Consider the following 62,337-nt stretch of genomic DNA (forward strand, 5'->3'; position numbering starts at 1 on the left):
TAATTGTGATTAAGGGTCTTTCATATAGGAATAGGGTTTAGTGGCCCTTGGTTGCTCCACGAGAAATTGGGATGATTCTTCCAACCCGGATTGTAGTTGTTGCTATATGGATTCCCTTGTTTCCTCATTACATTACCCACAAAATCGACTTTCTCCACTGAAGATGCATCACGAATAGAGATCGGGCAATCGGAAGGAGAATGTCCTCCACCACACCCGGAGCAAGTAGTCATGGTCGACACTCTATTAGAAGTTAGAAGGTCTAACTTCGTACTCAACGATTCCACTAATAACTATTCCTGGCCATGTCTTCTACTAACTGTTGGGCTTCTTCTGGGGTTTTACTCCCCATTGTACCTCTTGCGGCGGCATCTAGCAATTGCCTTGTGCTCGGATTCAACACATTATAGAAAGTCTGAATAATCATCTATTTGGGAAATCCGTGCTGTGGGCACCTCTGCAAAAGATCCTAGAAGCGCTCCCATGTTCAAACAATGACTCTAGCTCCATTTTAGCAAACGACGATATCTCATTGCGAAGCTTGGCTGACTTCCCAAGAGGAAAGTATTTAGCAAGAAAAGCTTCGACCATCTCGTTCCAAGTCGTGATGGAGGCCTTGGGCAAAGAATGTAGCCAATGCTAGGCTCTTCCCTTGAGAAAGAATGGGAAAGCCCTCAATCTAATAGCATCATCCAATCCGCCGTTAATCTTCAGCATATCACAAACTTTGAAAAAGTTCACTATATGGTCGTTTGGATCCTCATCGGCCAAACCATTAAACTGCGCTGATTGTTGAATCATTTGGACGAATGCTAGCTTCAGCACGAAGTTCAGGGCTATAATCGGGGGTCGTGCAATACTCGATTATGTGCACAATCCTCTATTGCTCATTCTATTCATCAATATTATCTGACCCTTCAACTTCTATTTCAGCTTGATTAGACGGTTATTATACAGGTTCTTTTCCCCTACTTCTGAGTGTACGTTCAAGTTCAGGATTTCCTTCAATCAATATCCAAGGGTTCCCTCGGGTCATAACCTGGAGCTGCACCCAAAGAAAGAAAACAAATCAGAGTGATGATAGAAAAAGAATATGTGAAACATAATGAATGAATGATTGAATGATTGATTGAATGAATAGCAAAGAAAACAAAGTGCAAAGTATCTCTAAACGCCTACTCCCTGGCAACTGTGGCAAAAACTTGACAACGCTTCTTGTGTCCCGCAAGTGCACAGGTTTGTCGAAGTAATAAATACCAGATGAGTGGGTATCATATCCACAGGGAGTAGGGATTCAAAATACTTGAATTGTTTCTTAACTAAGCGAAAAGTGAAAAATAGTTGTGTAACAAGATGTAATGTAAACAGAAGTGAAAGAGATAAGAGAGAAGGCACAAGTAAAGGGGAGGTAAGGCAATCAATATAAATGGGGTACCCGGATATTGCTATGCCTAGGAAAATCGTTTCAAGTGCAAAAAACCTCTAATAAGCTTTCTAATTAATGCATTAATGAGTCGTGGAGATCCTTCAATACATGATCCTAAATCTAAGGTCAACCATGCCTAACTCTATACATGTCCCGGAGGAGAAATTGATCAATCTCTCAACCTCGCACTCGTATAGAGTTACAATGAGTTCTATTGATTCCAAATGATAAGTCCTCTTCCTAGATGTAGACCTAACCCGTTGGTCCAAGTGAAAGGTCCTTAGTCACAATTAAGCCGTAGCTGCTAAAATTACTTCAACATTTCACTCCGTTGCCTCTGCAACTAAGCCCTAGTTGAAGGTCATCCCTTAGCCCATTCACTCTACTATGACTTCAAAGAACTCGAGGAAATGGAGGTTGGATGAATCATACCAGAGGGGAAAGGAGACGCTCCACTACCTCTCGACTCACCCTCTTAACCCTCTCCAATCTAGCTTTGTCTAACTCTCGTGGTGTGTGACTCACTCACAAGGGTTACCAAGGTGAACTCTCAACCCTAGTGTCACTCTAAGGGAGCATTCAATCAATCAAGAATTCAAGATTGGAACTCAAATAAAACATCAATTAATGAAAGTATAATAACAAGGTTTAATAAAAGAAATACATCCTAGGGTTCACAAATTCAAGTACCCACTAGAGGGTTTAGCTCTAAATGGAGTTAGTTACAATCAATGAAATCGAATGTAAAAACAAGTAATCTACAGTAAACCCCCTCGGTAATCATGACGATGGTCTTGTGGAGAAGCCTCTACTCGTCCAAAGGTCCCTTTGTCCGGCCTAGGATACACCTCGCCTTATCGGTGGCGACGAAAGCTCTCCCACTAACCTTCTTCCAAACGGAGCACGATGTCGGAGCCATAGAACCTCTCCCAATCCCTAGATTATTCCCATTCAAACCGTAGCCTTTGCCCTCTCTCAAGTTGGGGAAAAGATGGAGAAAAGAATGTTGAAATCGGGGCTGAAATCGGCCTTAAATAGGGCTGGAATCGGTCATGCACAGACCCCTGTGAATTCACCACACTGCCCATGGAATTTCCACACGGGGGTGGATAATTTTCACACGCTCATGTGAATTCTCTGGAATTCACTTTTCTCAGCCCGCTGTGAACAATACCTGCTACAATGAATTGCTAAAGTATTTGCTACAGTGCCCTGCTACAATACCGGCCCGAAACACTCCCGAATCCATGTTTTAATCGAGGTAATGTAAACGGGCACACATTTACGTCGTAGGTCGCTTTGGTTCTTCAACAACGGCTTAATCGGTGAAGATCTTGTTATTAATGCACAAGCCGGGATACTCGAATGTGACTGCCTTTGTGCCCTCCAAATAATTGTGCTAACTGGAATACACGGAGGTTGGCACACATTCTCGGATCTTGAGCCCGACTTATATCTTCGCATTTGATCCTTCTCAAGATTTTCTTGAAATGGTGCATTCACGATCTACATTGGCTTCTTTCTCAAACATTCGGCTTCACAACCCTATATGTATGAAAGTAACATAAATGCGCACATATTAGCGCTAAAACCTGATAAAAGTAATGCTCATCATAAGGAAAGAACACTTCGGATTTCTATCACACATCACTTATCACAAACCCGTGCACTTCGGGTCATACGCAAGAGGCATTGTTAGGTGTGTCAACGTTTTTAGCGCCGTTACCGGGGAATAGGCATTTTGGAAACATTTTGCACTTTGCTATTTGAGCTATTCATCACTTGTTCTATTTCACACTTTTTTATTCTTCCATCATTCTGATTTGTTTTTCTTTCTTTGGGTACAACTCCAGGTTATATAACCTGAGGAAACCCTTCGACATTGGTTGAAGATGATCCGGATATTGGAAGGAGAATTCATAGATGGGGAAAGAAACCTATACAAGAACAGTCAAATGAAGCTGAGATAGAAGGTGAAGGGTCTGATAATATGGCAGAACAGCATGAGTAGCAGAGGACACTCTCAGATTATGGCAAACCCGCAGTTCTTGGCACGCAATCTAGTATTGTGGGACTACCAATCATAGCTCAAAGTTTTAAGCTCAAGCCAGGCATCATGCAGATGTTACAGAAACCGGCATAGTTTAATGGTTTGGCCAATGAGGATCCAAACAATTACATTGAGAACTTCTTGGAAGTGTGCGATATGCTCAAGATTAATGGTGTCACTGATTATGCTATCAAGTTGAGGAAATTCCCATTTTCCTTGAAAGGGAGAGCAAAGCAATGGCTACATTCATTACATATAGCATCAATCACTACTTGGGAGGAGATGGTAGAAGCTTTTCTTGCATGATATTACCCTCCCGGAAAATCTGCAAACTTAGGAATGAAATATCCTTTTTTGTACAAATGGAATTGGAGTCTCTTTTCGAGACATGGGATAGGTTCAAGGATCTTCTACAGAAATGTCCTCAGTGTGGGTTCCCAAAGTGGATGATCATCCAAACCTTCTACAATAGTTTGAACCCAAGCACAAAGCAATTACTTAATGCTGCAGCAGGAGATACCTTAGGAAGTAAGACCGTTGAAAAAGGCCGACATCTTATTGAAGAAATGGTTATGAATAGTTATCAGTGGAAAACACGAGACAAAAAAGAAGGTAGCCGGACTTCATGAGATTGATGCAGTCACATCATTAGCTGCCCAAGTTGAATCATTAAGCAAGAAGTTAGACACTCTAACTTCTCCTAGAGGGGTGCGCAGTGATGAGTTGCACTGGGTGTGGGAGAGGACATGCTCCATCTGATTGTCTAATTTCTATTGGTAGTACCACTTCCGTGGAACAGGTTGAGTTTGTAGGAAATGCAATTAGCGGTTAAGGAAATCTGAAGGAACAATATGCGAGTACCCCACTTTTATCGATTGCCTTTCCTCTCATTTTATTGTACCTCTCTTTCTCATTTTCTTTAGTTTATTTGCATCGATCTTTATCCACACCATCATTGTTTCATTTCCACTTAGTTAAGTAGCAATCTTGGTGTTTCTATTCCTTATTCTGTGTGAATACGATACCCCACTCACCTGGGATTTATTACTTCGACAAACTGACAATGCCCCTTGTATTTGTCCCGCAAGTGCATGGGTTTGTCAAAGTAATAAATATCAGATGAGTGTGTATCGTATCCACAGGGAGTAGGGAATCAAAAATACTTGAATTGTTTCTTAACTAAACGAAAAGTGAATAATAGTTGTGTAACAAGATGTAATGTAAGTAAAAGAGATAAGAGAGAAGGCACAAGTAAAGCGGAGGTAAGGCAATCGATATAAATGGGGTACCCGGATATTGCTCCACTTAGGAAAATTGTTTCAAGTGCAAAAACCCTCTAATATCCTTTCTAATTAATGCATTAATGAGTCGTGGAGATCCTTCAATACATGATCCCAAATCTAAGATCAACCATGCCTAACTCTATACATGTCCTGGAGGAGAAATTGAACAATCTCTCAACCTCGCACTCGTATAGAATTGCAATGAGTTCTATTGATTCCAAGTGATAAATCCTCTTCCTAGATGTAGACCTAACCTTTTGGTCCAGGTGAAAGGTCCCTAGTTACAATTAAGCCCTAGGTGCTAAAATCACTTCAACACTTCACTCCGTTGCCTCTGCAACTAGGCCCCAGTGGAAGGTCATCCCTTAGCCCATTCACTCTACTATAACTTCAAAGAACTCGAGGAAATGGACGTAGGATGAATCACCAGAGGGGAAAGGGGATGCTCGGCTACCTCTCGACTCACCCTCTCAACCCTCTCCAATCTAGCTTTGTCTAACTCTCGTGGTATGTGACTCACTCACAAGGGTTACCAAGGCGAACTCTCAACCCTAGTGTCACTCTAAGGGAGCATTCAATCAATCAAGCATTCAAGATTGAAACTCAAATAAAACATCAATTAATGAAAGCATAATAATAAGGTTTAATAAAACAAATACATCCTAGGGTTTACAAATCCAAGTACCCACTAAGGGGTTTAGCTCTCCATGGAGCTAGTTACAATAAATGAAATTGAATGTAAAAACAAGTAATCCATAGAAAACCCCCTCGGTAGTCATGACGATGGTCTTGTGGAAGCCTCTACTCGTCCAAAGGTCCTTTTATCCGGCCTAGGATACACCTCGCCGGATCGGTGTCGACGAAAACTTTCCCACAAACCTTCTTCCAAACGGAGCACGATGTCAGAGCCATAGAACCTCTCCCAATCCCTAGATTATTCCCATTCAATCCCTAGCCTTTGCCCCCTCTCAAGTTTGGGAAAAGATGGAGAAAAGAATGTTGAAATCGGGGCTGAAATCGGCCTTAAATAGGGCTGGAATCGGTCATCCACACGCCCCTGTGGATTCACTATAAGGCCCGTGGAATTTTCACACGGACGTGGATAATTTCCACATGCCCGTGTGGATTCTCTAGAATTCACTTTTCTTGGCCGGCTGTGAATAGTACCTACTACAATGAATTGCTACCATGCCCTGCTATAATACCTGCCCGAAACACTCCCGAATTCATATTTTCATCGGGGTAACGTAAACGGGCACACATTTACTTCGTAGGTCGCTTTGTTTCTTCAACAACGGCTTCATCTGTGAAGATCTATTAATGCACAAGCCGGGATACTCCAATGGGACTGGCTTTGTGCCTCTCCAAATCATTGTGCTAACTTGAATACACGGAAGTTGGCATACATTCTCACATTTTGAGCCCGACTTATGTCTTCGCGTTTGATCCTTCTCAAGATTTCCTCCAAATGATGCATTCACGATCTACATTGGCTTCTTTCTCTAACATTCGGCTTCAAAGCCCTATATGCATAAAAGTAACATAAATGCACTAATATTAGCGCTAAAACCTGATAAAATTAATGCTCATCATAAGGAAAGGACATTTCGAATTCCTATCACACTAGCACTTATCAAACTCTTCTACACTTAAGCTTTTGCTTGTCCTCAAGCAAAAATTAAAACATTAAGGCATAGATGAAGGAAATATTGGAAATGCTTGGCCTTAGGTTCACCAAAGCATATAAAGATAGTATTCTGCAAATAAGAGAAGTTTCAACATTAAATACGAAAAATCAATGCACTAGCTAAAAACTTAAATCAAAAAGGATACAAACCCGAAATTGTGTAAGTATGTGTAAACTCGCTCAAGTCAACCCTAGGTATACTCCTCAAAGTTCTAAGTAAAAGGGACTTATTTATCTACAAAATGTAATAAAAATTTGAAAATCTGATAGTAGCTTCACACATCCTCTAAGGTAGCCCTTTCCAAAGTGGCCGCTAAGGTGGCTTTCCTACATTTGATTTGGTAGCTCTTTCTACCGGGGTGATAGCTTTCACTCATCCCATGAGATAGCTTTTTCTCTCATTAGGGCATAACTAGTATCCGACTTGGGAGAGTAGCTTCGTACTTCATAGGTGGTAGCTCTTTCCACCCAACAACCACAACTAAACAATGAAACTATTTTTTTATTTTTTTGTTTTGGAAATTATCAAAAGAAACAACTATAACTAGTCCCTTTAATATCAAACTTGAGTTTCGAAAAGAGTTTAAAGAGTGAGTAGCACAACAAGTGTGAATCGGGCAAAACTTCCTTGAAATTCAAGTAAAAACTAGAGCATGAGAACATCCAATGTTAAAAACTCTCCTAACTGCAAGAATACAATCCTTGCAACTAAGGTGAACCGCCATTGGGCATATATAATAATCAAACTAATATAAAAGATATGTACCCACACTTAAGTTGAACATTGTCCCCAATGTACCATGCAAGCACAATAGAAAATAAATCAATCAAGTATAGATGTGAGAGCGGCAATTGAAACAATACTCCCCTGACTCCAAGTGTTGCGTTTGATGGAGATAAATCCTTGATGGTAAAGTTCCAACGGGTTGTGAAGCACACACGACCCAAATTGGCCGTGTCCATGACTGGTTCTCAATTACCATAGTGACAAGACCATCTACACATATACACGAGGGGGTTCAGTAAAGCTCAATAAAACTAAAACAACTCAAGTATATATAGAAGATAAAGCAATGAATACAACTCGAGATAACAAAATAAACTCATAAGGAAAGTCCTTTTTGAGTATACAAGTCCTAAATAAAACCAGAATTAAAGAAAATGAAAAGCGGAGTCAAGTGTCGGTGTCGTCTGGTCTCTCCTCTGCTGCTGATGCTGGTGCTAGATTAACTGGTGCAGGTGGATCAGGAAATGCTGGAGTAGGTGATGGGGGCTGTCGGAGATACCGGGGGTCCGCTAATCAGTAGCTGCTGTTACACGTCGAAATGGGCTACCATCTCGGTATATTACACTGACTGTATCGCCCGAATCTCGATGATCTCAGACCACAGTACACTCACAGTGCTCTCGAGTCTCTCAATACGATCATAGGCTCCTAAAAGGGTAATCGCACCCCCTGAGGTCTCGGTCGCTGTCGGTGCGGAATCCCCCGTTGCATCCCCTCCGCCCTCGGTGCTCTCAGTGGTGGATGTAACCAAAATGTGAACTTCAAGACCATATATGCGCACTACTCCCATCATCTTGAGAGTATCGAGTCCAAGCGGAGAAGGAATAACTGTCTTTTTAGTATCCCGAAGAGCATCCACGAGGCCCATCCCAAGAATAAGTTTAGTGATGTAAGGACTAGCAAATAATACTCCCACTCTCCCATTCTGGCCCTGGTATCGCAGATAGTTGACCACAACGTGCCCCAAGTAAATCGGCATAGTCCGGACCATGGAATACAAATAAAGTAACCCTTGCCGGCTCAAAACACCCGTGTTGTCGCCTTGGCTATCCACAGATCTGCTAAAGACGGCGAATAAATACCTGTAGCTCAGCCGGGACAAACATGTAGCCTTGGACACTCTCGATTCATACTGCCCTTGTCCGCACAAGGCTTGGTAAGCGTGCCTTGGAGTCAAGGTGCAAGGGTAATCTATCGGCAAATGTCCATACTCCTCACTATCAATATATGTCTCCTTATACAAGCCCATACTTATCGAAAACTCGGTGACACTCATAGTAAAATGACGTCCAAATAGTCTGAACTGTATGACATCTGTAATGTCAAATCTCCCATATGGCTGCTTGAACTCAAAAGATGCCAATACTTAAAGTGTCAGCGGCGGATAACTGTCTCTCGTATCTACAATAATCTCCTTCAGCTTCCGACGGCCATCAGCATGTCAATCTCACTAGCCAACTCATCACCTCACTGGACCTCACTCAGCACACTCAGGTCCACGAATCGGGATTGTCCGAACCTAAGTCCCGATAGAAGCTCGAATCGAGCTTGATGCTCAGGGTTCGAGAATTCAATATGGGCCAACTCAAGTGAAGTCTCTCTAGGACGCTTACCCCCTTGCTTCTTCGAGCGCGGTGACATACCTGTGATGAATGATGATGAAAACGATCAAAAAAGCTTAGAAATCCATACTGTAGAATTCCACACGGGTATGTGGAAATTACCCATGCCTGTGTGGATCTGCGGGGTGTGAAATATGCACAGTTGCATGTTAATGCTCCAAAATTACAACTTAAAACCACGGTAAACCGCTTCCTAAACATGTATAAACTATTATAAAGTGAAAATTGCATGCAACTCAAGACTTTCGATCTATTAAAAATAAAAATTGGCGATGAAGAAAGGGTAAAAGGATGTACTGATATGTATGAAAACTTCAGATTCGGCGTAGAAATTGATTGGACATGTATACATATTCAAATCCTACCCTATTATTCAAAATACACCAGCGAAAAACATGAGAAACTAGCTCGAATGACCAAATCTTCGCCAAATCCACATGAAAACACACGATGACATTAAGAGTCCACAATAAAATCACAGCAAAAGCAACTAAAAATCAAGACACCAACACTCAACACCTTATTTATGCAAAACACTAAGCTAACAACTAAGAAAACAGTAAGTAAACACTTGGGTTGCCTCCCAAGAAGCGCTTGTTTAGCGTCACTAACCTTGACGTACCTTATCTTACCTCACAGGGGGGGGTTCATAAATGAAGGTTGCCCTGTTACCCATAGCTTGAAAGCATGAGTCCGCCAATGCCATTTCTTCAGCCAAATTGCAAATGTTGCATAGAAGGAAGAAGCTTCCTGGGTCTTTCTTCTTGTTCGGCATATTCTTTTGCAAGACCGCCGAGCAAGAAGCATCTAGAATTACAGAGGCACTCTCCTCCAATTTCCTTTTGTTGGTCAACAAGTCTTTCAAGAACTTTGCAAGCATTTGGGACAATGCCTCAACAAAGGGAATGTTGATGTGGAGTTTCTTGAACAAACTCAGGAAGTTCTTGTACTGTTCATCCCCTTGGTCATTCTTCAATCTAGAGGGATAAGAGATTCTTGGCTTGAAAGGTGGGGGTGCCACCTCCTTCTCTTTGCTTGCTCCCTTCTCAACCTCTATGACCTCGGCTGCGTCCACATTGGGCTAATTGTGTATTATTTGCTTCGTAGGGCATGAAACTGCCATGGAAGACACTGAGATACGATTTTGGCACTAGGAAAATTTTTGAGCCAAGAATTGATTCAAGGCATAGTGCCTCATCAATGAGGAGCTCATTGACCCCGGGATGAACACTGTAGATAGAGAAGAGAAGTATTTATTTGACGGCATACTGCCTCAATGAGGAGCTCATTGACCCAGTATGGACACTGTTATAAGAGAAAAATGGGTATTTCCTTGATTCATACTGCCTCAATGACCCTCTCATTGACCCAATATGGAATTGGTATGGAAGGCTTTTGGGGGAGTTTTTGAGCCTCATTTTATGCCTCATACGGCCTCCATTGGGGGAGTATGCTTGGGGGATATAAGAGACGATTTGGAGGATTTCTTGGGGACTTTTGGCAGCCAACACTTGGGAGGAAGAAGGAGGAGAACGAAGACATTTTTAGAGATTTTGGCTTGAGGCTTGGAGGTGATCAAGAGCTTGAACTTCAAGTGGAGAGCTTCATCATCAAGGGAGGAGGAGCATTCGGCATTCATTGGGCTAGAGGAAGTGTCATTCGGCCGCCATTGTTCTTCTTCATCATCATTCGGACTAGGGAGTTCCTCTTATGCACTTTTTTTGTGTTTTTCTTGAGTTTGTTATGTTTGTTTGTATGATGGCACACTAGACCCCCAAGGCCACCGTATGTAGGTGAACCTTGGGGGGTTCATCATGTATTTTGGATGCTAAACTTTTATTTGAAATACATTTGGGTTGATTAATATCTTAGCTCATTGTTCTTCATGTCTAGAACTATAAAATGGAGAGATCCTTAGTTCTTTGTTGAGTTGTACGTGTAGATGTGACCTACTCACATGTACTAGATCATTAATGAGCTAGAAGGGGTATTCTTGGATCGACATGCCAAGAAATTGGATGTCGGTAGCCCCTCCAAATCTTAAGGATAGACTTAGGGTAAGTGTGTCCTTATTGCAGGATTTCCCTACACTTAATGCGATCATAGGAATGTGATTAGGGAGAGATCTTTATTGATATTCTTATGGGATTAGGGTTCAATCACCGAGAAATTGGGATTGGACTAGTCTTGAGATCCTTCGGTATAAATCACCTTTGCTTTTCTATTAGTGTACATCCGTATATTATGCTGACCCCTCAAGTGGATCCTCATCCCTAGGCATCTCTGTATTTCATTGTTGTTCTTGTGATCTCCTGTGCTGCTTATAGTTTTTATTCTTGCAAGTTGTTTATATTATTGCACTTGTTAGAATAGTAAATCATGCTTAAGTTGTAAGGTTAGATAATAGGTAATGGAGGAGTAATAGGAGCTCCTTAGCCCCGTGGAATACGACCCTTGTGTAACTCACAGGGTATTACTTGCCCTGCATGTACACTTGCGGGTGAGCATCAATCAAAACTCCCTAGTGAGACGAAAAAATATTGAGTCACCCGAGGTCGTGAAGGTTGTGGAAAGAGACAAAGAGAAGGAGATGGGACCCCCACCTTAAAAGCCAAGAATCCCTTATCCTTTGAGATTGAAGAACGACCAAAATGATGAGTAATACAAGAAGTTCTTGGGTCTATTCAAGCAGTTGCATATTAATGTCCCGTTTGTGGAGGCTTTGTCTCAAATGCCTCATTATGCAAAGTTTCTTAAAGAACTTTTGACCCACAAGACAAAGTTGGAGTAGAGTGCATCTGTGATATTAGACACTTCATACTCGGCGGTGTTACTAAAGAATATGCCGAACATGAAGAAAGACCCTGGAAGCTTCATCATCCCATGTAACATTGACAATTTGGATGAAGAGAAGGCATTGGCGGATTCAGGGTCTAGTGACAACACCCCTTGCGTGTGACCCGCAAGTGCATGGGTTTGTCGAGTAATAAATCGTAGGTGAGTGGGGTATCATATCCACAAGGAGTAGGAAGTAAAAATGCTTGAATTGCTACTTAACCACGTGAAAGTGAACAATGATAGTATTGATAAAATGTAATGAAAACAAAGATAAAAAGAAACAAGAATGAGAGGCAAAAGTAAGTGAGAGGTAAGGCAATCGATAAAAGTGGGGCTCGGGCAATGATCCCCCTAGGATTAATGTTTCAAGTGCAAGACAAACTATTATACTTTCTATTTCTAATCAATGCTCAATGAGTCATGGAAATCACACGGTTCCAAATCTAAGGTCAACCGTGACTAACTCTACACTATGTCCCGGTGGAGAAATCGCTCAGTCTCAACACCTCACACTGTGTAAAGTTGCATGGAGTTCTATTGAATCCAAGTGATAAACACTCTTCCTATGTATAGACCTAACCCTTTGGTTTAGGCGAAAGGCCTCTAGTCACATCTAAACCACAGACACTAGAGTCACTACAATGCTTCACTCTGTTGCTCGTGCAACAAAGCCCCAGCGGAGTTTATCCTCTAGAACTTCACTCTATTGTAACCACAAAGAACTCAAGGAAATGGAGGTAGGATAAATTACATTGGAGGGTAAAAGGGATGCTCAGCTACATCTCGACTCACCATCTCAACTCTTTCCAATCAAGTAATGTCTAACCCTCGTAGAGTGTCACTTATCTACAATGGTTACCAAGATGGACTCTCAACCCTAGTGTCACTCTAGGGGAGAAATCATTTCACAAGCACTCAATATTGGAACTCAATTGAAACATCAATTAAGAAAAGCATAATAAAATATCAATGAAACAATAGCATCCTAGGGTTTACAAAATCAAAGTACCCACTAGGGGGTTTCGCTCTCCTTGGAGCACAATACAATCAACAATGAAATCGAAAGTAAAAAAAAGTGTTCCACAAGAAAAACCCCCTCAGTAGTCGTGTCGATGGTCTTGTGGAGTAGCCAAGTCTTCTCAAAGGGTCCCCTTGTCCGGCCTAAGGCACACCTCACAGGATCTATGCTGAAGAAAACTCCCCCAATAACCTTCTTCCAAGTGAATCGCGGTTTCGGATCCTTCAAACCACTCCAAAGACTTGCCAAAAGCTTCTCCAAACCGCAGTCGACAGCCTCCCAAATGATGGAGAAAAGTGGAAGAGAAGAGGGGAAAAAGATTCCCAAAATCGGGCTAAATCGCGGCTTAATTAGGGCCTGGATCGGCCATCACACGCCCTTGTGAATCTTCCACACGAGCCTGTGAAAATTCCACACGAGCGTGGGGAATTTCCACACGCCCGTGTGGATTCTCTGGAAATCCTATTTTTCGGGCGGCTGTGAACAGTAACGGATACAATACTTGCTGCAGTGTTTCGCTACACTAACCTGCTACAATACTTGGCCAAAATACTCCCAATTCCACACTTTTCATTGAGACAACATAAACGGGTACACGTTTATGCCATAGATCGCAACTCTTCGTCAATCAACGGCTTCGTTGGTGAAGATGTTGTTATCAATGCACAAGTCGGGATACACAAATGTGACTGCCTTTGTGCCCCTCGAACTCATTGTGATAACTTGAATTCATGGAGGTTGACACACATTCACGTATCCTAGAGGCTCACTTGTTTCTTCGCGTTTGTTCTTTCCAAGATTTCACCAAATAATGCGTTTACGATCTACTTTTGGTTTCTTTGCTCAATACTTAGCTTCACGACCCTATATGCACAAAAGAACACAAATAAAAATGTATTAGGGCTGATGAATTTCGTGATGGTGAGGCTGGTGTGGCCGTAGGGGTCCGATGTCTCTGAACAAATGATGAAGCAACGTCTCGCTCAAGAATCTGCTGTATGTATCAAAACGTGCCATAAAACCTGTGTACTACGCAGCTTGTGTGGCCCGGACCTTAGCAATCTCTGTCCGTAGCAAACCCACCGCAGTCTCGAGCCTCTCAAAATGATCATAGGCTCGAGACGGTGAAAACATGGTTATTGGGGGCACTTGCACGTCCCTGTGTATTCTCGGGATGGAAGAAAGCTCCTCCACAGAGATCTACACATGCGTGCGGAAATCACCCACGCCCGTGTGTTTATCACAGGGTCATCCACAGGGGCGAGTCCACTCCCCTGTGTCTTCTCGGGAAAAATCTCTAAATCTCTCCAGGTTGATACACGCTCGTGTGTAAATTACCCACGGGTTGTGCCTTCTTTAGATGAGCTCTCAGTAGAGACCCACAGGCGTGTGAAAATTCCACACACCCGTGCGTTTTCTCTGGATGCCATAAGGAAACTGCATGCTTTGCAGAAAATTCATGCACATACAAAAACACTCAGAGCCTGCTTCTAGCATGCAAAATATACCAGAGAAAAGCACACATGCTCAAAAGACCAACAATTTCACCATAGACATTTAAGCACACGATAACACCAACTCATCCACAAAAGAATCACAGTGATGCATCAAAATATATAGACACCAACACTCAACATCTTATTCATGCATACACTAAACTAAAAACTAATAAAACAGTAAATGCTTGGGTTGCCTCCCAAGAAGCACTTGTTTAACGCCAGTTAGCTTGACGTACCTTTTCTTACCTCACGGGGGCTCATAGATAAAGGTTTTCCTCTTACCCACTTAGCTTGACGTACCTTGTTCAGTTCTTGCACATCCCCAACAGTCCTGGAGCAATTCTTGTGGCGTCTCCTCGCCCGCTTCATCTTTTGGAGTACCTTCTTCATGATCCCCAAAGTAGAAGGTACTTTTTCTTCTAGACCAAGCATCATTACTTCTTCGCTATCCACCTCTTGGTCTAGTAACCCCTTGTATGGGTACGGATTTAATATTTCTTGCACATATACATCAATTTGTTCATCAGTAGTGTCAAGAAAATATAAAGTATCATAAAATCAAGAGAATGTCGCATGGCTTCGGTGAAGCGGTATGTGAACTTGTCATCTCCAACCCTCATTGTCAACATCCCGCCGTCCATGTCTATCAATGCCTTGGAAGTGCGCAAGAATGGCCTCCCAAGTATCAAAGGAACATCTGCATCCTCATCGACATTCAACATTACGAAATCTACAGGAAATATGTACTTATCCACCTTGACAAGCACGTCTTCAATGATGCCCCTTGGATGCGTCACCATCCGGTCCGCCAATTGCAAAGTCATCTGAGTGGGCCTAGGCTCTTCCAAACCTAACTTTTGAAAGAAAGAGTATCGCAAGACATTGATTACTGGCCCCTGAGTCTGGCAATACCATTTCTTTACCCAAGTTGCCAATGTTGCACGCGAAAATGAAGCTTCCTGGGTCTTTTTTCTTGTTCGGCATATTCTTTTGCAAGACCGCTGAACAATAGCATCTAAGATCACCGATGCACTCTCTTCCAACTTCCTCTTGTTGGTCAATAAATCTTTCAAGAACTTAGCATACTGACGCATTTGAGACAATGGCTACACAGAAGTAATGTTGATGTGCAATTCCTTGAATAGACAAAAGAAATTTTTTTATTGCTCATCATTTTGATCATTCTTCAATCTAGACAGATAAGGGATTCTTGGCTTGTAAGGTGGGGGTTCCACCTCCTTCTCCTTAGTTGCTTCCTTCTCAACCTCTACGACCTCCGATGCTTCAACATTGGACTTATCGCTTGGAAACCGACCTTCATCCTCACAACCACTTCTCAAAGTGATTGCCTTCACATGCTCTCGTGGGTTGGTTTTGGTGTTACTCGGTAAGCTTCCTTGTGGTCACTCTGATAGAGACTTCACGATTTGCTTTGTGGTATCTTCGATAGAGAGTTCGTGATTTGCCCCACTTGATTTTCTAGGTTGTGCAATGAAACGATGTGGTTGCGAAGTGTAGCCTCGGCCTATCGATAAACTGTATCCGATAATTGCACAAATTAGGTCAAGGCTTTATCTAAGTCGGTCATTTGTATCTTCAAACATGAAACTCTATTTTCCATGTTCGGGGCTTGTTGTTGTTGTTGGAAACCCGGTTGTTCTATGGTCTTTTGCTGCCCTTGGTTACTCCATGTGAAATTTGGGTGATTCCTCCACCCCTTGTTGTAGGTGTTGCTATAAGGATTGCCTTGGTTTCTCATTGCATTACCCACATAGTCAACTTACTCAACGGATAAAGTACCACCAATGGCCATCGAGCAATCGGATGGGGCATGTCTGCCCCCGCATCCATCACAATTCGTTACGGCCGCCAATCTTGGAGAAGTTAGAGTGTCTAACTATCAACGCCCTTGTGTATGTACCGCAAGTGCACAAGTTTGTCAAAGTAATAAATCCCAGATGAGTGGATATCGTATCCACAGAGAGTAGGGAATAAAAACACTTAAATTGTTTCTTAACTAAGCGAAGAGTGAATAATAGTTGTGTGACAAGATGTAATGTAACAAAAGTAAAAGAGACAAAAAAGAGAGCACAAGTAAAGGGGAGGTAAGACAATCAATATAAATGGGGTACTTGGATATTGTTCCGCCTAGACAATTTTTCAAGTGCCAAACCCTCTATTATGTTTTCTAACTAATGCATTATTGAGTCATGGAGATCCTTCAATACATGATCCCAAATCTAAGGCCAACCATGCCTAACTCTATAAATGTCTAGGAGGAGAAATTGAACATCTCTCAACCTCGCACTCGTATAAAATCGCAAATGAGTTCTAGGGATTCAAAGTGATAAATCCTCTTCCTAGATGTAGACCTCACCTTTTGGTCCAGGTGGAAGGTCCCTGGTCACAATTAAGCCTTAGGTGCTAAAATTACTTCAACGCTTTACTCCGTTGCCTCTGCAACTAAGCTCCAGCGGAAGGTCATCCCTTAGCCCATTCACTCTACTATGACCGCAAAGAACTCTAGGAAATGGAGGTAGGATAAATCACACCGGAAGGGAAAGGGGACACTCCGCTACCTCTCGACTGACCCTCTCTACCCTCTCCAATCTAGCTTTGTTTAACTCTCGTGGTGTCACTCACTAACAAAGGTTACCAAGGTGAACTCTCAACCCTAGTATCACTCTAAGGGAGCGTTCAATCAATCAAGCATTCAAGATTGGAACCCAAATAAAACATCAATTAATGAAAGCATAATAACAAGGTTTAATGAAACAAATACATCCTAGGGTTCAAAAATCCAAGTACCCACTAAGGGGTTTAGCTCTCCATTGAGCTAGTTATAATCAATGAAATCGAATGTAAAAACAAGTAATCCAAAGAAAAACCCCCTTGATAGTCGTGACGATGGTCTTGTGGAGAAGCCTCTACTCGTCCAAGGGTCCCTTTGTTTGGCCTAGGATACACCTCACCGGATTGGTGACGACGAAAGCTCTACCACTAACCTTCTTCCAAATGGAGCACGATGTCGGACAAGCAGAACCTCTCCCAATCACTAGCCAATACCTCTCAAAACCCAAGTCACCGTCCTCATTCAAGTTTGGGAAAAAATACAGAAAAGAATGCTGAAATCGGCCTTAAATAGGGCTGGAATCGGGAATCCACACACCCCTGTGGATTCACAACACGGGCCTATGGAATTAACGCACGGGCATGTGGAATTCATATTTAAGGCCGACTACGAGCAGTACCTGCTACAGTACCAGCCTGAAATACTCCCGAATCCATATTCTCATTGAGGTAACGGAAACATGCACATGTTTACGTCGTATATCGCTTTGCTTCTTGTGCCCCTCTGAATCATTGTGCCTTTGTGCCCCTCTAAATCATTGTGCTGACTTGAGTACAAGGAGGTTGGCACACATTCTCGAATCTTGAACCTGACTTATGTTTTCGCATTTGATCCTTCTTAAGATTTCCTCCAAATGGTGCATTCACGATCTACATTGGCTTCTTTCTCTAACATTCAGCTTTACAATCCTGTATGCATGAAAGTAATAGAAATGCACATAAATTAGCGCTAAAACCTGATAAAAGTAATGCTCATCATAAGGAAAGAGCACTTCGTATTCTTACCACACAAGCACTTATCGTGTAAGGTGGCTTTCACACTTTTGAGGTGGTAGCTTAAGATTTTGCTTGCCCTGAAGCAAAAATTAAAATATTAAGGCATAAATGAAGGAAATATTGGAAGTGTTTGGCCTTAGGTTCACCAAAGCATACAAAAGAGAGCATTCTACAAGTAAGGGAAGTTTCAACGTTAAATACAAAAAAATTAATGCTCTAGTTAAAAACTTGAATCAAAAAGGACAACAAACCCGAAAATCGTGTAAGGTGGCTTTCACACTTTTGAGGTGGTAGCTTTTTCACCGGGGTGGTAGCTTTCACTCATCCCATGAGATAGCTCTTTTTCTCATTAGGGCATAACTAGTATCCGATCCGACTTATGAGAGTAGCTTCATTCTTCATAGGTGGTAGGTCTTTCCACCCAACAAACACAACTAAACAATGAAACTATTTTGTTCTTTCTTTTCCTTTTTCCATTTTTTTCAAAATTAATAAAAGAAAGAGCTATAAACTATCCCTTTAATATCAAACTTGATTTTCCAAACGAGTTTAAAGAGTGAGCAGTGCCAAGAGTGTAAATCGTGTAAAAATTCCTAAAAATTCAAATAAAAACTAGAGCATGAGAACATTTAATGTTAAAAATTCTCCTAAAACCAAGAATACAATCATTGCAACTAAGGTTAACTTCCACTGGCTATATGAGCATCGATAACAATCAAACTAATACAAAAGATATGTACACTATGAACCCCCAACATCACTTAAGTTGTACATTATTCCCAATGTACCATGCAAGCACAATAGAAAAATAAATCAATCAAGTATAGATATGAGAGTGGCAACTGAAACAATACTCCCCTGACACCAAGTGTTGTGTTTAATTGAGATAAATCCTTTCTAAGTATACAAGTCCAAAATAACATGCGAGTGCAAAGAAATGAAAAATGAAGTCAAGTGTCGGGTCATCACCGTTAGCTCACTGCTGACGTCTGGTGCTAGATCAAAGGGGTGCTGGTGGGGGTGGTGATGGTGATGCTAGAGGAGCCTGAGGAGTCCGTGGTCGCAGAACAAATGATGAGGCAATGTGTTGCCCAGACCTCTGTTATCTCTGCTCGGACCTCAGCAATCTTGGCCCTCCCAACACCACTTAAGTTGTACATTATTCCCAATGTACCATGCAAGCACAATAGAAAATAAATCAATCAAGTATAGATATGAGAGTGGCAACTGAAACAATACTCCCCTGACACCAAGTGTTGTGTTTAATGGAGATAAATCCTTTCTAAGTATACAAGTCCAAAATAACATGCGAGTGCAAAGAAATGAAAAATGAAGTCAAGTGTCAGCGTCATCAACTGTTAGCTCTGCTGCTGATGCTGGTGCTAGACCAAAGGGGTGCTGGCGGGGGTGGTGATGGTGATGCTGGAGGAGCCTGAGGAGTCCGTGGTCGCAGAACAAATGATGAGGCAATGTGTTGCCCAGACCTCTGTTATCTCTGCTCGGACCTCAGCAATCTTGGTCCCACAGCACTCTCGAGCCTCTCAAAACGATCATGGGCTCGAGATGGGGAAAACATGTGCACCAGGGGCGGATCTTGTGCTGCAGGAGGTGCCTCGGTCTCCATCTGTGACGGCTGAGGCTCAGGATTGGGCTAAGAAGCCTCGGCATCATCTTCATCTCCCTCTACTACCTCGGGGATAGGTGTAATCAACGCATAAACTCCAGACTCCATGCGAACCATCCGCATCAATCCCATCGTCTCTATGCCCAGAGAAGTGGGTACAGTCCTCTCCTCAGTCAGCCCTTCTGATCGCTTCAAGTAGACCCATACCGACGACTAGCCTCGTAATGTAGGGACCAGTGAATATGGCACCAATCCTGGTATAATGTCCCTGATGTCGAAGATACTCTGCCAGAATATGTCCCAGATGTATCGGTGTGCTCTATACCATCGAATATAAGTATAATAGCTCCTGTCGGCTGAGCACACCAGTACTATCGCCACGACCGTTCACTGAGCTACTCAAAACGGCATGAATGTATCTGTAGCTCGGTCGGGAGAGACAGGTGGCCTTGAAAACCCCGGGCTCATACTGCCCATGTCCACACAACGCACTTTAGGTACACTGTAGCTGCATAATATAGCTCATACTCCTCTGTCTTTGTGTCCCGAGATAATCCATGGGCAACTACTCATACTCCTCTGTCTTTGTGTATGCTGCATCATATAGCTCCATCAAGATAGAAAACTGAGTCACGCTCAAGCTATGATACTGTCCGAGGGCTCGAAATTGTACAGCACCGATGCTATCAAAAGTAGAATAGCGATCGAACTCGAATGATGCTTAGGACCTCGAGCACCAATATGCAGATGGTGGGGTCTCTAATCGACAATAAACGGCCCCAGCTGCCAACTTCCAGCATGTCATCTACCTCCTCCACCATTGCACCTGCCATCTAAATCTCCCGCAAAGCATTGATGTCGGGAAAACCCGTCTGGTTAAATCGTAGCCTTGACACCTCTTAAAGCGACCTTGATGCTCGAGAATCGTGAAATCCATGTTGTCGAACTCAGGAGATGGCTCTCGGGGCCGTAAAACATCCTGCTTCATTGAACGGGGGGCCATAACTGCAAGAATTACAAAATAAATCATTCAAATTCGCTCAAAGGAATAATGCTGCTTAAATCCACACGGTCGTTTGGAATTTCCACACGCCCGTGTGGATCCACATGGCGTCAAAACCGCACGGCCGCGCCTCAAAAATCCAAGAAGACACCATTTAATTGTTTCTAACTTCGTTCTAAGCATGCAATACCCCTCTAATTATAGAAACGAAGCAACATTAACCAGTTTCATTGATTAACATCAAGAATTGATGAAGAAAAACAAGAAATAGGGCTTGCCGATGAGTTGAACTTGAAAACTTTGATTCGACCGGAAAACGAATTGAAAATCCCTCCAAATGGGTAGCACGAAGTCGGGAAAGAGTGCAAGTGTGCTCTCAGATCAATGAGGAGTGTGAAAATTAAGAGAAATGATGAGACTTTAAAAAGAACTCGCGGCTCTTAACGTTCTGTTCATCACTCACAGGGTCAAACGCCTCCACACGGGCGTGCAAAAAATATCCACACCCGTGCGCCCGACCCATAGGAGCAGTCACATGCCCCTGTGGCTTCTCTATACAACCGAGAAAAATCACTAAGTATTTCACACGCCGGTGCAGAAATTCCGCACAGGCGTGCACATTCACAGATCCAACTCACAGGGGCAAGTGCACGCCACTCTGTCTTCTCGGGATGGAGGAGAGCTCTTCTGCAGAGATCCACACGGACGTGCGGGAAGTACCTCCACCCGTGCGTGTGTCACAGGTTAGCCAACGGGGGTGAGTCCACGGCATTGTGTGCTCTCGGGAAAAATTGCTAAGTCTCTGCAGGAAGACGCACGCCCGTGCGGAAATTTCCCACGGGCGTGCGAAACTCACAAGGCCATTCACAGGGGCAAGTTCACGCCCCTGTGCCTTCTCTGGATGAGCTCTCAGCAGAGACCCAGGGCGTGTGGGAATTCCACACGCCCGTGCGTTTTCTCTGGATGCCTTAGAAAACTCTGCAGGCTCTTCAGAAAATTCCTGACCACATAGATACACTCAGAGCCTAGTATGCAAAATACCAGAGAAAAACACGAAACATGCTCAAAAGACCAACCAACTTCCCCAAACACATTAAAAACATACGTAAGCACCAAAAATCCATGGAAAACTCACAACAATAGCATTGAAAACATATAGACACCAACACTCGACACCTTATTCATGCAAACACTACTAAACACTAGAAAAACAATAAATGCTTGGGTTACCACCAAAGAAGCACTTGTTTAACGTCACTAAGCTTGACGTACCTTATCTTACCTCACGGGGGTTCATAGATGAAGGTTGCCCTCTTACCCATAGCTTGAAAGAATGAAGAGCAAAGTCTCTTCAAGGTATAGGGAGAGTTATCGGGCTTGGTACCACCTACCAATTTTTCATCCAATTTGTTCGGTTCTCGCAGATCCCCAACAGCCTTGGGGCATTTCCAGTGGCGTCTCCTTATCCTCTTCATCTTCCGGAGCACCTTCTTCATGATCCCCGGAGTAGATGGTACTTGTTCCTCCAGACCAACCATCATTACTTCTTCATTGTCCACCTCTTGGTCGAACAAACCCTCGTATGGGTCCAGATTGAACATTTCCTGAATGTATTCATCAACAATCTCATCAGTAGTGTCAAGAAAGTAAAGAGTATCATCAAAGACAAGAGAATGTCCCTTGGCTTCGGTGAGGCGGTATGTGAGCTTATCATCTCCAACCATCAGTGTTAACTCCCCACTGTTCATGTCAATTAATGCCTTAGAAGTGCGCAAGAATGGCCTCCCAAGTATCAAAGGAACATCCGCATCCTCATCGACATCCAACACTATAAAGTCAACACGAAAAATGTACTTGTCCACCTTGACAAGCACGTCTTCAATGATGCCCCTCAGATGTCTCACCGTTCGGTCCGCTAATTGCAATGTCATCTGAGTGGGCCTAGGCTTTCCCAAGCCTAGCTTCTGAAAGAAAGTATACGGCATGAAGTTGATACTGGCCCCTAAGTCCGCCAATGCCATTTCTTCACACAAATTGCCAATGTTGCACGGAATGGTGAAGCTTCCCGGGTCTTTCTTCTTGTTTACCATATTCTTTTGCAAAACCGCTGAACAAGAAGCATCTAAGATCACTGAAGCATTGTCCTCCAACTTTTACTTGTTGGTCAACAAGTCCTTCAAGAATTTTGTATACTTAGGCATTTTGGACAATGCCTCAACAAAGGTAATGTTGATGTGGAGTTTCTTAAACAAACTCAGGAACTTCTTGTATGATTCATCACCTTGATCATTCCTCAATCAGAAACAAGGGATTCTTGGCTTAAAAAGTGGGGGTGCCACCTCCTTCTCTTTGCTTGCTCCCTCCTCAACCCCTATGACCTCGGGTGCATCTACATTGGGCTTCTCACTCGGAAGCCTACCCTCAACCTTATGACCACTTCTCAAAGTGATCGCCTTCACATACTCTCTAGGATTGGTTTCGGAATTACTTGTCAAGCTTCCTTGTGGTCTTTCCGATAGAGACTTCACAATTTGGCCCACTTGATTCTCAAGATTGTGCAAAGAAGCGGTGGTTCCGAAGCGTAGCCTCAATTGATTGAAACCTTGTATCTAACGATTGCACAAATCTAGTCAAGGCCTTCACTAAATCGGTCATTCGGGTCTCCAATCCTGAAACTCGGTTCTCCATGTTTGGGGCTTGTTGTTGTTGGAAACGCAGTGGTGCCATGGCCTTTTGTGGTCCTTGGTTGCTCAACGAAAAATTAGGATGACTCTTCCAACCCGGATTGTAGGTGTTGCTATATGGATTACCTTGGTTCCTCATTGCATTACCCACAAAATTGACTTTCTCCATTGAAGATGCATCACCAATAGAGATCAGGCAATCGGATGGAGCATGTCCTCCACCACGCCGGGTGCAAGTAGTCATGGCCGCCACTCTATTAGAACTTAGGAGGTCTAACTTCTTACTCAATGATTCCACCTGAGCCGCTAATGTAGTTACTGCATGTATTTCATGGAGCCCCGCCACCTTTTTCCTTTCCGGTGCATTCCACTGATAACTATTCATGGCCATGTCTTCCACTAACTGTCGGGATTATTTCGGGGTTTTACTCCGCATTGTACCTCTTGCAGCGGCATCTAACAACTGCCTTGTACTCGAATTCAACCCATTATAGAAAGTCTGAATAATCATCCATTTGGGAAATCTGCGCCGTGGGCACCTCCGCAAAAGATCCTTGAAGCGCTCCCATGTCTCAAACATTGACTCTAACTCCATCTGCACAAACGATGATATCTCATTGCAAAGCTTGGCCGACTTCCCCAGAGGAAAGTATCTAGCAAGAAAAGCTTCGACCATCTCGTTCCAAGTCATGATGGAGGCCTTGGGTAAAGAATGTAGCCGCTGCTTGGCTCTTCCCTTGAGAGAGAATGGGAAAGCCCTCAATCTAATAGCATCATCCAATACACCGTTAATCTTCAGCATATCATAAACTTCCAAGAAGTTCTTTATATAGTTGTTCGGATCCTCATCGGCCAAACCATTGAACAGCGCTGACTGCTGAATCATTTGGATGAATGAAGGTTTCAGCTCAAAATTCGGAGCTATAATCGAGGGTCGCACAATGCTTGATTGTGTGCCCAAAACCGAGGGTCTAGCATAATCATAAAGTGTCCTCTGTTGCTCGTTCTGTTCTGCCATATTATCTAACCCTTCAACTTCTATTTTAGCTTGATTGGACGGTTCTTGTACAGGTTCTTTTCCCCTTCTTCTGAGTGTACATTCAAGTTTAGGATCTCCTTCAATCAATATCAAAGTGTTCCCTCGGGTCATAACCTGGAGCTGCACCCAAAAAAAGAAAACAAATCAGAACGATGATAGGAAAAGAAGATGTGAAATAGAATGAATGAATGAATAGCTAAGACCTTGACTCCCCGGCAACGGCGCCAAAACCTTGACAACATCACTTGCGTATGTCCCGCAAGTGCACGGGTTTGACAACGCCACTTGCGTATGGCCTACTACCTCTCAACTCACCCTCTCAACCCTCTCCAATCTAGCTTTGTTTAATACTCGTGGTGTGTCACTCACTCACAAGGGTTACCAAGGTGAACTCTCAACCCTTGTGTCACTCTAAGGTAGCATTCAATCAATCAAGCATTCAAGATTAGAACTCAAATAATACATCCTAGGGTTCACAAATCCAAGTACCCACTAGGAGGTGTAGCTCTCCATGGAGCTAGTTACAATCAATGAAATCAAATATAAAAACAAGTAATTCATAGAGAACCCTTGATAGTCGTGATGATGGTCTTGTGGAGAAGCCTCTACTCGTCCAAGGGTCCCTTTGTCTGGCCTTGGATACACTTCACCGGATCGGTGCCGATGAAAGCTCTCCCACTAACCTTCTTCCAAACGGAGCGCGATGTCAGAGAAGTAGAACCTCTCCCAATCACTAGCCAATCCCTCTCAAAACCCTAGTCGGCGGCCTCAAGTTTGTGAAACAATAGAGAAAAGAATACTGAAATCTGCCTTAAATAGGCTGGAATCGAGAATCCACACACCCCTGTGGATTCACCACACGGGGCTGTAAAATTAACACACGGGGGTGTGGAATTTCCACATACCCGTGTAGATTCTCTGGAAATCACTTTCTTTGGCCAGCTGTGAACAGTACCGGCCCAAAATTATCCCGAATCCATATTCTCATAGAGGTAACGTAAACGAGAACACGTTTACGTCGTAGATCGCTTTGCTTCTTCGATAAACGGCTACATTGGTGGAGATCTTGCTATACATGCACAAGCCAGAATACTTGAATTTGACTGCCTTTGTGCCCTCCAAATCATTGTGCTAACTTGAGTACAATGAGGTTGGCACACATTCTCACATCTTGAACAAGACCTACATGGAGGTTTAGTTCTCCATAGAGCACAATACAATCAATAATGAAATCGAAAGTAAAAACAAGTGTTAAAAGAGAAAACCCCTCGGTAGTGTTGATGGTCTTGGGGAGTAGCGAAGTCCTCTCCAAGGGTCTCCAAGGGATCTATGCCGACGAAAGTACCCCCAATAACCTTCTTCCAAGCGAATCATGGTGTCAAATCCCCCAAACCACTCCAAAAACTTGCCAAAAGCCTCTCCAAACCGTAGCCGACGGCCTCCCAAACGATGGAGAAAAGTGGAAGAGAAGAAGTGAAAAATATTCTCAAAATCGGGCTGAATCGTGGCTTAAATAGGGCTGGAAGCGGGCATCTACATGGCCCTGCAGATCTATCACATGGACCTGTGTAATTTCCACACGCCCGTGTGGATTTTCTGGAAATCCTTTTTTCGGCCGGCTGTGAACAGTAACTGCTATTACTACAGTACCTGCTGTAATACTCGGCCAAAATACTCTCAATTCCACACTTTTCATTGAGGCAACATAAACGGGCACATGTTTATGCCGTAGATCACAACTCTTCTTCAATTAATGACTTCGTTGGTGAAGATCTTGTTATCAATGCAGAAGTCGGTATACACAAATTCACTGCCTTTGTGCCCTTCCAACTCATTGTAATGACTTGAATTCATGGAGGTTGGCACACATTCATGTATCCTGGAGTCTGACACGACCAAATATGTGTGTAAACCGCAAGTGCACGGATGTTAAAGTAATAAATCACAGGTGAGTGGGTATCGTATCCATACGAAATAGTGAATAAAAACACAACGATTCCTATCTAACTATGATGAGAATAAATCGATGGTATGATGAATGAAAGTGATATAAAAAGAGATAAAAGAAATAAGAGAGAGAGAGGCACAATTATTGAGAGGAAAAGGCAATCGATGTAAATGGGGTACTCGGATATTGTTCCGCCTAGGATTATTGCTTCAAGTGCAAAACCAACTATTATCCTTTCTAACTAACGCATTAATGAGTAGTGGAGATCCTAAAATACGTGATTCCAAATTTAGGGTCAACCATGCCTAACTCTATATGTGTCCCGGAGGAAATTTTGAACAATCTCTATACCACGCACTCGTATAGAATCGCAATGAGTTCTAGGGATTCCAAGTGATAAACCCTATTCGTATGTGTAGACCTAACCCTTTGGTCCAGGTGAAAGGTCCCTCATCACAATTAATCCCTAGGTGCTAAAATCACTTCAACACTTTACTCCGTTGCCTCTGCAACTAAGCCCAGTGGAAGGTCATCCCTTAGCCCATTCACTCTACTATGACCACAAAGAACTTGAGGACATGAGGTAGGATGAATCAAATCGAAGGGGAAAGGGGACGCTCCGCTATCTCTCGACTCGCCCTCTCAACTCTCTCCAATCTAGCTTTGGCTAACCCTCATGGTGTGTCACCCATTCACAAAGGTTACCAATATGGACTCTCAACCCTAGTGTCACTCCAAGGGAGAAATCATTCAATAAGCATTCAACATTGGAACTCAATTAAACATCAATTAAAGAAAGCATAATAAAAGGTTTAAAGAAATAATAGCATCCTAGGTTTCACAAATCCAAATACCCACTAGGGGTTTTAGCTCTCCATGGAGCTAGTTACAATCAACAATGAAATCGAATGTAAAAAACAAGTAATCCATAGAAAAACCCCTCGGTGTTCGTGTCGATGGTCTTGTTAAGTGGCCTCGTCCTCTCCAAAGATCCACTTGTCATGCCTAGGGCACACCTTGAACAATCGGTGGAGACGAAAGCTCTCCCAATAACTTTCTTTCAAGTGGAGCGCGGTGTCGAAGCCATAGAACCACTCCAAAAGCCTTGCCAAAACCCCTCTAAACCGTAGGCAAAGCCCTCTATCAAGTTGGGGAAAAGATGGAAAAAAAAATGATGAAATCAGGGCTGAAATCGGCTTTAAATAGAGCTGGAATCGGGCATCCACAAGCCCCTATGAATTCTCCATGCGGCCCGTGTGAAATTTCCGCACGCCCGTGTGAATTCTCTGGAATTCTTATACTCGGCCGGCTGTTAGTAGTACCTGCTACAAGCATTCAAAATTGGAACTCAATTAAAACATCAATTAAAGAAAGCATAATAAAATGTTTAAAGAAACAATAGTATCCTAGGGTTCACAAATCCAAATACCCACAAGGGGGTTTAGCTATTCATTTACGAGCCTACATGAGGTAAGACAAGGTACGTCAACCTAAGTGACGTTAAACAAGCGCTTCTTGGGAGGCAACCCATGTTTTTACTGTTTTCCTAGTTTTTAGTTTAGTGTTTACATGAATAAGACTTTAAGAGTTGGTATCTTGATCTTTAGATGCTATTGCTGTAATTTTCTCATGGACATTTTGGTGTTATCGTGTGTTTAAATATTTATGGCGAAGTTGTTGGTCGTTGGAGCGAGTTTTTTGTGTTTTTCCCTGGTATACTTTGTATGTTAATTCAGGCTCTGAGTGTATTTATATTTTCAGGAATTTTCTGCAGAGCCTGCAGAGATTTCTAAGGCATCAAGAGAAAACACATGACTGTATGGAATTTCCACACAGCCGTGGGTCTCCACTGCGAGCTCATCCCGAGAGGACACAGGTGCGTGGACTCGCCCCTGTGGATGTCCTTGTGACAAACACACGGGCGTGGGTAATTTCCGCACGCCCGTGTGCATCTCTGCAGAAGAGCTCTCTTCCATCCCGAGAATACACAGGGACGTGCAAGTGCTCTTGTGAGCTGGTCCTGTGAAGGTCCACGCCTGAGTGGAATTTCCGCACCGGCGTGTGAAACACTTAGAGATTTTTCTTAGATGGACAGAGAAGCCAAAGGGGCGTGCGTCTGCCCTGTGGTCGGGCACACGGGCGAGGGTAATTTCCGCATGCCAGTGTGGTTGCATTTAGAAGCATTAAGTGTTATCTCGAGAGCACACAGGGGCGTGTGTCTGCCCCTGTGGGTCTCTCCTGTGGAGTCACACGGGTTTGGGTAATTTCCACACGCCCTTGTGAATGTACAGAAACACAAGAGCCATGGGTTTTCTTTAAAATCCTTTCGTTCTTCTTCATTCTCACACTCCCAGTTACTCTGATAACATTCCTAACCCTTCTCCCGACCTCGCACTGTTGATTTAGGGAGGTTTACTCGAGTTTTCTGGCCGAATTCAAAGTTTTTAACTTCATCTTGTCGGTAACCCTTAATTCTCTCTTTTCTTCGTCATAATGTATTTTATTCAATTAGAATGGTAAATGTTGCTTCGTTTCGACAATTAGATGGTCATTGTATTATTAGAAATAGTTTAGAAACGATTCTAATATGTATTTTTGGAGTTTTAGAGTGCGGCCGTGCGGTTTTCACGCCCCATTGATCCACACGGGTGTGTGGAATTTCCACATGACCGTGTGGATTTCTACAACACTAATACCGTGAGCCAATTCAATTGATTTTTTTTTTTTTAATTCTTACAGATATGGCACCTAGCGCGAAGATTACGGCCGACAAATATCCCAGTCAGTAGTCCCCTAAGACAGAGCGCATAGAGTTCGCTATTGCCGAGCACCAGGCTCAGTTTGAGCGATTGTTATCGAGGCGTAGGTTCAGACAGACTCACTTCCTACATACGAGCGTATTGCGAGATATACAGCAGGGAGATGAGTTGGGGGATGAGGAAGAGGATCTCGTCTAGGTGGGAGGTTAGAGACAGCTATTGACAATTAGACAGCCTGACATCATGCGCATATCTTCGAGGTGCTATCATAATTTGAGTTCGACCATTCTTATGATAGATTCGACATTGTCGACGCTATACAGTTTAGAGCATTGGGGGATCACTACCGCATAAGCGTGACACATTTTTTGATCTTGTTGGGATTGTGTGAGGAGGCATTCGCAGGTACTGAGGAGTACGCTCAGTTGCCGACAGATTATCCTGGGGCCTTGACCCTGCAGAAAGCGTATGGTATGTTATGCGGTTAGGGCCAGTATGAGCTAGGGGCTATGTGCCCTTCTCAACCTACATATCGATACTTGCAGGCCATTATGAGCAGGTCGGTCAACGGCCATGCTAACAGCACTGGTGTCCTCAGCCGGCAAGAGCTTCTATATCTCTATTTGATCGTTGAGAGCACAACGATCCATCTGGGACACATTGTAGCTGAGTAAATGAGGCATCAGGGACAGTACACCAGGGCAAGAGCGCTTTTCTCAGGCCCATACATCATGAGACTCACCTTGGAAATGGGTCTACTTGACACGATTCGGGGGGGCCGAGAAGGCGATTGTACCTATCCCTTTGAGTATTGAGACACTGAGATTGATGGGATTGGTGCGCAGACATAGTCCTAGGTTCTATATATGGGTTACACCTACCCTAGAGGTAGTAGAGGGAGGAGATGATACTACAGAGGATCGTCAACCGGGCCTCGAGCCTCAACCTATGCCGATGGATGCAGATGTGCCTCCCCTAGCAACAGAGTGAAGCGTTGAAGTGACTTTAGTATTTAGGGCTTAATTGTGACTAGGGGTCTTTTACCTACACCAAAGGGTTAGTTCTACACATAGGAATAGGATTTATCACTTGGAATCCGTAGAACTCCATGCAACTTTGCACAGTGTAGAGTTAGTCACGGTCGACCTTAGCTTTGGGACCGTGTGCTTTAGGATTTCCACGACTCATTAAGCATTAGTTAGGAAGCATAATAGCAGGTCTTGCACTTGAAACATTAGTCCTAGGGGCCATTATCCGAGTACCTCACTTCTATCGATTGCTTTTGCACTCACTTATTTGTGCCTGTCGTTCTTGTTTCTTTTATTCCTGTTAACATGACATTTCATCAACATAATCATTATTCATCTTAATTTGGTTAATAGCAATCTTAGTATTTTTATTCTCTACTCCCTGTGGATATGATACAACACTCACCTGGAATTTATTACTTCGACAAATACGTGCACTTGTGGGTAATATGCAAGGGTCATTGTCAAGTACCAAATGCCAAATTCTGTCGTGCTAATGATATATCTAATGATGCGTTTCACTACTGTCAGATGAGGCTCTTTTGGTGAAGCTTGATATTGTGCACAAACTCTAACACTGAAACAAATATCAGGTCTACTGGCGGTGAGGTGAAGCAAGCTGCCAAACATGCTTCTATACAAACTTGGATCCACGTCTTTCCCATGCTCATCCCTGGTCAGTTTCTCATTAATACTCGTAGGTGTTCTAACATGTCTTCCTTTCTTGAACCCAAATCTTTTTACCAAATTCTTTGCATATGTGCTTTGAGAAATGAAGATGCCATTCTTGCTTTGCTTAATTTGGAAGCCTAAGAAGTGACTGAGTTCTCCTACAACACTCATTTCAAATTCTTGCTGCATGAGTGGAACAAATTGGTCCACTTGATTCTAAAACGTGGAACCAAAAACAATATCATCAACATATATTTGAGCAACCATGATATTGGACCCAATCTTCTTGATAAACAAAGGTCTTCTCTACTCCCTTTCTTTGATAGCCTTTTTCAAGCAGGTATTTTTTGAGTCATTCATACCATGCCCTGGGTGCTTGCTTTAGCCTATAGAGAGTTTTTTGTAACTTGAACACATGATCAAAATGTTGGCAATCTTCAAACCCTTTTGGTTGTTCAACATAAACTTCTTCATTCTAAAAACCATTTAGAAATCACTTTTGACATCCATATGATATTGAATCCGATGGTGTAAGCCATGGCTAATAGTAATCTGATGGATTCAAGGCGAGCTACTGGAGCAAAGGTTTTATCAAAATCAATCCCTTCCACTTGAGTGTAGCCTTGTGCAACTAGTCTTGCTTTGTCTCTGGTAATAAGTTTTATTTTTCAAGATTCATTTTGTCCCAATGACATTCACATTGTTTGGTCATGGGACAAGAGTCCATACATTATTTCGTTTAAACTAATTGAGTTCATCATACATTACCAAAACCCAGTGTTTATCTTTTAAGGCTTCGATCATGTTTCTTGGCTCAATGAGTGATGTATAACACATGTATCCTGACAGCTCCCGATAATGTATCTGCTTACTATTCCTGGCACATCTTCCTTCATTGATGGTACCAATCACATCCTGTATTGCATGGTTCTTCTTTAGTGTAGATGATGGCTCCCAACTGTTGTCTTCTTGATTGTCTTCATCTGATTCAAAAGTAGTGTCTTCTATTGTATCTTGCGTTACAACATCTGAATATCAACATTATTAAAGGTGTTGACCTGTAAGTTATCTGGTTCTTTCAAGCTATTTTGAGACTCAATTTCACCAAAATCATCAATAACAATATTGTAGGTTTCCATTATTTTCTCATTCCTTGCATTGTACACTCAATAAGCATGACTGTTAGAGAAATACCCCAGGAAAATCCTTCATCACTCGTTTCATCAAACTTTCCCAATTGCTCTCTATCATTTAGAATGTAACATTTACTTCCGAACACAAGGAAGTAGCTGAGATTAGGCTTTTTTCCTTTCCAGATTTCATATTGTGTCTTCTCAGAACCAGGTCGAAGATATACTCTATTTAGAATATAACAGGCTGTATTAATTATTTCAGCCCAGAAATTTGTAGGGAGTTTCTTAGCATTCAGCATGACCTTAGCCATCTCTTGGAGAATTCGATTTTTTTGTTTGACTACTCCATTTTGTTAAGGAGTTTATGGTGCTGAAAATTCATGATGTATTCCATGCTTTTCATTGAATTATGCGAATTGACTTATTTCAAATTCCTTACAATGATCACTTCTGATTCTTATGATTTTGCCAATCTAACAATCTTTCTAGTTCTGGACCTAAGTGCAGAACTTCTGATTTATCTTTTAGAAACTCAACCCAGGTAACTACATCCTGCAAGACCTTGTGAGATGCTCGTTTTTGCTTATTCATTTGGCATGGACCACACTCTTCGTTCTCTATTTGTTTTGTCTTGGGTGCCCCTTTTACAGCTCCAAGTACTACAATCTTTATTAGATTCTTGTAGTTTACGTGCCCAAGTCTTTGATGCCAGGTATCTGTCATGTTTTTGGAAGTGTTGTAACATCTGTATAGTTTCCAAAGTAAATAACAGTTATCTGAAGACCTTGCAGCACTCAGGACACATTTGGCTGTTTCATCATAGACATTGCATCCGTCTTTAGTGAATCTCACCGTCATATTCTGATCACAAAGCTGGTTGATACTCATCAAATTCACTTTTAAGCCATCTACATGTAGAACATTCTTCAGGTTTGGTAAACCAGGAAACATCAATGTCCCTTTACCAACTACCACACTTTTTTTACCATCTCCAAACGTAACTTTCCCACCTGAGCAGTGTTTGTAATTCTTGAGCAAACCTTTATTGCTTGTCATATGTCTTGAGCAGCTATTATCAAAATACCAGTCTTCTTTGGATGGTTTCCTTTTAGAAGTGTAAGCCACTCCACACATAGAATCTGTTTTCTTGTTCTCATCTTTATTGATTCCTTTTTCCTCCTGAGATATTCTCATAAAATATTGAGAAGCCTTCTTTTGTCTTCCTTAAACTGAGTATTTTGAACAATTTGATTCCTCATGTGTTTTGAAGCTGACATGATTGACAGTGGCCTTGTTCTTTGGATTTTCATTCTTCTTTTTCACAACAGGTTTGTGCCTTTTGATACAGTCATTATACATGTGTCCCATTTTCCTGCACTTCCAACATTGTAACCTACTATTTTTCTTCTGGAATTTCTGTTGTTTGTGATGATACTTACTGATAAAAACTTGTTGTAGAAGTCTGCTGAGTTTTTTTAGAAACACCATTATCGTGGTCTCAATTTTGTCTTGTTTCCGACATCTTCTTTTGGAACTCTATCTTTAATTTTGCTTTTTGACCTCATGTTCATCTCGTATGCTTGAAAAGAACCCATCAATTCATCAAATCTTGTGGTTGAGATATCACGAGCTTCTTCAATGGCTGCCACTTTTGCTTCAAATCTCTTCGGTAAAGATTTGAGAGTCTTTCACACCATCTTTTCATTTGAGTACTTTTTGCCAATTGAGCAGCTTGATTTGCTATGTCCATTAGTTTGACATTGAATACAGCAATAGTTTCATCTTCCTCCATCTTGAGACTTTCAAACCTACTCATTAGCATCTGAAGCTTTGATATTTTAATAGTATTCATACCTTCATGTACTCTTTAAAAGATGTCCCAAGCTTCTCTTGCCATATCACATGTTGCAATGTATTTGAATTGATCTTCATCTACTCCTCCTAAAATAGCATTGAGAGCTTTCCCGTTTGCGTTTGCCTTGCTTATGTCTTCCAAACTCCACTTGCACTTCTTCTTTTTGATTTCATTCTTCTCATCATCAATCTCGATTGGAGGAGACCATCCTTATTTTAATTGCGGTCCATACACTTTCATCTAGGGACTTGATGAATGCTCTCATGCATGCTTTCCAATAGGGGTAGTTTGATCTGTTGAGTAAAGGTGGTTGAGTAATCGATGCTCCTTTTCTTGCAGCCATCATCAGAACTTTGTGTGGATCTCGTCGGCCTTGAAACTAAAGCACACAATGATGACCAAGGCTCTGATACCACTTGATGGTTCCGATGGGTAGTGTGGTAAGAAAAGTCACTCAAAAACTCACTTGAAGATTGGAACCACACACACAATCAAACAAGAGAAAGGAGACACGCAAGTTGGTAACCTAATTTAGCACAACTTTGACTACATATGGGGGTCAGGCCCGGAGAAACAATCCACTAAAAGTGGTATAAGAATAAAGAGTACAACACTCTCTCACTCTTTCAAGACAAAAAATATCCTCTTGAGATTGACCGATATCCACTCTCCCAACCCTTACCCATGGGTCTTCTCACTACGTGGCTCATTCTAAATCATCAAGCATGATCTCTTATATAGACTCACCGACGTCTAAATAAACTTTCCTCTTTTAGAATTCTCTGCGGCTTCCTAACTTGGACACCTTCCAAAGTTAGATGTTACAACACCCAATTGCAACATGGCCAACCTTACTGAACATGACTGAGTTATAGCCAGTTGTACCTGAATTTGTGACCTTCAACTTTCCGGGTTCCTTCAGTCCTACCTCGTAGCAGTTGACTCAACCCAAGCTTCTCTTGCCTACAGCTGCTTCCTTACTCGCGTCACTTCAGTAGGTCTCCTCTCCCTAGGAACGTTTTCACCAAAGATGGTCACCGAAAATCTCCTAATCTTCTTTCCAAACTTGGCCCAAGTTTGGTCTTGCCAAATGATCTTCGTTTGACTCATTGAAATATTATTTGTAAACTTAATCTCATCTTCATCCAAGTTTAGCCTTCAATATCTTCAAGCATGATCTCCTATCATCCATACTTGGATCTTCAAATCTCTCATGTATTCTTCAATCAATCTCCAAGTATGATTAGTCTCCTTGAATAGCTCCGCCCATAATTAGCTCTTGGATGTTTCAAATTGTGTTGCTAACTTAGTTTGTGTCTTCAAATAGCTCTACACCAAGCTAGGTTTTGTGTCTTCTAATAGCTTCACACCAAACTAAGTTCTATGCAATCTTCATGATCTTGAATTCTTCCCAATGATAGAATATTCTTCTCCCTCTTTAAAATAGATCTTTCTTAAAAAAGAGCTCTATCAAAGATATGATTTATCATCCTGAATCTTACCAAGGATAGATAACCATATTTTTAATAAAACTTACCCTTCTTGAAGAGATCCTTTTTACTTGATGCACTTTCCAAAAATAGTTGATTATCACATGACTCTATTGAGAGGAATATCTTGCCACATCATTATCCTAGTCATTACTTCCTTTGCTGAGTCATTATTGCCACATCACCTTCCTCTTTCCATGCCATCACTCGACTTGTCATATAATGCCAATTCATGTCATCAGACTTAACAATATTCAATAGGATCCCCAAAAAAATTTCAAATCCAAAAATTAATCCTGTTAGTGCAACCGCACTATTATTGGCATAATTTGACACATAGTCAAGATGATGTGGCAACCTATGTGACATGGCAAGGAGTCTTGGCTTGCAAGGCAAAACATCTTGAAGATCTTGGTGGAGTTATTTTTGGTAACATGTTACAACTTCAAGACATGATCATATCAAGACCATATTTAGGTGATTTGATTGAAGACTAAATATGGTGGAGCTTAATTGAAGAAATATCTATTCATGGTATGAATGAAGGCTAATTGAAGATATGATTTGAAGAATCCTTGATGAAGATTGATGGAAGTCTATTCTAGGGAAGATTTGAGGATCAAACATAGGTGAACTGAAGATCAAGTTTGGAGAATCTTTGAAGATCAAACTTGGAAGATTGAAGACTAAGTTTGGCAAGTTTCGTGAAGACAAATAAGGACGTGTGACCCTTGTGAAGGGACTGCGTGATGAGGAACTGAGGAGGTAGGCTAGTTGCCGGCAGTCGGATTCGGGAGATTTGGCTGCACCGACTCGGACTAAGCATGACCGGGAGGTCGGTAGGTCTTGAGATCGTCCGCAATATAACCAGAACTAAGTCAAGTCAGCAGTCAGGCCATGTTGGAACTTATGTTACAACAGGAGTTGCAACAGCTAATTTCGAAAGGTTGTTAAATTAGTAGTCACGGAGATTTTAAAAGAGGAATGTGCTATATTTGGAACATTGAGGCGTCTATATAAGCTACCTTGCTCGTAGATTGTAAGTGTGACTTGTGGAGGAGAGTGTGTGAGCACTAGACAATCTAGAGAGTGTAGTGATCATTGTTGAGAGAGTGAGTGACAAGTGTTTTGTACTCATGTATTTTCACCTCTTTTAGTGGATTGTTTATCTCCGGGCTTAGCCCCCTAGACGTAAGTGAGTGAACGCCGAACTGTGTTATCAATCTTGTGTGTCTCATTCTTGCTTGGTTTGTGTGAATGTTTTTTCAGTGTTTTGAGTGTTCTTTAAACCGCAAACCACATTGGCGGAACTAACAAGTGGTATCAGAGCTTTGGTCGCCGTGTTCACTTTGGTTTCAAAATCGGCGAGGTCCAACAAGGTCCGTTGATGGCCGGAAAAGAAGGAGTTTCCATCACACGACCACCGTTGCTCGATGGATCAAATTATCCATACTAGAAGGAACGCATGAAGGCTTTTATCAAATCTCTTGATGAGAGTGCATGGACAACCATGGAAGAAGGATGGTCTCCCCCAATCGAAGTTGATGAAAACATGAACGAGACCATGAAGATGAAGAGTAAGTAGAGTTCCGAAGATATGCTCAAAGTAAATGCCAATTGGAAAGCACTCAATGCTAGTTTTGAAGGAGTAGATAAGAACCAATTCAAGTATGTTGCAACCTGTGATTACGCCAAGAAAGCTTGGGGGATTCTTCAAATCATTCATGAAGGTATCAACTTGGTAAGAGAATCTAAACTTCAAATGTTGACAACCATGTTCGAGAATCTCCGAATGGGAGAAGATGAAATGATAGCCGTATTCAATGCCAAAATGGATATAGCAAATCAAGCCGACCAGCTTCCATGAAGATTCGATGCTAAAGTTGCTACAATAGAAGAAGCAAAAGATATCACAATTATGAGACTTGACGAGTTGATGGGATCTCTACAAGCCTATAAGATAAATTTGAATCCAGGTAGAAGAGAAGAAGATAAAGCTCTGAAAGCTGAAGCAACAAGCTCAAAAGAGTTACGACAGACTAAAGACAAAGAAGAAGAAGAAATTACCCTTTTGACCAAGGAATTGTGCAGATATTTCAGAAAAATTCAAAAAGAAGATAGAGCAGAAGATGCAATCAACAATCACACTTCTTTACCAGCTGTACTAAAAAATGTCAAAGTTTTCAGAAATTTCAGTGCTTTTGCAAGTCTAGTTACAACATCAATTGCAACACCTAGAGAAACTGTTTGTGAGGAGGTTACAGAAACCGATCTTCTGCATGGGTATGAACTTATGTTAAATAAACTTGATAAAATGTTCATACAAAACAAACAACTTGCAAAAGGGTTGACTGAATGTCAAGAAAAGTTGAATAATGCTGGAAAGCATATAAACAACATGAACAAAGGAAAAGCCAAGATTGAGGAGGTACTTTTTCAAACAAGTATGACACAAAATCATATAAAAAAGACATCAAGAGGCAAGAAAAGCAAAGTTGAAGCAGGCTGTGTTCTATCCAATGCTCAAGAAAATAAACAATGGAAGTATAATAAGAAAAAGAGACGACATAGAAGACAAGTCCTTATATGCTTTCATTGTGGAGAAAGAGGCCATATAAGACCCGAGTGTTATCAACTGAAGGAAGATATGAAGAAGGGTAGAGTATTTGGAAATGTAAAGAAGTGGATTCCGACATGTCATTACTGTGGTGTCAAAGGGCACATTCGTACAAGATGTTGGAAGATGAAGAAAGACATAAAAGAAGGCAAAAGTATGAAGCAGACACCATATATTAAAGGAAAGAAAAAAGAAAGCAAGAAGATATGGGTCAGAAAAGAAGATCTAGTGGGATACTCTTCAATGAAAACATCCTCAAAAGACAACTGGTATTTTGACAGTGGTTGTTCAAGACACATGACAGGTAACAAAGGCTATTTGATAAATTACAAAGAATGTCCAATTGGGCATGTGACTTTTGGTGATGGTCAGAAAGGTGAAGTAGTTGGAAAAGGAAATTTGATGGTTCCTGGGTATCCAAGACTGAAAAATATTCTGCATATAGAAGGACTGAAGGCAAATCTTCTGAGTATAAGTCAATTATGTGATCAAAATTTAGTGGTAAAATTTACTCAGGACAGATGTGTGGTCTATGATGAAGCTGTTCAGTGTGTTTTAACTGGTTCAAGATCTTCAGATAATTACTATTTGCTAGAGAAATTGGAAGTTTGTTATAACACATCTTGCAACATCACTAAAATCTGACATCAGAAACTTGGAGATCTGAACTCCGGAACATGATGAAGATTACAGAAATGAAAGCTGTTAAGAGAGTGCCCAAGCTTACAAAAAGGGAAGATGGTGTACGCGGACCTTGTCAACTAGGAAAGCAAAGTCGTGCATCTCACAAAGTGGTGCAAGACTTAGGTACAACAAGAGCGCTAGAACTCTTGCATATAGATCTTATTGGACCCACACAAACAGAGAGCTTGTCAGGTAAAAGATATATATTTGTGTGTGTTGACAAATATTCCAGGTACACTTGGGTGGATTTCCTTAAGAAGAAATCAAATACTTTTGAAGCTTTCAAGAAGTATCAAATACTTTTGAAGCTTTCAAGAAGTAATGCTTGCAACTACAAAATGAGAAAGAGTGTCAAATTGGGAAGATTGTCAAAATCAGAAGTGATCATGGAAGTGAATTTGAAAATGCTCAGTTTCCAGAATTTAGCAGAGAACATGGTATTCATCAAGAATTTTCAGCTCCAAAAACTCATCAACAAAACAGAGTAGTTGAAAGGAAGAATCGCACTCGTCAAGAGATGGCTAGAGTTATGTTGAATTCAAAGAAGTTCTCTACAAGATTTTTGGCCGAAGCAATCAATATCGTATGCTACATCATCAATAGAGTGTACATTCGGCCTTCAACCAGCATGATACCGTATGAAATTTAGAAAGGTAAAAGGCCAAATCTCAAATCTTTGGAAGCAAATGTTACATTCTGAATGATAGAGATCACCTGGGAAAGTTTGATAAGAAAAATGATGAAGGATTATTCTTGGGATATTCTACTACTAGTAGAGCCTATCAGGTATTCAACTCAAGAACTAAAAAGATGATGGAAACCATTAATGTTGTTGTTGATGATTTCTCTGATATGGAAACTCAAGGTGCATCAAGTGAGCTAAATATGCTTATCACTCAGAATTATGAATTAGTAGATGAAGAGTTACAGGCAGAACAAGAAGTTGCAACACAGGTTACAACACCAACTACAACAACAGGAACTGCTCAGGATTCAGACAGACAGTAGGTTATAACTGATGTTGCAACTGAAGTTACAACAGTCAAAAATTATCTTAGAATTAGATAAAGAAGAAAGTGACAACGAAGAAGATAACAAAGACAGCAGTCTTGACCCATCCTCAAGAATAAAGAAGAATCATTCTATTCAGAATGTGATTGGTAATGTTACTGAAGGAAGGAGAACCATAAGCACTCAAAGAGTTGATTATCGTGAATTGGCAGGCTACACATGTTACATCTCTCTTATTGAACCAAAGAATGTCAAAGAAGCTTTAGTTGATGAATACTGCATGGCTGCAATGCAAGTAGAATTGAATCAGTTTGTTCGAAATGATGTGTGGACATTGGTCCCACCCCAAAGGATGTGAATGTTATTGGAACCAAGTGAATTTTGAAGAACAAGACTGATGACAAAGGAAACATCATCATAAATAAAGCAAGACTAGTGGCTCAAGTATATACTCAAGTTGAAGGAGTTTACCTTGACGAAACATTTACACCAGTTACACGCTTGGAATCCATCAAATTATTGTTAGCAGTAACATGTTGTATGGGGTTCAAGCTACATCAAATGGATGTCAAGAGTGCTTTTCTAAATGGTTTTCTAAGTGAAGAAGTTTTTGTGGAGCTTCTCGGGCTTGGTATGAAAGGCTCACAAAATTTTTACATGAGAAGGGCTACCAAAGAGGGGGAACAGACAAGACTTTATTCAGAAAGAAGTCCAAATCACATCTTATGGTGACACAAATCCATGTTGATGATATCATATTTGGTTCAACATCACAAAGGCAAGTGGATGAGTTTGTTAATCTAATGCAACAAGAGTTTGAGATGAGCATGGTAGGTGAACTGAACTACTTTTTGGGTTTCCAAATCAAACAATGCAAAGAAGGAATTTTTATTTCTCAAACCAAGTATACACAGAACTTGGTGAAAAGATTTGGCCTGGAAAAGGCTTGACACATGAGAACACCCATGAGTGTGATCAGAAGTTGACAAAAGATGAGCATGGAAAAGATGTAGACCCAAGTCTCTATAGAAGCATGATTGGAAGCTTACTCTATCTCACAGCTAGCAGGCTGAACATCTCTTTCAGTGTTGGAGTTTGTGAAAGATATCAAGCAACACCAAAGGAGTCTCATTTGAAAGCTGTGAAACGTATCATCAGATATGTTCATAGTACTACAGAATATGGAATTTGGTATTCAAAAGACTCTAACTCACATCTTGCAAGTTATAGTGATGCATATTGGGCAGGAAACATTGATGATAGAAAAAGCACCTCGGGAGGATGTTTCTATCTTGGTAACAACTTGGTCACATGGTATAGCAAGAAGCAAAGCTCGATTTCTCTCTCCACTATAGAGGCTGAATACATAGCAGGAGAAAGTTGTTGTACACAATTGTTGTGGATGAAGCAAATGCTTGAGGACTATGGCTTTGCACAAGGGTTATTGACTATATTTTGTGACAACAAAAGTGCAATTGATATCTCCAAGAATCCAGTCCGACATTCTTGTACTAAACATATTGTTCTTCAACACCAGTTATACTAGATTTGACAAAGAACAAGACAGTTATTATTGACTATGTTGCAACAGAAAAACAATTGGAGGACATCTTTACAAAACCCCTAGATGCTACAAGATTCGAAAAGTTGAGGGGAGAAATTGGCCTTTGCCAACTTTAATCCCTATTGCGGACTGCAAATGACCTGCATCTGCTACAGTTTATTAATGTCATTTGCAGCAGGATGAAGGAGTTCTGAAGGCAGGGGGAGCTAATGACTAGGAATTCTGAAGATAGGGGGAGTTGTAGAACAAGTTGTAACACGTCTTGTAACAACCAGTGAAGATTTTGGCATCAATTCAGACACAGGGGAAGAAGTTGACTAGAACAAGAATTCCAAACCGAATGCTCTACTTGGGTGTATTTGTTTGTGCTTAATTTGTACATCACTAGTTGCAGTGTATTCATATATTTTGTAAGCAACTAGATGATTTTCTTTGGTTTGTAAAGTCTGTGTCCCAGTCAAGTTGTAACAAGATGTTGTAACAGGAGTCAGTCTGGGTGCAGAAGCAGTTGTGTTAAATTATGCCAAAGGGGAGATTGTTAGTGCAAACGCACTATTATTGGCATAATTTGACACATAGTCAAGATGACGTGGCAACCTGTGTGACATGGCAAGGCATGATGACATGGCAAAGAGTCTTGGCTTGTAAGGCAAAATATCTTCAAGATCTTGGTGGAGTTATTTTTAGTAACATGTCACAACTTGAAGACATGATCATATCAAGACCATATTTAGGTGATTTGATTTAAGACTAAATATGGTGGAGTTTAATTGAAGAAATATCTATTCATGGTATGAATGAAGGCTAATTGAAGATATGATTTGAAGAATCTTTGATGAAGGTTGATTGAAGTCTATTCTTGGGAAGATTTGAGGACCAAACTTGGGTGAATTGAAGATCAAAGTTTGGAGAATCTTTGAAGACCAAACTTGGAAGATTTAAGACTAAGTTTGGCAAGTTTCGTGAAGACGCACAAGGACGTGTACCCCTTGCAAGGGGACTGCGTGATGAAGAACTGAGGAGGTAGGCTAGTTACCGGCAGTCGGGATCGGGAGATTTGGTTGCACCGACTTGGACTAAGCATAACCGAGAGGTTGATGGGTCTTGAGATCGTCCACAACGTAACTAGAACTCAGTCAACTCAGCAGTCAGGGCTATGTTGCAACTTATGTTACAATAGGAGTTGCAACTGCTAATTTCAGGAGGTTTTTTAAATTAGTAGCCGCGGAGATTCTAAAAGAGGTATGTGCTATATTTGGGACGTTGAGGCATCTATATAAGCTACCTTGCTCGTAGATTGTAAGTGTGACTTGTGGAAGAGAGTGTGTGAACACTAGACAACCTAGAGAGGGTAGTGATCATTATTGAGAGAGTGAGTGACAATTGTTTTGTACTCATGTATTTTCAACTCTTTTAGTGGATTGTTTATCTCGGGCTTGGCCACCCTAACGTAGGTGAGTGGAGGCCAAACTAGGTTACCAATCTTGTGTGTCTCCTTCTTGCTTGGTTTGTGTGAATGTTCTTTGAGTGCTTTGAGTGTTCTTTAAACCACAAACCACATCTGCGGAACTAACAAATTCGATAAAAGTAAATATAAGTAATATGAAATAATGACCATGAGTGTTCTTTAATCTTCAATCCAAGAAAGCCAAGGCGAGTCTTGTAGGTTGCGAGGGAAGGAAAGGGGTTTTAAAGAAATTCCAATTTAAGAATTCCAAGCAAATTACATACATGACCTTATATTTTTAAACAATATTTGTAATCATGTCCTTATACAAATAGAAATTAATGACATGGCAATGTGAGCTCACACAATTGTGCGTTTTCCCCCAAATTTTTATGTCATTTTCCTGATTTTTCAAAAAAAAAAAAAATATTAAATCTAAAAGATGGCATATCAAAAGCCAATCTTCAATCTCAAGATATTTTTTTTTAATTTAATATAAAATTTTATCATTTAGAAAACTGTTATTTTGAAAAAAAATTATCTATGAAATTTTTCATTTCATTTTCATGATTTTTTTTAAAAAAATTATATTTAAAAGTTGATATATCAAAAATAAAATCAGTCCTCTAATGATATATTTTTAAATATATAAAATATATTTTAAACATTTAAGAAACAATTATTTTGAAATATATATATATACATATATATATATATATAAACATAACAAATATTTTAAAATTTAAAAATTAAATCTTTTTGAATTAAAAAATATTTTAATATATTCCCCATTATATTTTTCCCATTCTACCTTTTAAATCCAATAAAATCACAAAACATGAAATTTTAAAAAAAATTAAATAAAAAAATTCTTTCCATTGAAATATTTGGTTGGAAATAAAAAAAACATTTTATATTAATTTTATTTTCAAATATTTATTTATAATCAAAATTTATATTTATTAAATATTTAAGTTTGAATTATTAATACTAATAAAAATTAATTTTTTTAAAATTAAAAATGTACGTTTTAAAAATAATAGCAAAATTTTATTATTAAATAGTTTTAATATTTAGAACATAATCTTATGAATTTTTAAAATATTTGGTATATATATATATAGTTAGGGTATTTTAGTACAAAATATTAATAATATAAGATTATTTGCTAAGGAGACATGTTAATCTTATTTTCCAACCACATAGTACAATGTTGGCAATAAAAAAAAAATGTTTTACATAAACAATCCATACTTACCATACATATTTTACAATCATTTTATAATTTTTAAAAATAAATTTAAAAATTAATATCAAGAGTTTTATTTTACATTAATTAATATAAATATAAAATGATATTTAATTTTATTTTCATAATTTTTTTAAAAAGTATATTTAAAAGTTCCAATATCAAAAGCCAATATATTTTTAAATATTTAAAGAACAATTCTTTTTGAATTTATGTCATTTTAGTGATTTTTTTAAAAAAAATTGAATTTATAAGATGCCATATCAAAAGCCAATCTTCAACCTTGTGATATATTTCTAAAAATATGAAATATATATTGCAATTTTTGTTCATTCTTATGATTTTTGAAAAAAAAAAAAATTATCTTTAAAAGTTGACATATCAAAACCCAATTATCCATCTAATGATATATTTTTTCAAAAATATTATATTTTTTATAATTAATTTTTGTTCATTTTTATGAGCATGGTTTATTTTTTAATAATTTTTTTAAAAGTAGCGGCTTCCACTCATTTTTTAATATTAAATTTTTATTTTTTATTTTAAAATTTAGGATCCCATTATTTTTTAATATTAAACTTTTATTTTTTTAATAAACCGTAGGTCCCATTAGTATTTTAAATTAAAAACAAATTCCTTATAGTTTTTATAATATTTTTTTATAACTTGTTTTATTCCCACTTCTACTCTTTTATTTCTACTTTAACCTAATTCTAATATTTTAAAATTATTGTTATATTCGGTCAAAATTTTAATGGATAAAAAGTATTGAAGTCAAAATTTTAATAGGTAAAAATTAAAACTATCTCCAAATATTAAAATAGTCAAACCTGAAATTATTAGATTAGGTGGAGAGCATTAATAAAAATTAAAATTATCTCTAAATATTATCTCAAAAGAGTCAAACTAATGTCAAATGTGAGATATTGGAACTCCTTTAATGGTCCACGTCAATGTCCTAATGTTACAATGCGAAGACGACTTCTAGGGCGCGCTAATGAGATAGACATAATGGAAGACAATCAGTCAAAACGTTATGGTTTATGTTTCAATGAAGGACACACTCGTCGAAATTGTCCGAATGCTGTTAGTCCAAGTCATATGTCATAATATAACTTAAATATTATCCTAATTTTTTTTATATAATATATGTCATAATGTAACTTAATTTGATAATATTGTACTTAAACATTTTAAAAACAATTATTTTGAAATATATATAAATATATATGTATATGCCCCTCCTTGTGGTGCCACCTCATGACATGTCAAATATTTTGTTATGTGGTTTATTTTGGCAAATTTTCTTGTCATTTTAATTATTTTTTTAAAATATTACAATTAAAAGTTGCCCTATCAAAAGCCAATTTTCCATGTAACGATATGTTTTTGAAATTTTAAAATATATATTTTAAATATTTAAAAGATTGTTATTTTGAAAAGAATAAAAATCTATGCCCTCCTTTGTTGCCATCTTAGCATATTTGAAAAATAAAATTAAAATATGATGATATGGAAAATATTTTATTGTATGTTTTTTGCAAATTTTTCTTGCCATTCCCAGGTTTTTAAAATTATATTTAAAAGTTGTCATATCAAAAGCCGTCACCATGTATTTTTATAAATTTAAATTACATATTTTTAAACATTTAAAAAACTGTGATTTTGAATATATATATATATACACATGACCTCCTCCTGTGTGCCACCTCAGCATATTTGAAAAATAAAATTAAAATATGATGACATGACAAATATTTTAAAATTTTTTAATCTTAATAAAAACTTTAAAATTTTAAAATTAAAATAATTTTTTTTTATGTTAGGGTATTTTAATAAAAAAAACTTATAACATAAGATTATAAGCTAAGAAAACATTATAATTTTACTTTCCAACCATGTATAAAACTTTGTTGCTAACCAAATAAAACTTGTGTTTACACAAAGGAATTAAAAAAATAATATTAATTTTTTAAACATTTGAAACTTAAAATGTGCCTCTTTAAAAAAATAATAGCAAATATTTAAAGTAGCTTACAAGAAAGGAATAAAATAAAATAAAATTCTTAGGATCAAACTAATAACTGCCCCCAAATACAAGATCATTTTAGCATAAAATTTTATTATATATTTTTTATTTGATACGATGAACTGCATGTCATATTGTGTTTTACAAAAAAAAAAAAATTGATCACAACTTCATTAATTTACAACACAAGCTACTCATTCTTATCTTTAATTAATAATCTTCTTTATTTGGCTTCACAATAAGAAATGGACATTTGCATGATGTGTAACAAAATTACTAAATTAATTAAATACACATTATCCAAATTCCATTCAACATAATATTTTTAAGGGAATATTACTGTTTATCCCTCGTAATTTTCAAAATTTCCCAAAAATCCCCTCCTACTTTTACACACCACTGACCCTATAGTTAATGTTTAACTTCCCCTTTTACCCTACCGCTTTCACTTCAAATGGGTCCATGTTGTGAAATTCCATTTTTGCCCTTGAAAATGGTGGGAGCCTAAATCACATCATGTCCAACCTTTTCAAAGGGACTTTTGCTGTTTGGTTTCGATAGATAATGCCTAAGTTGCATTACATCTTGTTCTTCTCCTCATTTCTCCTCGTTTTGATTTGTTCGACTTGATTCCTGCGGTTTTAGTGTCTGGTGAGAATCTATTCGTTCTTACTCGGTTTGACAGTCATGCGGTGTTTATTATGGCACTCATTTGTGGTAATGATAGATATAAATGCTTCAGAAGCTAGTGCAGGTGAAGTTTATCATACCGAAATATATAAATCGGTTTCTCCAGCGAGAAAATGAAGTTGATTTATCATCGGATTGGTCAAAGTGCAGCTCCGTCTTCAAATGAGGCATGATCGATTTTGTTGTCGAGAAACACCATGTGCCATTGTCGAATCCCTCTCGAAAAATGAGTTCATTTCGTTTGTAAAGTTCTTCTCGTTTATGGTTATCTATTTCTATATTTTTAAATCATATGTTTTAACTATTTGCTAATGCTCTGTTTAAATATATTACAAATATGTTTAATAATTATCGTCTCCGTTTAACTTTATCTTTAAATGTTTAACTATTCATATTAACGTGTAAATTCTCAAAAGTCTACGAGTATGATATTACGTGGGGTCGATGTGACGAAAGATCGCAACCTATCTTAAAGGATGTCTAAGTGATCCTCCTCATCTTGAGAATCAATCGGTCAGTAATCACGCAACGTTAAACTATCTTTTCTTGCCCAAGTCGAAATTCCCGCATAATTGCCTAAATGCAGAGGATTCTCCAGATGGATGACGAGGGCCACCAATTAAGCAGGCATCGAGCTTGGGTAAGAAAATAAAGTTTTCACTTATTGCGTGATTATGAGGATCTCTCAGAGGAGGGAGATCAGAAACATCTTTAAGACGCGAGTTGATATTTATCCACTTAGGGAATTTTTGTTACCGTTCTAAGAACCCTACGCCGCCTATGCAAATATTACTACGTGTTTAACTATCGGGATCTTCGCTAAGTCGGACCATGACACATTGATTAATAGACGCTTTTTCATGAATGTGTTTTGCTTAACACTTTTTAATGTGTTTTCGTTTCTACGTTTTCAGCGGGGTTCAAGTTGATGCGCATGTTATTCAACCACGGTCAGCATTCGAGATGTCTGCAGGACCCTTGGTGAGTCAAACCCGAAATCTCAATAGATGAGCGAGTCGAGTCGCGAAAGTGTCCAAGGTCCGAGAAGAGCGTTGTAGAATGTTGTAAAATGTTTTATTTTAAATGAAACAAGCTTTATTTGAGGTGAACTTATGATATTTAATCAGATTCTCCATTGTAAACGTTTTTAAATATTTTTAAACAAACAAACCTATTTGAGTGTCATCTTGCCCTAATAACATGAAATTTAAAGCAGCAGACATAGTAAAAACAATTTTAGAAACAAAGAACGGCATTGTAAACAATACAAAAAGTTAAACAATAATCGATTTACTCGTTAAACAATGACAACGGTGTTTAAGCAAAAACATAAAGATGTTTAAACAGTGACCGGGGAGGTACCCATCTTCAATGCGATGTCGGTGAAAGCATTCGAATTTAAACAATAACATATATTTTTAAAGCGGTTAAAATCACTATATGAAAGCGGTTTACATATTATTTACATGATATAGACTTTAGTTAAAGACGAGTTTAAGCGTTATTTTAAACACTATATATATCTGCTTAAACATAAAAAGCTTTGAGCGTTTAAAACAGGAGACTCATGTTGAGGTGAGAACTTTCATTCGAGCGTAATGACAATATGTCTTCCTCGTGACAGATGACATATATTTCCCTTTTTGCCCTCTGGGATGGAGGGGAAAAATACCGCCCAATCACATCACGTCTTGTCTAACATCTATGACATACAAGCATGCGATTTTTGTTTTCTATCTCGACCCTGCTTGTTGTTTACATCTTCTTCTTCGCTCTTCTTTGTGTTCTTCATTTCATTTGGTTTGTACTGATTTGGTTTTCAGCCGATATATTATGGAGAGTTTTTGTGGTATTGTAGATTCAACGGGGAGGAAGAGTGCTAATGTTCACGGCTCGGACTTCTTGAGTTGGTGTTAGTGAGATATGTGAGGCGATGGGGTCTCGAAGTTTCCCTTGTCGAGGTGAAGTTTATCACATCGGATGGATATAAAACGGTTTGTCCAATAGAAAACGATGTTGACTTCAGATGGATGTGTCACGCGTCACTCCATCTTCAAATGCTGCACGAATTGATCTTGTTGCTCGAGACGTGATAATGTGCCATTGCTGAATCCTAATGTAAGCGAGTTTTTACCGTTAGAAGTTCCTTCTCTTTTTATTTGATCCGCTTATATGGGTTCATTATTGTTTAAATATATCGATCCATCGTTAACATCTTGTACTATTCGTTTACGTTAATTGGTAACTGCTTAAGTATTTAATTTAACGTTTAAATATTTGCATTATCACTTAAACATTATATTCTCCGCTTAACATATTGATCTTTTTCATTTGATCAAAGTGTTGGCGAGAATTCGATTCTGTGAGTGCTCCCGTTCAACCCTATGGTGACCCTGACGGTATGGGATGTCTTCCTTCCTCGTCAGATCATTACGAAATCGTCATCGTTGGATATCGACAACGTTTTTATCGTGTTGAACATTTCGGTGGACGTACTTTCCAAATCATGCAATCAAAGCGGAATTTTGACTTCAAATTCATAAAGAGCGAAAAACATCGAGGTGATCGTGGAATGCGCTGCCGATGGTTGTCGTTGGCGTCTTCATGTATCAAAAGAGTATAATAAAAATACTTTTAGAATCAAGACAATCAACCTGTCACACACTTGCGGTCGTGGCATAGGTTCGGCGTCACATCCGAAAGCATTCAAAAATGGGTAAGCTTTACGAGTGATTCAGAAGCTCAAGAACCGGCCCTTGTACAAGGCCATCGACATTCGTAAGGACATGTTGTGGAACATGGTGTCCACATATCATACAAGCGATGCTTAGTTGGGAAAAAGCATGCCAGAGGTGGTCCTCAGCCAGCGGTGATATCTCCGACTCATGATCTGTTTCCTTTTGGTATGTGGATAAGGTGGTCGAGACAAATCCGCTGAGCTGCGATGCGTGGAAAGAGGCGATGATCGGTTTTAAACGTGCATTCTTTTCTTTCAGTCAGTATTGTAGGATTCAAGAGGGCTTGCGCAGGCCATCTGCTCAGGAAAGCAATGGTTTTTCCATCGTCGGGTACACTCTGGGTGCCACGAGGAAAGATGGAAAACAATGGTTTTCCACGTCGCCTTCGGTATAGTCGACAACCAGACCGATGCGAATGGACTTGGTTCATATCTAAGTTAGGGCGATGCTTTATACGAGGAAGGAGATTATCATGAGATAATTACCTTCGTGTCGCAGGTCCAAGGGCCTTGTGAACGCAATTGCGAGAGTTTTCCCTTCTTCGCCACATGCATACTGTCTTCGATATTTGTAGGCCAATTTTATGAAAGCCAATGTCAAACTTGGGAAGGCATTGAGGGAGGAGTGCTGGTCTATATGCTTCCACGGCTAAATATTTCGATGATACCGTGAATGAACTGCAGTCCCACATCACGAAGCTCATCACCGGTTGATTAATAAATCGGATATAAGCACATTGATCGAATTATCTGTCTCAGAGGTGATCGTTGAAAGTGAGATGTATTCAAATGTCGCTGAGTCGCTCAATGCTTGGATCAAAGAAGCTCGTCATTTACCGCGACGAAAATGGTCGACTCCATAAGGTCTGCGAATGTTGATTTACACTTAACATTTAGTCTTACCCTTTAAACATTTTCCATCTTTGTTTAATTATACTTGTCTGACTTTAAATATTAATCCTTTCATTTAACTATTTACAATAATGTTTAAACATATTTACAAATTATTTAACCATCATTGTCTTTGTTTGACCTTATTTGCCAGGTTCAAGTTGATGCGCATGTTATGTAATCGGCGTGAGCAAGCGAACAAATGGGAGACCTACTTATGCCCAGACATACATTCAAAGGTAGAGATAATTGTTGAGGATAGCCGAAAAACTTCATGTTGGTCGCTAGTGTCGATGATCGTTACGGCGATCGACTGCAGTGCAGCAACTCTGTAGATCTTACCATCAGAACTTTTTCATGTCGAAGGTGGCAAGTTTATGGTATCCCTTGAAACACGCTTCACTACCGCAATAATGCGCATGCACACCAACGTTCATCGATTTATTAGCTGGCTACTTCACCGTCGACAAGTACAAACTGGCGTATAAAGAAGCTATATTCCCCATACTCGACGACGAGCGTGCCTTCAGACGGAAATCATAAAGCTTTTCGCTTTGCGACCGTCAGCGGACGGAAGCGCAGCCTCGGGGCGCCCCTAGACGAAAGAGATCGAGTCGCAAGCGTTTGATGTCCCTCGAGTCATATGCATAAATGCCGCCATGGATCCGATCACAATCGAGATCTTGTAATGAAACCTGTCACGACTAGGCATTATAAATAAGTCGACTTTCTAAGGAGAAACAATCAATTGACTCCGGAAATTTTCATATTTAAACTTTATTCTTTATAGTGTTATCAGCTATTTTAAACAGAGGCAAGTAGTTATGTTAAACGGAGAAACCGTATTTTTAAATGTTTCAAACCGATCATTTAAACGATAGATGGTAAAGTTAAACAATTAAACTAAAATGTAAACAATGACTAATCAGTAAATTAAACAATGAAATGAAACTGAATGGAATTTTAACCGCTTTTACAATTGAAAACAAACAAAATTTACATTGACATATACAAGTCATGTTCTTCAAAAATGAAAACAATGAATTGAATTTGTCCTGGTTTACATTCGAAAACAAAATTGACATTAATACTATACAAGTCCTTGCTAAAAACAAAAATTTAACCCGCTTCGACGACCCCATTTCATGGACACCAGCCGCTCTCCCTCCTTAAGTATGCGGGTAACATACTTTTAATCTCGTGTAAGGAACATCTCGTCTGCTGGTAGCGTAGCTTCTCACCCCAAAGTAATTGCTCGATAAACCGCAGATGACATAGACCTGCAATCGGACGCTTCCTTGTTTTTGCTGTGGGCTTTCCATGTCGTGAACGAGTGAGTACTTCTGCGGTCGCCGACTCACCGAATCGCATATCGACAAACGTGTCGAATAGATTCCATTGTCGAGGATATGCAAGTTGAGATTAGAGATACCGGACAATAACAAACACTATCAATCGAACATACTAAAGAACCGACCATGTCCAACGCGCGTCGTACTCCCCGCCGCATGAAGAATAATTCATCGTATTCTTGTTTGCTCATTGTCAAGGGACAACTGACATCGAAGTGGCCATTCATTATTACCTGAGGATGACAATTTGAACTTCATGCAAGAAATCGCACAAAGATTCCGATCATAGCTACTAGTTGTTTCCACGCTGCGCTGCTTAACATAAACAACACCGTGTCATGATGGAAGCGCTTCTTATAGGATATAGCGCTATTTGCCATGACTTTGTATCATGCATACAAAAAGCTGCCCATCACATCATCTCGGGACCATCTCCTTACCCTCAAGCGTAGTGTAGTAATTTGTCCGCAGTGAGTGCTCGATCAAGGCTCATTCTTCCACATACGCACGCTCTGAGATTAAAGGCATATGTAGATACTGATTAGACCATATTCTAAATATTTAAATGATATTATCAATGTTCAAATGATATTATAAAGAATTAAACGTTAAGTAGATAAATTAAATGATTATATATAAACATCTAAACACTATCACAAAAAAAGTTAAACACTATCATAAAAACTTTAAACACTATCATGGAAAACTTTAAACTTACTCCGTCCATACGGCAGCTATGGAAGATCCTCATCAACTCGCTCAGATGTGTTAAGACGCCGATTGGCCAACCCATATTTTCTTCTTCGAACGAAGACTTGCTCGAGCAGCCTTGTCCCAATTTTGATCGCTCTTGATCATATCCCTCGCTGTTTCGGTCGGGGTCTTCACAGCACCGCCGCTGAGCCTTGACGGTGTTCCCAAAGAGATCTTCCTCGATGCGCGGGATCGGCGACGAAGATCTACCGAGACACGTCCTCATGGTTGTTGTTGTTGTTGGATTGTGTCTACGCGTCTTGCGGAACGAGCAGACGCATCAACCTCGGACATACCCTTACATCGCTTTTTGCGGGATTGTGTCCTGCTTTGATCGCTATTTGCTGTCACGGCCACTAGTAAATGATTCAACGATCTTTCTTAGCCGCGGCCACGGTAACAAAGATCAACGGGAGACACACCCCTTACTTGTGTTCTTCAGTGTGATTGTGTCCATCTTTGATCTGCACACACATCGGTAGTCGGCCCACAGGTGCGATTTCGTTAACAAGGAGTAAAGCGATCTTCAACAGCAGCGGCGCGGCGCCATCTACGACGCCCACCAGCGTCAAGCACGTATGAAACCTGCGGCGGCGGACTCGACTCAACAACATCGCGCCGACTGGTATTTGGTGCCGCTATTGTCGATCGGTCGCGTACAGCGGAGACGAGGCGTGATATTGTTCTCCTCCTCAGCACACCGCTGATCTCTTCGAATGTGGCCGTCTTGGACGGCCACCCCGATGATGTCGTCGTCGCCAAATTCGACGGCTCTGTGTCCGGTTCCGGCGGTTCATTTTCCTTTTGGAGGGATGGCTAGCGATCGATCAGGAGCGCCCTCCGAGCGCCTCGGCATCTGGCGCAAGCCGAGGAAACTTCGGTCGTCAATATTTGGCATGCTTTGGCATAAGAGATGCGATGGACATCTTCAGCCTACAGGCGCGTGCGGGCCGCGCTACCAGGGCCGCGTAGTCGGGCTGCACGCGAGCGCCGCTGTCGGTAGTTAAGGTGATCTCGGGCGGGAGGGACGGGCTCACGGCTGTCCGAGGGACGCGTGCAGCGTGCGGGTCGAAGTAGGAGGAGGCAAGGCCGAAGCGCAAGCACGATGGGCTCGCCTCTCTCATCCCGCTTCTTCGAGGCGAGCGTGTTCGGGCAATAGCATCCATCCGTCAAGGTTGGCATAAATATTTCTTCAAGATCTTTCGCCGGAACCCAGCCTCAGTAACCTAACATATAAACCAAACAATTCATTGCGAATCATTCGAGCTTTAAACTATAACAACTATATTTAAAACGTAGTTTTATATATTAGACATTATAGAATATATTTAAAAGGAGAACAAAATATTTAAACCTTTATGAATAAATTTCTTTAAAAGCAGTAAATAATAAAGTTAAAGCGTTAAATAAAATATATTTAAACATTAAAAGACTTACGTTAAACATTATCCATGATTTATTATTACCTTTTTCTACTAGCCGATGACAAAGTCGGTTTCTCACCACGCTCGCTTCCTGCAGGTAACTACTTTCACCGTAGCACGACGATCCATGGGATCTCGCGAACGCGGACTTTTTCAGCTCCTGGCCAGCTCGTAGAAACCATCGTGCTAAAGCCTTGTGAGCACTTAATATATCCCGCCAGGTTGGTCTTCTTCCGCAAGATCTATCTCGCGCGACTCGAGAGCTAGCATTGCGGAATGTCCTCCCTTCGGCACGTATCGTACGCCCTCGCCACTTCATGTGTATCGCCCCATGGCGGGCTAAATCCTCCGACATAATCACCCATCCAGCTCGGAACCGAGCATGATGCATTTGGGAAAAGGATCTGTACTCCATGAGGTTCACCATCGAGTTTGACAAAAATTATCTTCTTACCCTCCGTCGAACAAGTTATAATGGTTCGTTTTGATGGAGTTGTTGTGGGTCTTTGATAATTTCCTTGAGCGCTGAGGGGTTTTCTTCGAACACGTTGAGTGGTACAAAATGAAGAGGGGTATATTGAGGTGAATCAGGGTTTACGATTACGGATTTATTGGTGCGCCATCGTGATTTCTGTAGAGAGAATAAGAAGGGCTCTCTTGGTATATAGCTTCGAATTGAATGTCAAAGCTTAGTGTCCTTCGATTATCTCTGGTTTAAGGGTTAGTTATCTTCAATTCAAAGGTCTTCACTTGGTGTGTCGAATAGCATCGCCCGTTAACTAGGTTGACCGCCGTAGTCACGAGCTTGGGATAACAACACGTTCAGTATGCGTGTTGATAAATGTTTGCTGAAATATAAGATTTTAAATGTATTTGGTTCTTAAGCAGAGATATCAATTTGTTAAGCGGAGAACTACGTTTATTAAATAGAGACAACGATACTTAAGCAGAGGCAATGAGGAATTTAAAGCTGTAACATCTCATTTTCTTAGCGTAAACCTCGTTTGTAAAGCGCAACCATATATCAAATGAGAGAAATGTACATTATAAATATTACACAAATCATAGCAAATCAAAAACTATTTGCGATGGTGTCTGGGCAGAAGCGCTAGAAATAACTTACAAGGCTGGCGAAAGGTACCTGCGGACTAACGAGAGCCCTGGCGAAATCCCCCTGGGACTTCAATATCTTTCCAACAAAAGCAGGGGCATAAAGCGAAACCCGAAAATCTTTATTTTATAGCAGAATAGTTACCATAAAACCGTCTCGATACATAGATTGCAAGCATTGAAATACCAACTACTTACTTGGGACTTCACATTCGAGATCTGGGTGGAAAGGAAAAAGCGCAATTCTGGAGGCTGCGCAGTAGAGACAACTTCGGAGCTGACTTGAGAATGGAAAAGCTGAAGATGCTAGTTGAGAAAAATAACTAAAAGGCCATAATGGATTCCTCTCTTGGGTTCTGCACCACGGAGGCCCCGAGCCCTGCTAAATGCAGCGAGAATGGGCGCGTTAAAGTGACTCGACGTGCAGGCGTTTTCATCCAAGTAAAGAATTGATCACTGTTGACATCCAAACACATCTTTGGGGGTTAGAAAATATGGATAAAAGGAAGGGTTTTTGGGGGGTCTGAAATAACGAGGTATTTTTGGCAATATTACAAACTTAGAGATTATTTTTAGCAATTTCCACTATTTTAATTAAATAATGAAATAAAATAAAAATCAAATAGCTGAATATATATATATATATATATATATATATGCTCTCCTACCGGTGCCACCTCACCATATTTGATAAATAAAATTAAAAAATGATGACATGACAAATATTTTAAAATTTTAACATTAAATTTTGTTAAATTAAAACAAAAATCTTTTAAAATTTTCCCATTTATTTTTCCCATTATACCTTTTAAATCCAACTAAATCACAAAATATCAAATTTTAAAAAACTTTAAAAATAAAAAATTCATTCCATTAAAATATTTGGTTGGAAATTAAAAACACATATTATATTATATTTTTTAATATATTAAGTTGGAGTCAAAATATATCTTTATTTAAATAATTAAGTTTGAATTATTAATATTAATAAAAACCAAACATTTTAAAATTTGAAATGTACCCTATTTTTTAAATAATAGCACATATTTATTATTAAATAATTTTAAGATTTACATCAAAATCATATGAATTTTTTATATATTTGCAATATATTTGATTAGGGTATTTTAGTAAAAAAGATAATATAAGATTATATCTTAAGGAAACTTGATAATCTGATTTTCCAACCACACAGTATTATATTGCCAATCAAATAAAAATTGTGTTCACACTATGCATAAACAATCCATAGTTAAGATACATATTCTACAATCATTTCATAAATAATTCTTTTAAACCTTAATAATATGAGTTTTTATCTTACATTAATTAATATAAATAAAAAATAATATTATGTTTTATCCTTTTAATTTTTCTTATAGATCATGTTTAGAAAACCATTTAGTTTCTGAAATTTCAAAAGATGACTTATTTATTAACTCCATGTATTTTTTAAACCCAGACCGGCCTACTTGATAACTCGGCATCTAAACCAATCCAGATCTTTGATTGGATCACTTATACAATCAATCCGGCATCTTAACCAATCTTAAATTGGCAAACCTGATGAATGTCGAGGTTTTTTCAATTATGACTTGGGTGAGTCGAATTTTATTTTGAAATAACTTTTTTTTGCTAACCCAACATGACTAACAATTTATGGATTAAAATCTAATCTATAATTTTAATATAATATTTATTTATTTTATTAATCCAACATTTACCTAAATGAGCTTGGGAGTGTTTGATGTAAGATTGGTTTTAATAACTATACTCCAAACAATACGTAAAATATTGATATAGTTTATCACACAAATAAAAATATTTTTTAATAATTATAATTAGTTAGGTTTTCAAGTTTTTCGCAAGTTAGTATATATAGTATAAAAAATATTTTTTAAAAATACAAAAATATATTAAACCTATCAAATGGAGAGCAACTATTTGCAGCAATGTACAAGAGAGCAGCCCAAAGTTCGCTATTTTATTTATTGATGCCAGAAACCTCACGTAATAATATTAATGAGGAACTCTCTATTTATGATTTATTAATGACAACCTGCTCAAAGTTCAAAAATACAAAACATATTAAACATATTAGATGATGATCTTTAGAATCCAAACGACTAAGAAAGAAATCAAAATTGCAATTGTAGGTGGTGTACAACCAATTACCATTGCTAAAACAACTCTCATTTATAGAAAGAAAACTATATACTTAAAAATTAATAAAAGCAATTGGTGACAATATTATTCTAGATTGTCAAAATAAGAAATCCAATCAACATTTATTGTTTTGAAACATTAGCCAAATTTTGAAATAGCACAAACTCCTGAGCTAGAACCAATGAACCTAAATAATGAAAATCTGAGAGACAAAATAATTTACGAGGTAATCAATCCAATATTTAGGAGCTCATCTTTCCTTACGACGATGTTCAAACCAGTTCAAAAGAGATCACAAACTCTTGATGTAATCCAATCCATCTATAGATTTATTATAAGTTGTATCATCACCTTATTATGATCTTGAATGGTATACTATCCGGAAAATAAACAGCGGTGATCTATGTATAAATATCTCAAATTAATAAAATAATTGGTAGTTAGATAACCATACAACTGGTTCTTTTGTACATCCTTTGTGTCTTTAATTGAGTGCGGCGATTCTTGTCCCTTGAGTTCAATATCATTCTACCACCCCATGGATTTGCCACATGGTTCATTTAAGTTTCCAAATGATGTCTCTAGTGCGGTTTGGTGAGCGGAGCTCTAACAAAATCCACAAGACTTGATTAACACCTATTAAATACAGTTTCCTTGCAAACTAATCATCAATTTATTAGAGGTATGAATATACTCTCCGCGATGGTACACAACCTATTAGGCGAAATAAATGGGTCACGTCAAATTAAATGTGACTTGAAACTATCATCCACAAGAAATTGATGTATCAATTAAATGATGCTATTTTCTGACATCATCACATTGTATTATGGAAAGAGCTATTAACTAATTTCACCAAAACAAATGTGGTGCTGAATGTAATCTTGTTGGAAGAAATGCTTGTTGTGAGTACATTCTTTCTTACTTATGATGATCATTGGGAAAATGACATATTTTTCCCTAGAGTTAAAAGGACCTTAGAAATAGAACTAGATTAGACTAGAAATGGCGATTTCTTTGCATTACTAGAATCACAGAGATTAGAACAAATATAAAACAAAACAATATACCAAAAACATAACATTCTCTTAAGCATGGGAAAATTGTTTTTGAAAGCGGTTTGTTAATAGAGAATTGGCCAAAATTTGTATAGAATGATAAGAGATTAGCAAATATATAACAAAGATGTACAAACAACATATTTGTAAGGGCGTTAAAAATTTTCATTCTTGATAAATAATGTGGATGGATTCGGAGTAAGACAAGTCTTTCATTGTATTAAATCAGTTCGAAAACCAATCGATAATGAACACTTACAATCAAAAGTCCAAGCTCAATCTCACCCTTCAAATCATTCTAACACAACAACTGAGCTCAATAAAAACTCCACAATGAGAAAAACTCTGAATCCATAACACACAGAAACCAACATTTCCTAGAAATTAAATCAAATATCAAATCAAGAAAGTAAGAAAACACACACAGATGCAAGGGAAAGGAGTAAGATAGATCAGATCTTGGCGGACGGCATTGCTAGCCCGCGACTTTTGCCATCAATGGATAGAACCCGAACGAATAATCACCACCAGATAGCGAGTGAGGACAACGACCAAGCTTAATGGATTGGGCCTGATCTTGCTCATTGTTCCCTTCCCACTCGATTTTGCACTCGCGAAGCTTGAAGCTACTGTTGTTTAGAGAGCATCAGGAACAGACTGACAAAAGGGGTCACTACCTTTCAAGATCTTCAATAGAGGCTTTCTACATCTCCAATAGCTTCATAACTAACAAGGTAAATAATCTGCTAACCCAATCACAAGACACAGATGCTTTCTACAAACAAATTCATATCTTAAACCCAAGTTGACAAACAATTATTGTTCCTTATCACTTATACCGGGCATCATAATCATAACCAAGAAGGAAAATAAACTTAAAAAAGCATAAGCACACCTGCTCAAGATGTTCCTAAAAATCTCCTATCCTCCTGGTGGACTAATCCCTACAAGGTATTTGCAACAGCAATTCATCGATCCGCATAAATATGGTTGCAAGCCAGTAATAAATCAATAAAAAACAAATTATTAGGTAGACTAAATAACATAACACACCTGATTTAAACAAATAATCAAAGCATCATATTGAATCCTACAATGAATAATTTATTTGGGCTCCAGAAAGAAAGAAATGTGCGAACTAATTGTCCACTCAGCTGTTACAACTGAGCAAGCAAAACTCATGCATAGCAAATGGGAACCTATAACAATGTAATGTTGTTTATTTATAGAACTTTGTATGAAGTTCATCATTCTTAAAATGTCTCCATACAAGTCGAGTTTAAATTAAATGTAAGCTACTATAATCATTGATGTGGCAGGCTTGGTTATAGATGATAATGTTCAATAACATCCAATAAAAAGAAGCAACATGCACAACATAACACTTAACTTAGTAGCAAGAAAACTAAAGGAGATACTGAAAACATGAATAAATTAGCATGTGTGAAAGATAACAACAATAAACATGGCTCGAATTGATATCTAAAAATGTTGAGGACAAAATTAAATAATGGAGGATACCACCAACAACTAGGGAAAGAAAGCGAAAGGATAGGACATATTGACCACATTGCTAACATAAAAGTCAGAAGAGGGTCTCCAGGGCGGAAGAGATGCAAAACCCTCGATCCAAGAAGATTGATTCCCGGTCGAGCCCACTCAGTTCGGCACAATGTGGGACGAAGAGCGCCTATCGTGGGTTAATGCTCCAGAACACAAAATCCAGTAAAAATTACTAGTCAGAGCACTTCGTTACTAATTATCCAAGCAACTTCATCATTGTTCTCCTCTATCAAAGAGGTGAGAGAAAACGGATTAACCCCACAACCAAATTTTATTTAATCCGTAATATCAGCAAAATAATCCTTCATAAACAACATAAATTCCCAAAAAGAATATATATGTCAATTAAAATCAAATGATCTGTCATAAGCAATAGCAGAGAGCCATCCAAACCTATCAAAACATCCACCGCTAATACTTCTCCAATTGATCAAACAAGAGAAAAGAAAGAAGTAGTGTGTGGAAATTTGTTCTGTGGCAACGGCAATACCAAATGAGAAAGAAAAGAAAAACCTGGGAATTCACTAAAGAAAACCAATCCCCAAATTGACAGATGGTGCTTTTTTGGAAAGGAAAATAATTAGTTGTTTTATTATCAAATGGATGGCATTTTAGTATGAAAGTCCATTATTTTGGTTTGACCATTATATCATTATGATTCTAAATAACAATGACACATAAAGATTCCACTTATCAGTTGTGGGCAAATTGACTTATAAAATGTCTCTGTCTCTACCCAAAGTAAACAAAGGAGAAGTAAAGAGACAACCTATCGGCAATAAAACCTCTTATTGTTGTCCAGTGATCTAGCTGTACTGAAACCAAATTTATGTGAGTTTTTGAAAACAACACCTAACATTACATATGCACTGTAGAGATCCAGCATCTTAGTACTTCCATTTATGAGTAAACCAAAACATCAGGCCCATTCATATCTTGAATCAATATAATTCTCTTACATAATAGCATACATCATCCATCCAAGATTCCAATGTCCTTCGGTATCAAATTAAATCCTTCTTTGTTAAAGCTCCATAGAAAATTACATCCATTCATCTATCATCTATTTATAAAAAGAGCACCAAACTTCGCTCAAATTTCCATGAAACGGTACTAACAATGTAATAATACTATGAGCACTACTCTCATTTCCAAATACTTAAATCTCTGAAGGATCTTGAATCTAAATTCTAAGTGATCAAATCTTAAATCTTGTAAGAAAGAATTGAGTTTTTTTAAGGATCACTCTACTTTTTTAGCAGTATAGATATATATATATATGTGGTATATATATATATGAATATCGGTGGGGACCTCTGGGGATATTTTGAAAGTAACTTTACAGCCAATCATGGTGGAAGCTTATATGAATTTCTTTCTCTCAATATAGAAGAGTATAATCCAGACGAATACCATTTTCCAGCGGTGATGAAGTTAACAATGGAGGGCGTAAGAACTCCTCATAGTTTGATGGAATATATATATATATATATGAGGGCAACAAATTATAGAGATATTTTATTGGATTTAGATTTTATTTCTTAGTTGATTATGCATCTTTCCCCAATGTTTCTAATTTAATTTCACAAATATTTATTTGACCATGAGAGTAAGATTAGTCGAGGATTAATCCATAGCATGGCCCTTCTAAAAGAGAGATCAGCTTTGTGTGTTATATGATGCCAAAAAACTTTTAACCCACAAAAGGAAAAAATCTTAAAAGCAACAAAAAGAAGGCAAGACAGTAACAAAATGAAGCTTAACTGAGCAACAAAAAGAACTAAAGAAGGTTAGTGGAGTTGTTATCCAATAAATGTTAAAACTAGTGAGCTGCAAATAATCGAAAGATATATTGTTTATTACTAACAATAGCAAAACAACGAGGTTACATTGGACAGCATAAATAAACTCGTGGATGTCAAATTGTTTAAAAGATAGTATTGTCAGAAGGTTAACTCAAAGGCGCCAGCTTAGTTAATTATCTCATCGGTCGAGCGTTCTTTTAAAATAATAGGATTCATTGGTCATTGCTTTAAAATATCCTCTCATTAAATCAAAATTTGACTGGTTGCAACAAAAATTTTGCTACTGGTAACAATATCAAAAATCTCAAACCCCTGTTAACTTTAAGCCCTAAACTAATTAGGGTCATGCAAAATTAGCCACATTGATTTCTACTTACATCATAAACAGCATTGAATGAAAAAATCTTAACCCAAAATATAGAGAAGAATCCAAGATATATGAAAAGAATCTCATGATATTATAAAGAAAATCTACAAAAAAATGAAAACAATAAATCATATCAAGAAAGGAAACTGAATAAAACATGTCCACAAGGAAACCCAAAACAAAAAGAGAAATCAAAACTGATATATCAAGAAGTCAAAAATAACAAACAGTCGATAATAAAATAAACTTATTGATCACCAAAGAGTACAAGCCCATGAAATGGACTGAATATATGAAGTTAAATAAAGATGTATAGGCAAAATAAATTATTAGTGGTATTTATTATATATCATAATTTTGTCAAACTCACGATGGTGTACACCTCATATGACAAAACTTTTTGACTTATTAAGAAAATCACACAAAAAGTACAACACAACAACAACAACAACAACAACAACAACAAAGAAGAAGAATAATAAGAATGGGAGGTCACATTGGTTAGCAACCTATATTAGATAAAAAAAAAAAAAAAGCAAAATAAGGTTAAGTTATTATTATACAACAAACTGTCACGGTCATTAGAAAGATATATTGTTTAGTATAATAATCCCACGAAAGACAAGATTTTAATAACCAATTAATTTAATGATATTATTTCAAATAATACATTTCATTATTATTTCTTTAAAATATTTAATTTATCAAAATTTAATTAAATCAAAATTCGATTTACTCAAATAAAATC

General features: G+C 39.1%; 2 non-coding genes across 2 annotated transcripts; one reads left to right on the forward strand and one right to left on the reverse strand.

Moving 5' to 3' along the window:
• Positions 1 to 3,805: 3,805 nt before the first annotated feature.
• Positions 3,806 to 3,912, reverse strand: LOC120269570. Its single transcript, XR_005539219.1, has one exon. It is a non-coding gene; the product is annotated as a small nucleolar RNA R71 (small nucleolar RNA).
• A 19,757-nt stretch (positions 3,913 to 23,669) lies between these two features.
• LOC120269856 lies at positions 23,670 to 23,776 on the forward strand. The gene has a single exon (XR_005539487.1). It is a non-coding gene; the product is annotated as a small nucleolar RNA R71 (small nucleolar RNA).
• Positions 23,777 to 62,337: the final 38,561 nt, after the last annotated feature.

The sequence above is a fragment of the Dioscorea cayenensis genome, chromosome 9 (genome assembly GCF_009730915.1).
Source record: "Dioscorea cayenensis subsp. rotundata cultivar TDr96_F1 chromosome 9, TDr96_F1_v2_PseudoChromosome.rev07_lg8_w22 25.fasta, whole genome shotgun sequence".
NCBI classification, from domain to species: Eukaryota; Viridiplantae; Streptophyta; class Magnoliopsida; order Dioscoreales; family Dioscoreaceae; genus Dioscorea; species Dioscorea cayenensis.